This window comes from Acipenser ruthenus, chromosome 2 (assembly GCF_902713425.1).
Source record: "Acipenser ruthenus chromosome 2, fAciRut3.2 maternal haplotype, whole genome shotgun sequence".
In the NCBI taxonomy this organism is placed as follows: domain Eukaryota; kingdom Metazoa; phylum Chordata; class Actinopteri; order Acipenseriformes; family Acipenseridae; genus Acipenser; species Acipenser ruthenus.
The window spans coordinates 44955905-45027993 of record NC_081190.1 but is presented as its reverse complement, the minus strand read 5'-3'; the positions used below and the strand labels follow the sequence as shown (position 1 = coordinate 45027993).

The window sequence follows — 72089 nt, the reverse complement described above, 5'->3', positions numbered from 1 at the left end:
ACTGTGTGGCGACCGACATCAATGCTACGGTCCTGACGCAGTGGTCCTGACGCAGTGGTGGCCCGGATACTGCAGCAAGGCTATATGAAGCTGTCCGAGGGAGTTGTATATACTACTCCCTCGCAAAAGTTAAGTGTTCCCTTTTTAATGATCGTGGTTAAAAATAGCTTTTAAACGGTTGCTTGTGTTTTTAACTCTGAGACCGCAACGCTGCATTCTATTCTTGCTTATTTTTACACGTGATGCACCATTCCCTGCCGCCCTGCTGAGACGGAAGTGTCCGAGGTGGATTACTGGGAAGACGAATACTGACAACAGAGACTGGGCTGGGACTCTTTCATATGTTTTAATTGATTTTAGTTAGTTGCTTATTGTTATTTTAGGGTTTTGATTTTATTCTTTGTTTTATTTATTTATGGTCTTTGTAACTATTTTAATTAGTTTCTGAATAAAATAGCTTCAATTATATCGGTCTCTGTGCTTGTACTCCGGTGCTGCTCTAATTCTGGAGGCGAAATTCCTCCAGTGGCATAGCGGCTACAAAGTTAAGATTAACCGTCAATCACTCGACTGGCGCATAAGCCTGGACCGTAGTGATCGCTTGCTGAAAACAGCGCACTGCGCGCAAAAGCAGGGTCCTCCAGACCTCGCTCTGCATGTTCCTGATCTAAGCAGTGCACACATCTTTCGTGGCCATCAGCTGCTGGCAGCTTGGCGCCACAGTCAACACAACTGTGAAACATAGTAGTGTAGGTACTGAGACGTTGGTACCAACAGACTTAGTATAAACTAGTCTGGGTACCCAATGTAAAGTATTACTGGTATCAAGGCTAACAGTTAGCTTGGTACTGAACCTGGTACTGAGCGTTTGTTCTAGGTACCATTGGTATCAACAGACCTGGTATGAACCAGTCTGGGTACCGAGTACAAATACCTACCGTCGGTACCCACCTCAGCCACTGACTCATTGTGTGACCCTGAGCAAGTCACTTAACATCCTTGTGCTCCGTCTTTCAGGTGAGACGTAGTTGTAAGTGACTCTGCACCTGATGCATAGTTCACACACCCTAATATCTGTAAGTCGCCTTGGATAAAGGTGTCTGCTAAATAAACAAATAATAATACTGAAAGATAGCGAAAAAATGTGGTAGTGTCAGTACTGAAGCGTATGAAAAAAACGCGGTAGCGTCAGTACCAAGCGTATGAAAACACGGTTCTGAGACGCGGTACTGTCTCAATATAGAGTTAATAACTGCACAACAGCAGCCAGCAGTCCCACAAAAAGCAGATCTCACGAAGAGATGCACGCCAGCTAACTGTACAGTCAAGAAGACTGTGTAACTGTGGAATGAGCAGCACGAGTACTACACTCAGTAGATCCACAGTTACAGGTTATCTCCAAGCCTGAAGATAACCTCTGTACTACAGCCGTAATACAGTGTCCTGTGAGCCCACAGAACTCGATCTCGTTTTCTGTAAAATAAAGAAAAACAAGGGCAAGGGTATGCAGTAATGTAAAACAGCACTGAATACACAAAAAATAATAATACAACAACAAAACTATCCCAGCCGGGATAGAACTTTTTTTTTTTTTTTTTTTTTTTACTGGAACAGAGTCCTGTCCAGATGAGAGTTCTTTGCCATAATAGTGAACTAGACCCAGGGGAGGGCGAATGCAAGTCGCAGGCTCCCGCTGGCGGACGGCCAGTTCAGGCTGACTAGATCAAAACTCGGCAGAATAATAATAATTATTTTAAACAACGGTAGCGACCGTGAGTAAAACACTGCAAAAAACAGGTTAAACAAGGCATATACTTCTAAGTAATAAGAAGTACTTAGCTCAGATGCTTTCACTCTTAGTGAAAAAGGAAGAAGAGAATTTGAAAATGGCTGCAATGTGCTTTTATCGGGGCAACTCACATTGCGCCATGCACTCTCGCGAGAGTTTGTTGGCATAATTCTTTTCAGTTCTTGGGTTCTTAAAGGGGAATAACCCATTAGTGATGGTTAATATTTCGTAATTGAAAGAGAACCCTGCTTTACACTATCATGATTTTCTCCCCTCCCCCCCAGGATCACTACAATATAGTCATGCCAATAGGTTTACCAGGGTTCAAAATTAGTAGAAAGTTCAATATATTTTATTCACCTATCACACGCAAAAACCAAAATACAATAAAGGCCTATAACAGCTCTTTCACTTATGGGTTTTAAGAGGCCAGTGCCCTTCAACAACTTAACATAAATACTATTGTATTGTATTGGTAAAATGTTCCTGAGCTATTCCTGATAGTTTAAACTGTAGGCTATAGATAATGTTCAAACATTTACACTATGCAAATATAATGGCAAAATTCCAATTCAGGCACTTACAATCTGGCCTACCTAAATTTCCCCCTGTAGTTCAGTTGGCTAAGCAATTCCTCACTTCTCCCACTTTAACTGCTGTGTCAGTGTGCTGGCAAAGTAAATAGCTGCCGCGTGTAAAGAGCTTTGGGATCCTATGGGATGAAAGTATTAAGAGTTTTATATTTAATTTAAATAAAGAGCTTTTTAAAACTAGGGGTATGGTAATTTTGGGAGTTCAAAGTGTTTGAAGACCCTGTGTCAATCACCCTCAAAAGGGTGAGAAAGAGCAATCTGTCTGGTATGATAAAGGGGGTTCTAAACCACCCTGGGTCTTGAAATGTGGTATGCTGGCAGCATAAGCAGCTCTCTAATTGCTCCTAGAATTTCAGAACCCTCCATTTGTGTGAAAACATTGACATTCCATTACGTATCAGTGCCCACTTTGGGATGCTGGTAAAGGACACAGCAAGTTTCTTGTTTTTTTTATTTATTTTATTTTTTTATTTAGCACATTCTTATCACAAACTCAGCTGTGGGTAAACACAAAATTTAAGGCAGGTTGTTTATAATTGGGCTTGCTACTCTCTGCCTGCCTTTAAAGCTGTAATTAACATTGTTAAACCAACTCAATTTCTTAATTACATCACCAATATCATTTGATGATGAAACAAGCTGAAACGTTTGTAGAAATGTTTCTAATTATACATTCCTTGAACAAAACTGATCACTTTACACTCACTGTAAGGAAGATGTAGTCACAACACTACACACCGCTTGTTTAATAAAATACATACATTCTGCCTGGAGAAGCACATAACAAATGCAGAATTATCAAGAAACAATAAGTGTTTGAATTAAAAAGGACACAATATAAATCTGGTGATGAAACAATAGGGAGATTCATTAGGTGTTTGAATTAAAAAGGGCACAATATAAATCTGATGATGTGGAGCAATGAACCTGCTAGCAGGGGTCTCCAATCCTGGTCGTGGAGGGCCGGTGTCCCTCCTCGTTTTTGTTCCAACTGTACCCTAAATTAGTTAATTGGACCAATTAAGTGCTTAGTAGAAGCTTAATTGGTCCAATTAAGTAATGTAGGGTACAGTTAGAACAAAAACTAGGAGGGACATTGGCCCTCCAAGACCAGGATTGGAGACCCCTGATCTAGACAATTATTAGCTGGCACAGGTTTAACCTGTGGCATTCCATCAATATCAGGAATGCCTATGGATTCAACTACAACAAAAGTATCAACTACAACAAAATATCAATTTAGGTATTAAGTAGGTCACACAGCTTGATACAATTAACTTGTGTCATTCTATCACTCTTGCAGTTAACCCTTCAATGGCCAGTGTAAATGTTTCCAAGTGGGAAGGACTATACAGTAAATGGTTGAGGGGCACATTTTTACACACTACCTGTACTTTGCACAAGAATGTCTGTGATCTCTCACTAGATGTAATCGTTACTATTGTACAATGTATTTCATTTGTTTCCATTATATTTGCATAGTCCAACTGTTTAACAGTATCTATAACCTACATTAGAAACTATCAGGAATAGATAACAAAAATGTTGACAATTTATTTGAAGTTGATGAAGGGCACTGGTCTCTTAAACCCAGAAGGTCTGATAAACCCCAACGCATGACTATATATTGATGCACACTACATAAGCAAATTAGATGTCCTTTTTTTTTGAATACCATGTTCCTTCTCAAAAATGTGTTTTAATATTAGCCTTTAATAAAGGGAAATGACTGCTTTAATGCATTTTCATGCATCTATGTCAGTGCAATGTAGTTTCTTCATTGTAATAAATAAATACTTTTTTTAACATTTATATTTTATTTCTGTTGCTTCATAAAAAAATAATGTTTTCTGGGGAGAGTAAAAAAAATACATTAACTTAGATTCATGTACTAAGGATTACTCTTAAATGAACTCACAATCCAGTTCTCGTGTACTTTTTTATGGTAAACTGTGCATGCATGACTTAGAAACTCGGCTGTCAGCGGAGCAGAATATCTCAAAAACTGGGCTGAATTTGGAAAAATAGAACTGCCCAGAAAACCATAGCGGCCCAGAACCCTAAGAACAGGAGAAGTCTATATGTAAAACTGTGATTACATTAGAGATAAACTGATGTAACAAAACTGTAATAGTGGGCAGGATATATATTTGCAATTGAAATAAATCACGCAAATTATATTATAGATATATGAAAGAGAAAAGTATATCACCACAGAAAGCCAATTTTTGCATTTGTGGATAACATGATAATTTATATAAAGTAATAATCACCCATAGTTTGTTATATTAGTAGCACAAAATACCATATTATATTTTAATTGAAAGGTTTTGGAAAGCAGATATAGATCTCTTCTCTCTATCTCTCTCTCTCTCTCTCTGATCACCATGTTAAAAATGCCTCCAAGCTTTCCCACTCGTGTTGACATCATATTCCTCTGCCAAACAAGGACCAATCAAAACGCGAGACTGTTATGCGGTTCCATCCCAAAAACCGGGCCTGTGTCATACCTCACCTTCCCAGTGGGTGAGACAATGGTCCTTATCCCCAGAAAAGGTGGAAGACCAATCATTGTTTTAACAAAGAAGTATTCATGACTTACCAGCCACTGGGGTGTGTACAAGACAAACCCAGACTTACTGTAATATGTGAAACCATACTTACTTAAGCATAATTTGATCAGAGACCAGAGGGCAGAGAGAACTGACTTCTAGCCCTGCCTTCCCTATCTTCTAAATGGCTCCAAAATTACAAATTGAGGAACTTTACCCTTTTATTGCATAAAGGGCATATTAACCCACATGAAATCAAAAAATGAATTATAGATGTCTGAAATCAATGAACTCTGCTACTTATAATAACTAAACTGTTAATTTCTTTCTGAGGAGAATGCAGCAAGTGCCCAGATTCTGAAATTGGCAGGTTTGGGGGGTCATCTCTTCTAATGTGATGAGAAGGCTCATGCTTGCCTCATGCTGAGGAAAACAAACATGTGATGCTTGCACCTGTTAAAGTCAAAGCCAGATCATGCCACTGAACTTGGAACAGGCGTTGGTCTAACAAAGAGCAGAGAATAAAATAGAATACCTACTCTTTAATATTGTACATTAACTATAACAAAAATTAAGATTGCTGAGCAAAAGGGCTCAATTAAATTAAAATATTTTATATAAGATTTCACAGAAATATATCAGTGTTTATTTCAAGAATAAAAAGTGGTGCAAATAATCTCAAGGGGAGCTTGTTTTTTTATCATGTTTTGGGGGCAGGTTCAAGACAGCAGGTGGGATTGATGCAACACTAGCAAATCTTTTGAAGAGACTGAGGAGATGGGGGGGGATTACAGTACATAGATAAACAGACAATCATTATAGGGGAGATAGTTGGTGCCATTATACATTTTCCAACCTTAATAAACAATGTTTTACTTGGTGGCAGGGTCTAATACTGCATATTTTTATCCCATTGCTGTTTTCTACCAGGGTGGATTTAATGATCGCCCTTTAACCACTTCAACACCATGACGTACGCATGTACGTCAAATGAAAACCCACTTACAGTACCATGCCGTACCTGCGTACGTCAAGTTTCCCATTCTATTCTATGATCGGTTTCTCAGTCTAGCGTTTCAGGTTTCATTCTCTAAGGCAGTGCTAGTACTGTGGAATGTGCAATGAAAGTCGGGGGAAGGGTCAGGTGACATTTGTATCCAACTGCGTGTCATGTAGCGATTCCAATCTAGCTGTGGGCGTTTAGAAGGCTGAGATATATTGCAGGAAGCCATTCAACTTTTTCAAGAATATATATAGTGTTTTAAATTATTATTTTTTGTTTTATTATTTGTTTTACTTGTTTAGTTGTAGTTTATATCATTTTTAGCGAAAGCTAAACATGTCAATGGTCTTTCTATAATGAGCAACGGGAGTGAAGTTGGTTCGGAGGATTTCGATACCATTGACAGTGATGAGGACTTATCACTTGGTGATGATGATGAAGAGGATGTGGAGCCAAGAACAGTACAAACTGTACAAACAAAAGAGCATGTAGCTACTTTACAGGTAAGCCAGCTGCAAACGGGAAGCTGTTTGGTTTGAAATGGCAGTACTGTGACGAAATACTATCAAAACACAGCACTGGGTACAGGCAATGCGGCAGGCAGATCCATCACAATGCCTGCACAAAGTAGCTGTGTACATGCATTTGTGACTATCCCTCCAACACAAGCAAAGCAGACACCGTAAAAAAGGTACAGGGTCTGCTACGAAAATTAAAACAAAAGAAAAGACAAAAGAAAAATGTGCAGTGGTTGCGAAGGTAACCCCGGGTTTTGTTGAATTGAAAATTTCAATAAATGACACAGAGCAAGTTGGTAATGGCACACGTTTTGATGTTGTTTGCTTTATATTTGATAATTACTGTTTACTGATTATTACTGTTATTAGTAGCGTTTTTGTTTTCATTGTTAAAAAAAAGTGTTTTTATCTCTATATTGAATATGGGTATGTAGTACACAGGAGCATAAAGGGTTAATGAAAAACACAGTTTAGGTCATTTATTTGTGTTTTATTTATCATATGTTAACATTTTATAGCAATTACAAGTTTGAAAACATTATTATTATTATCAAAATCTGTTAACTGGGAAGGGGTTTCATTTTTAAATCTGGAGTTGAAGTGGTTAACATCCCTAAATAAAATTAAAATACAGTGAAATGAGGTCTGTAAATACACAGGCTTATTAATTTTAGCAATAAGACATGCTTGTTTATTCAATAAAACAGATTACAAAAGCAGTTTTGTTAATCAAAAAAAAAGACTCAAATATGTTTTTATAAATAAAAATAGCTTGGTATTCGTAGTTTCATGAATACAATATTTAATTCCTCCTGAGTTAAAGCTTTGGGAAAAGGGCTGTATATCTATCTCATTTCACGGGGCGTTCGCCGGGATTATCGGGTAGGACAGAGAAGGCAGAACGAGCTGTTAGTGAGACAGTAGCGGGTGGAGAAAGCCTGACATGCTGTGGCCTGGATAAAAAAGAGATCCCTGACCTAGCTGTCCTAAGCGGAGGAGAGGGCTTGATCTTGAAGGCTGTGGCCCAGAGGATCTGAAAAAACATTAGAAAGTTCTGATACGGCAGAGTCACCTCGCGGGGTGAGAGAATAGGTTTTGGCGCTGCTGAGACCTGAAAGGAAGTGATAGTATAGGGTTCCCTGACCGACATGGTGCTGCCCTCGAATGAGGTGAGGCATGGCCTCCGAAGCTGGGAGCAGAGGGTTAGTAAGTTAGTAGATGGGTTAGTCAGGACTTGAGCACTGAGAGATTAAAGCGGTCCACATTCCGAAAGGTTAAATATAGGATAGAGCCTCAATGTGATGAGGTAAGAAAAGCGCATGAGCTGCGAAAGGATAGTGTGGCCGGGGGTACCCTCTGACTCACGTTGTGAGAACCTCCCTTTAATGAAGGTCGAGGAAGCGTAGCTTGACCCGAGGTCGGGGAAGTGCGATCACTTACCCCACAAAGAATGGACCCCCGGCTCCCCGCAGAACCTCTCTGTGGGACAAACAGCAGAAGACGTGCCAATGCATAACATAAATTCGAAGAAGAAATTAACATACAAGACAAACAGAGGGGGGTTAGAAAGGGTTAGTTTGTGGTGGTTTATGTGTTTACCTGCCACTCAGTGGATAGGAAAACAAACCTTTTATAAATAGGGTAAAATCTCTCATAGCCCCGGCGAACAGGTAGCCCCTACTCCGGACATGCTAGCTATTTTTTGGTGGGCTGTGGTGACTTGCAGGGGGATGTGCAAATATATGTGTCTACTGCTGATGAAGACCAGCAGCTGATATTTTTTATTAAGTGGAGATTTATGTTAGCGCTGGCTGCTGAAGTGGCTGCGTTGATTCTAAATGAATGGGGTGTATAGATTTATGGTGAAAGGCCTGCTCTAGAGATGACAGTGCTTAAATGTGCTGAAAACCAATGTCGGGATATGATTGAGCGGGAGGAGTGAGTGAATAGCGGTTCTGATGGGAGGAAGGGCTTTTTAAAGGAAACATACTTTGTCATGGCAGCGTAAGGGCATAATGGGGAATTGGTTTTTTAATTGAATGAAATGTCCGTGATGTAATTGGTCGAATGGACCGAAGCAGCCTTTCCGGAGGTAGAAATTAAGGAATGAAGAATGTCTATTGATAAGAAGACAAGAGATGAATGTTCTACCCTGGGGGATGATGCATAGAGCGAAGTTGAAGTGACCAAGGAGAGATAGTCGATCCCGTTTTTTGATGGATGAGGAGATTTGGAAGCTATTAACGAGACAGCGAATGCATTCCAGTTTGGCAGGAGGAAGTCTGGCTTCGAAATTTTCAGTATCGAGTGTAGTTCCTAGAAATTCTAGTAACTTGACTGGGCTGATGGTTTTGGCTTCAGAAAGAGGAACACCAACAGCAGAAAAGAGTTTTTTTTTTAAATTGGTGATTGCCTGTGCTGGAGGGTCTAATGGAGGAGATATGAGGAGGAAGTCCTCCATTAAGAGGAGGAGGAATGGAATGTGGTATGAGTTGAGAAGAAACCAGAAAAGTGCTTCTGAGAGCTTGTTAAATATTTTTGGGCTGCTGCAGCAGCCGAATGTAAGCTGGGTAGCAAAGTAATATTCGCCCTCCCAGCAGATGCCAAACAGGTGGCGAACGGAGGGATGGATGGACATAACATTGAATGCGTCTGTGATGTCGGTTTGACGTAATGCAGGTAGAATTGATCGTGTGGAATGAGAGAATTTATACTACTTGTACTGATTCCTCGAGGAGCTGATAGGTCGATGATGAGGTGTTTCTTTCCTGAATATTGGCGAATTGCAATGCCTATATGGTTAATGCGATAGGTTGGGAAAGTGGGGGCTATGAATGGACCGACCATAAAGCCTTTATTGATTTCGGCTTGAACGAGAGAGCTGGCAGATTTTGGCTCGATTAGGGCGGAACACAGATTTTTGCATATGTAAGATGATGGGATTTCAGAAAGTCCAGTGAAGAATCCCTTTGACAAGCCATCTGTGAGATAGGAGGTGAACAGTTTGTCTGGATGATGCTGAAGTGCTTTATTTATTGCTGGGATATTTATGGAAGTGGAGACCAATAGTATTTTGATTGACATTTAGGAACAGAGGGGCAGATGGATTTCGCATGAGCATCCCTACAGAAACTGCAGATGTGTAGATATTTGCAGGTTTTGCAGTAACAGACAGCAGTATTAAAATTTTTACAGATCTGTTTGGCGCCTGAGAAGTTGATGTTGCAATCGTATCTGTCTTGAGTTGTGGATGTATTCAGTGGAGCTGATGAATGGGATGGGGTTTGGAGCACATAATCTTATATAAAAGCGAGGCAGGGAGGAGCGTTGACCAGATTTTATTGAGCCAGCTGCTGGTTTTGGTCAGAGGGAGGTAGGATGCGCAGTAGAAGCGCAGACGCCACAAGCATTAGCTCGTAGCCCGCTGAATATGCGGTTAAAGAGATCTAAGTCTGGTGAAGACCAGTCGATGATGTGGTTATCTGAAGTTAGAATAGAAGCGGCTTTAGCTGAAAATGCTTTGTGGTATTCAAATAACATGGTACCCCACTCTCTTACAGAGAGTGGCACGATGTAGAATAGATATTGATCCAGCTCGTGTCGGTGTGGGTAAACTGAGCAGAGAACGTCACGGTAAATGGAAAAGGCGAGGACGAACTCCCCCAGGGTTAAATTCTTCAGCAGGCGTGGGTCACGGGATTTGAGGGTAACTGAAAGAGCACCGCAATTGATTACACAGTGGTCCAAAAACTCAGAGGTCGCAATAAGTATGGAGACCAGATTTATGTTTTTACCTTTATTTGTTTCCCAACGTTGGCTGAAAGAGAATGGTGCTTAATGCTACCTGCTGAGTGGGAACCGGAAGCCGTTGCTGATGCCAGGTTGTACTCTGGAAAGTCGATAGCGGGACCAAGGCTGAGGAGCCGGAAGTGGAAGCTACTGCAGGATTTGAAGATGGAGGAAAGGTGGCAATGGCCACCGATGATTGTAGTTAGCCTCGTTTTTTTAAGTTGTCAAGCCGATCGTTGATGGTTGAGATGGAGTTTGTTATAGGCTGGATGAGGTCTTTTAAATCATCGAAGATACTCTGATGGATGTGGAGAGCTGGGGTCTCCGGATTGAATTTGAAAAGGCTCTGAAGTCAGGAGCGGTATGTCCGCTTAATGTTGCTTGCAGGCGGGGAGGAAAGACGGCTCTGCGGTTGACTTTGAAGTAAGAGTTGAAAAGGGCCAGGTGATCACTGCTGGCGAGATGTTGATGCATTAATCAAACAGAGCTTTTAGAAGTTTGGAGATGGGCCAATCTTTGTAGTGCAGTTGCAGTGGGGATTGAGTATGAGACCGGCGCTTTGAATGGCGTGGCATAGTTGCTGGGTTGGCTAGCGACTGATGTTGCTGAAGCCAGCGAAAAGGAAACTGAGGCTGAGAACTAACTTCACTACAGGAATGATCAAAAATGAGTTGTTCGAAATCGTCCTAATCAGACAAGGAAGCAAGGCGATGATGTTTTGATATTGCTGGACCAAATTCAAATATGTGAGTTGTTATTCTGTTTAAAGCAAAATGCTAGGCTGAAGCAAGTTGAACAGCTAAGTCACTAATCGGACGCAGTCTGAAACAAAAAACACTAGACAGGGAAGGTGTGTGTGATTAGGGTTTAAATAGGAGTTTGGTAACGACAGACGGCAATTAATAGCCCCGGCTCACACCCTCGAATCTCACCAAAAGGCTAATATTTAAAATGACTTCACTGGAGGGAGTTTAAAAAATGTATTGGAACCCTGAAGGTATCTAAACCTAATGACTCGCATTGCAGTGCCAGTTTTGACATCCATCACAGTTCATACAGCTACATTTAACAACCCAGGCTCCTATACCTCTCAAACTGACACAGAAATTATGAGGAGTTTATGCTTGTTCAACAAACCTGTCACTCCTAACCCAATGCATCATCATCCGGTCTCTCTCATGCAGTCCTTGCTATTTCAAAAATCACTGAACCAAAATGTATTCTTGTGGGGGCATGATGCACCCCCCCTCCAGTCAGTGTTCCATCTCTTTTTGCGAAGAGCATGCCCTGCCTAGTGACACAATGTACACCACAAATGAAATATGAATGCACAGCAAAACCTCAAACATTTAAACCTGCCTTGTCATTTCTTAAAGCTAATTCTAAAAACCAAAGAGAGAGGGCACTGTGAAAATATCCCATTACTATAACTTAAAACAGTGTAGTTTGGTGTCAAATTACTTGAAAGGACTAGCTTTTTGGATTTAACAGTGTCACACTGTAGTGCTGTTACCTTTACAACCAGATCTCGCTACAAATCTCTTTTTGGTAGGAAGAAAGAGTCATGTAAAACACTTCTGACTAGTTTTACCTTGGCAGGCACTTTTGGGAGTTCTGTCTCATATTGTGTGCGCCAAGCTTTAAAACCTGTGTCTTGTTAAGCCTGTGGACATAAAAGGGTAGTCGGGAAGATGTTCACTATTTATCTTGGGTTTACAGACCTTACTCTAAAGTACATTATCCTCCGATGTGAATCTTAGTAACAATGGGGGAGTTTTCTATGTGTATTTCAATTTTTCTCGAGACATTGTGCTCGAGCCAAATGAAAAATTACCCTCTACATTTCGGGTTTCCATTGGCTCAGTTTATTTTACTTGAAGACCCGACATCATGGGGAAAGGAGGAGGTTGATATGCAAATTAGACATGCATAGCGTTCTGGATTGGGAGCAATGGACATTTTCACGTGAAATGTGGGGTTCCATGTGAAAATGGGCATGGATTTCCCACGTTTTACATTACGCTCACAGGTAAATGAGATTTACCCAATCACTCTCTGTGGCCGTTATTTTCAGGTCACAAACCGGATTCTGTCGAGCTGTTTTCCCAAACGTGCATCGCCATTTCACATGTAAATAACCGCACATGGAAACTCCCCCACTGTACCTTATTATCATATTATCATATTTTCTTCATACAAGAAAATGTTGCATGAGGATGGAGGAAAGAATACATGCAGACTTCCTGTTACAAAACTGTCACAAACATATTGTCTCTGTACATCATTTTATTTACATAATACAGTTTTGCATTAATGCTGGGTAGCAAGATTATATGCAATACATAAATAGGAACACACTTTTTACAAATTTGCATAACTAAAGAAAATAAAAACTGAATGAATACCTACAATTTTAAAGCAAAAGCTCACATCCCTGTATGAGAAACAAACAAAATGCCAGGCAGCCAAATAAGAAACATGAAACTAAAGAAAAAATATAATATAGATATATATATATATATATATATATATATATATATATATATATATATAAATATACATAGGAATCGATTTACAAGAATATGTGTTACCACACTGCTAATTTAAACTAAATAGGTATACATGTATACAGGGGCCAAATCCAAGATTTTCATATTGCAACCAGTTGGGTTTGTACAAGCCCCATCAGACATCTAAAGTGGACTGTGAAAAAACCAAAAATACTTCTATAATTATAAAATTCTTTAGATATTTTTTTTGTTTTGTTTTAAAAAAAAAAAAATACAACGGTGTCTCCTAATGTTGCTGAAGCTTTGTAAACATTTTATTTAGGAAATGTAAAAGGTGTAGTTAACCAAGGCTTTAATATATTATATATATATATATATATATATATATATATATATATATATATATATATATATATATATAAATCCTGTCATTAACATAACATCATCATCATCACGCATTTTGCAGTTCATATCTTTTTCAATTTTTCTCCAAGACTTTATTTTCACCCGTTAGTTTATTTCTTCCTGCCTCGATGCTCATTAACCCTGTCAAAACACTAAAAGGTTCCTTTGCTTTGTTACATGCAGTAGGATCCTACCAAAATCTCAGACACCCCTTCTGTGCAGCACATGGAAAAAATACATGGGAACAGGGAGTTCATATTACTGGGAATACAGGAAAATAATCTTTTAGTGTTGAGCCTAATGAACTTCATCCTGGTCAAAGAACCATGCACACAACACTATGGGTCCAATTAAAACATTATGGTAATGAGGCGAGAACACATTTAGTTTTAAATACCTTGGTCATTAATCCCAATGGACACCCTAGAGTAATAGAGATGGTTGTGAAATCAAAGAAAATGTTGTTTAGCTATTGTCATCGTACCCCGTGTATACAAATAAATAGGTGTGTATGAGTGACAGTGTGTCTCGCATACCTATATACACACATAAATGTTATATATGTATCAGCACAACCTCTACACATCATACAAATTTAAAAATAAAATAATTTTGAACAGAAGTGAAAATATTGAACACCCATTATTATAGTATATTGCCATTTCTTAATGTCAGATATTGTACATTGTTATATAGCATGGGTTGCAGAGCTACATCCAGTAATACCTAACTTCTATACCCTAGTAAAAGGCAGACTACTGGGCACTGTTCCAGGCATCAAATATGCATCACAAAATTAATAACTACAATAAGAATGCATATGCTGCATATATATGCATATATTAGTCACTATCCCCACTCATTTCAAAATAGCTCTATGAACCAAGATGTCATTGTACATTGTTAGCAAAATAATACTTTAAGCTTTCAATGGAAGGGAACCACCAGGGAGAAATGCCTTAGAAATTACAGGCATGTTTTTGAAACATCAATAAGTATTATTTAAGGTATCGCTACAAATTGACCAGTGACAAAACATGTTTAACTACTTGTTCAGATGCAGTCAGACAATTAAGAAAGCAGCAGGGTGGTATAAAGATTTTTCTTGGTTGAATATGTTATGTTAATGAAGAAAAGACCAAGGACATCAAAGATGGATCATCTGTGTTTAGATGTGCCACGCCTTTGTCAGACTACAACTGTAAAACAATGAACAGAACAAGCATTGTGTATCTCAGGTCTGCCTCTGTAACTCTAGCAGTAATAAAGTTGGTATTTAGACATCGATCCAATCAAACAGAAACACAATTTTCATAGCTTTGCTTTACAAAAAGAAGCAAAACAATGAATATGACTATGAATATGATGAATATCCAATTCCATTTTTGGCACGAAGATGAATGCAGGTTTCAAAGGAGATCTATCAAGAGTTTGAGGACAAAAATAAATTGTAGGACAGTATTTCAGATCTCCTGAAATATCCGGGGCTGCAGTTTTTTTTTTTTTTTTTTTTTTTCAAACCAGAAGGAAAAACAAAAACATACACCAAAAGTTAAAAAAAAAAAAAAAAAAAAAAATTGTTCATGCATCTGCTCTGAATAGGATTTGAGATCAGAATAATAATTTAAAAAAATGTCCTTTATCCGCTGTTCAGCCTGGTAAGGTTTTGCCTTATATTCTCTGGATCTTGTCAGCTACAACAACAGGGTTTTCTTTCCTGATTTTTTCTGCGGCTTCTGCTTTGTAATCATATGGGCAGTTGTGCTTGTCAGAGTAACGGTGAAGTCCACAGAACAAATTTCCACAGCGACAACCGAAACCTGCAACAAACAAAAAAAAAAAAAAAAAGAAAAAAAAAAAAAAAGAAAGAGTGAACACTTTGTAACCGTCTTTTCATTTTTTTTTTATTTGCTGTATTATTCTTGAAAAAATATTTTAATAGAATTTTATAGAACCTACTCTTTAGAGGACAAATACTCATTTGCATAATCTAACATTGCTAACATTACTTGTATTGTAACGCTTGAAATGTTTTTGCCTACGATTGTAAGTCGCCCTGGATAAGGGCGTCTGCTAAGAAATAAATAATAATAATAAAATAATAATTATATATATATATATATATAAGAGAATCTCCCATCTCACCTGTTAGGCCAACCTTCTTCCTACACATGAAACACCTGTTCTTCCTTGTTTTGGGCAGTTCTGGGGCTTTTGCTTCATCACTTCCTGGTGCACTGGGGTGGGAAGCTGATGCAGTAGGCTGAGTTAAAACTGTGAATGAAAGGAATGTCTCATTTGAATTCAATGACACTGAAAACATTTCAATAAGAAAACTGTTCTTATTCAAATTAAGTGTATGAACAGTTTCTAAAATTATGGTGCAAAGACGAAGGCACAGTAGGCAAATGTTTACCACTCAGATGACTCATAAAACCTAAGAAATTACAAAAAGCACAGAAAATAGTGCCTTGTCTGGTATGAATAAACTTGCAAACTGCAGGGGTTTACTGGTTAACTGCAGCTCAATGCTCTGAATTGTAGTATCTTGTTCTTGTTTATGAAATTTGTCTGAATGATGTTTCTGTATATTTACCCTTGTATTCTTGCCCCAGGACTGTCAGTTTAAAAACAATTTAATCTAAAATCACTTTTTATCCAGCTATGCTCAATGGATATTTTTGACAATCTTTGAAAATCCTTACTATACTGTATATTGAGATGTGAACGTGATGGGGCTTAAGCGTGGCAGCTTTATTTTTCCCTTATAACAATACCCTCATCATAAACATGTACTTAACTTAATCCATTGTATACCTTTAGTAAAGAATATAGAATATTCTCCAGCATATTAACCCTTTGCGGTTCTATGTCCGACATCATTAAAAAGACGCAAAAAACAAGTCTCTAGTTGTTTTTTCTCCGGAAAAAGCTGAGAAAAACCATTCAATGGCCGAGGGAGACCGATAGGAGCCGAAAAAAAAAGGGGCGTATCTCATGAATACAGATAGCCCCGACACCACATAGATAACACGGACATAAACAAACAAGATAGCTGCTTCCGCATTCAGCACTCAAAGAACATCACAGACATTTGCAGAGATTTTTTTAGATTATAGTAATAAAATAACGACTTGGATCGCATTATTGAGGAGTATGGTGATAAAACGAGTGATCAAGAAATGATTTATCGGTATGTACTTTTATCAAGAGATATTTGAAAAATATAGCGAACAAGGGGTGGGGCGGGGCTGGAGATGCAGTACTGAGTGCCCTGTTGATATGCAGTGCCTTTTAAACCTGTTTTACTGTGAAAATAAATACTTTTAAACAGCGCGTCTAAAATAAACTGCGCATGTGAAAATAAATTGGACCTGACACACCTGAGACGCGCCGAATAAATGGACCGCTAAGGGTTAATGTCTGCAGACATCTGTGTTTAGTTTTCAGATGCTTGATGCAACAGTGCTGATCAAGCAATGATTAACACCTCTGCTAAACTTAGACAGGAGACATAAACAGCAAGGTAACCAAGAACACATCCAAAGGTTAAAAGGCAGGTTCAGGCCAGGGTCATACTTCTATCCACGTTTTCATTACAAACAATCTCAACTTGTTCCAAATCGCTCGTACAAATCCATCACATGTTAGTAAACCACACACCATTTGTTAGAAGTAACAGAACCTTTCACCATTTCTATTTCAGATTGAGTGCAGCTCCCTATAAAGCTAAAACAGCCCACTTATTGAAACTGGACACCCCAGACCATCCACAACGATTGCCTTTAAAACAACTCTGCTGTTAAAAGGCACTGGAATTCCCTTTCAAGCTGTCCACATTCTGCCATAAATCACAATCCTGGACCGATAAATAAAACCGCAACATTATATTCAGCTTGGCGAGTAAATATTAATTCAAAAGGCTGCCAGCATTGGAATACAGGTATAGAATTCCAGTAAAAACAAAAACATTATCTGGGAGGCTGTGATTTGGCTGCAGCTGCCACAAAACTTTGTATCTATTAGGACTATCAAATTACACATCCCCTTTCAAACACGTAAACAGGTATCATTTGCACAAATGGTGAAATCAGCATAGTTACTGAAGTCCAATTATAGCAATGTTTGCTGTATTATGTATAAATGAACCTATAAAAAGTAACACAGAGCCAAAATACGAAGACACAGCTTGGTTTAGTTTTTTTCTATAATGGTCAAGAGAGAAATCAGTTTTAATTTTTAGATAATATACAAATTAAATACCCGGTTGGGCAGTTAGTTCACACACACCAACAAATATCCGAACGAATAGTTCTTATTCAAATGTTTTTCATCCGATACAAAAATCAGATGTTTGTATTCGCTAGAAATGGCAAAAATACCTTGCACTTATTTACCACCTCACCAGAAGTTGTCCGTCAAAAAAATAAATAAATAAATAAATAAATAAAAAAAGCTCCATGTGATATGTGAGAATATATTTAAAAACAAAAAACAAAAACACACACACAGACACAACACAGCAGCTCTTGAGCCTCTATTTAAAAGTTTTAGGACAGCAAAAAGTAAACAAACCAGATTATGCGCGCGCACCCTTAGTGATCTATGGAAAGCCTTCTGGATCAAAAACGCATTGTGCTACTTTAGAGCGAGTCAGAATCTCATGGGACAGGCAAAAGGAAATACGCCATTTTGAAATGCCCGCTTAAACATTACCCAACTTGCTGAAAATGATGTATAGTGATTTTTTTATATAGATTGTATATATTATATTTTTTGTTGCGACTTCCTCATGTGGAATGTAATAACATGGTTCCTGCAGCTCTCAGCTGAGCAAATTTAAGACCTTTTTAAGACTTAAGACCAATCTTTAGAAAATTTAAGACCCATTTTCACATCAAGTATACCAAACGTAAATACTAAAATTGTGACTAGTTCAAATACCATCTAACAATTATTTATTCAAGCTGTATGAATTGTAAAATAATCAAACATTTTGATGTTAGTACAATACATACAGTACCAATGCAATGATAACAGTTGATGACAAGGGTTATTGTTAAATCTTTCTTTAATCAATAGAGCAGCAGTTCATTCCAGCTGATCAATTATATATTTATGAAATCTTAAATGACATTAAGAGCTGTCAAAGCTGCAAAAAAACAGCACTCTCACTTGACCTGACACTTTATAAACATTAAAGTAAATATATTTTGACTATATATATACAGACGTGCTCAAATTTGTTGGTAACCCTCCACAAAAAACGAAGAATGCACAATTTTCTCTGAAATAACTTGAAACTGACAAAAGTAATTGGCATCCACCATTGTTTATTCCATATTTAATAGAAATCAGACTTTGCTTTTGATTTTTTATTCAACATAATATTGTAAATAAGAAAACAAATGAAAATGGCATGGACAAAAATGATGGGACCGCTACCTAATATTTTGTTGCACAACCTTTAGAGGCAATCACTGCAATCAAACGTTTTCTGTAGCTCTCAATGAGACTTCTGCATCTGTTAACAGGTAGTTTGGCCCACTCTTCCTGAGCAAACTGCTCCAGCTGTCTCAGGTTTGATGGGTGCCTTCTCCAGACTGCAAGTTTCAGCTCTTTCCATAGATGTTCGATAGGATTCAGATCAGGACTCATAGAAGGCCACTTAAGAATAGTCCAATGTTTTGTTCTTATCCATTCTTGGGTGCTTTTAGCTGTGTGTTTTGGGTCATTATCCTGTTGGAGGACCCATGACCTGCGACTGAGACAGAGCTTTCTGACACTGGGCAGTACGTTTCGCTCCAGAATGCCTTGATAGTCTTGAGATTTCATTGTGCCCTGCACAGATTCAAGGCACCCTGTGCCAGGCGCAGCAAAGCAGCCCCAAAACATAACCGAGCCTCCTCCATGTTTCACTGTAGGTATGGTGTTCTTTTCTTTGAAAGCTTCATTTTTTCGTCTGTAAACATAGAGCTGATGTGACATGCCAAAAAGCTCCAGTTTTGACTCATCTGGCCAAAGGACATTCTCCCAGAAGGATTGTGGCTTGTCAATATGCATTTTAGCAAATTCAAGTCTGGCTTTATGTTTTTCTTTCAAAAGTGTAGTCTTCCTGGGTCTTCTTCCATGGAGCCCACTTTCGCTCAAAAAGCGACGGATGGTGCGATCAGAAACTGACGTACCTTCACCTTGGAATTCAGCTTGTATCTCTTTGGCAGTTATCCTTGGTTCTTTTTCTACCATTCGCACTATCCTTCTGTTCAATCTGGGGTCGATTTTCCTCTTGCGGCCGCGCCCAGGGAGGTGGCTACAGTTCCATGGACCTTAAACTTCTTAATAATATTTGCAACTGTTGTCACAGGAACATCAAGCTGCTTGGAGATGGTCTTGTAGCCTTTACCTTTACCATGCTTGTCTATTATTTTCTTTCTGATCTCCTCAGACAACTCTCTCCTTTGCTTTCACTGGTCCATGTTCAGTGTGGTGCACACAATGATACCAAACAGCACAGTGACTACTTTTCTCCATTTAAATAGGCTGAATGACTGATTACAAGATTGGTGATACTAATTAAAGAAATTAGTTTGAAATATCACTATAATCCAATTATTTATTATCTTTTCTAAGGGGTACCAACAAATGTGTCCAGGCCATTTTAGAATATCTTTGTAGAATAAGCAATAATTCATCTCTTTTCACAGCTTCTTTGCTTTATTCTATGACATACCAAAGGCATGCAAGTATAGATGATAAAATAGCTTTTAATTTCATCACTTTTCAGGAGGAATGAAGCATTATTTCAATGAGCTGTAAGGGTACCAACAAATTTGAGCACGTCTGTATATTATATATATATATATATATATATATATATATATATATATATATATATATATATAAAATCCTGGAGATAACATAACAGTTTAAACCATTAGCATTGTTTAGTCATCAGTATCAATCGAATTTAATCTTTTAAAAAAAAAATAGTCCATTGCATTTCTTGTTTTTTTTTGTATACATTTGGAATCACTCATTGTTTTTTACAACAACAAAGAGAGGCTCGAACGAGTGGTATTTGTGGAACTAATCTGCTAAGAAATAAATAATAATAATAATAATAATAATAATAATAATAAATAATAATAATAATAATAATAATCCGTTGTGTTTATTCAGCAACACACATAGGCTACAACTAGTAGTGATTCATTTTTTTTGTTTGTTTGTTTGTCAGGAATACACAAGGTTACGTACATAGTAAACTAAGAAGAACTGTAAAAAAAATAAAAAATAATTATGGTGCACAAACTGATTTTCTGACAGCGGGAAGCAGCTCTCTAGAAAGTACACACCGTCTGGATCAGAGAGAAATAGCTATGGTCTGGAGGATGTAACTGACGCCATTTTGGCTCACACAGAGTTCTTATCATGCACTAAGTAAGCGGGAATTTGGATCCAACATGGCACATACGGTCTTCAGTTTCAGAATACTCAGCGAGTTGAGAGACAACCCGGTTTCCTTGTTACAACGAACAAATCAGCCACGCGATAGGCTGGTAACTCGACTCCTGTGCACCACGCAGCTTGTTCATAGGGTGAATCAAAAGAACCGATTAAATGGGGACTCTGATCCGATTCCCATCGTTCACCTAAAGCCAGGTTTACACTACACGATGTTTTCAAATCGGGAGACGCAGCGCCACGCACACGTACCGATTAAGCTACGACTTCTCACTGTAGATCGGGGGATTGCAAGCTACACACACTACACGAGATATCTTGTCGCGGACAGCGCCTATTTTCATTGCAGAATCATAGACATAATTCGGGAGAATCATGGACTCAAGCGAGGAGGCGATCGCTGTTGTCTATGCATTGTTTTGCACAGATAAAAGAAGAAAACGCGGAGTAGATCCATTTGGACGCGCAATTGGCTTATGTAGATTTTGCTATTAATATTTTTCTCTGATATGAAAAACATTAAATACTAGAAAAATATTCTCATTAAATTTTTTTTTTTTTTTTTTTTTTTTTTTACTTGCTTCCAAACTGGTTTCATTATGACGGTGCACAAGAAATGGCTTTAAGAATTCAAGATTCTTTAAAATCAATTTCCACCTGGAAGTGAGGTCTTTTGCCCCACTCCCACTGTGACGAGGTTTCAGCAGCTTTCTGCTTCTCTTTGGACTTCTACCACTGACCAAAAATAATTATAAATACATATTACAGTATCATTATTCGTATCTATATAATTGAAAGCATGCAGTAATGCATTTTGAATATGTACTATGTGTGTATAATAAGACAGTGGATATTGCTAATGTCATACTCTGCAAATTCCAGCATGAGAACTTAGGGACCTAGACTGCACACATGTTCAATATTGTGATAAAAAAGTTTATAACAGTTATAACATTAGGCTATAGCAATGTCAATATTTATTTCATAGACGTCTGTGCTCTGAACCAACTCGAGTCGAGGTGCATCCAAAATAATAAAATCGAATCTGTTCAAAAAGCGCAACACTCGCTCCTAGTACAAAATATTTATTAGATTAAAAGATTGGCATGGGAGATTGGCCGTCAAGCGGTCGTCAGATGAATAATTTGAAGACTTTTATAAATATTTTATACTACGAGCGAGTACTGCGCTTTTGAACAGACTAGAATACAACTTTAATAGCTACTACAAGTTTGTTATAGGTTTAAATATGCAACAACGTAATCTACATTCTCTCTATTTCACACACACACAGACGCGCACCCCTCCTCGTATTTGATTAAATTAGCAATACAAGCATACAGTAGGGGTTTGAAAGGGATATCGAATACGAGTGACTGTAGAAATTGATTCTAATGAGAGCACACACTACCACACACAGTAGGCCTATCTGCTTCGGCATTAACAAGTTATAACAATTATTTACTTGGGTACCTGGTTCCAAAGGAATTTCCCTCCATCTTTGCTCCTTCAATGAGCGATCATGATAGGAAAAGTCACTTATGTCAAAGACACACGGGTGTTCCTGCCACATCTACACTATCCTTTCCTCAATTTTGAGGCTCTACACTTTGCGGGGCACAGCATTTCTCTTATTTTTCGGGATAAAAATGCTGCTCTGCCTCGGTGGTGTCAATCACTGGGCTACGTATTTTTTAAATGGGAATAATATTGTATTAATTTTTTAATACATAAAACCCAAATCCCCACAACACAATTGAGCTCGCTAGTAGTAGTATCAGCTCGAGGAGACGGCAACATCTTTACAATACCTTTTAAAATAAAAATTCAAATGCCTAAAGTTTTAGACAAGTTCTAGTAGTACATAGACTTTCTGATGATCTGCACTGGTGTATGTGCTTAATACATTTCACTTAATTTGACTGAATCCTTTGTGCGACGAGGGTGCACTGATAATACTTCTTTGGTTCGGTAAATTAATAGAAGTCAGTGATGAAAAGTGTAGTCGGTTTATAGTCAAAATCTAAATCTTGAACATTTACTGTGCCTTGTTCGTGCTGATATTTTCGAGTTTATTTGTTGTATGTTTTCATTTACTTACAATCACGTTTGCTAGCGATCATTGTTTAGGGTACGGGCGGTTTCTTATTTGTCGGACCTGGTCCGACATTGCAATTATTCCTATCCAGTCCATTGTCGGACCCTGTCCGATATCATCAAAAAAACGCAAAAAACAGGTTTCTAGTCGTTTTTTCTCTGGAAAAAGCCGAGAAAACCATTCAATGGCCGAGTGGGAGCGACAGGAGCCGAGACAAGCCGATAAAAAAATAAAAAAATAAATAAAAAGGCGTATCTCATGATTAGTCATACTTGCCATTGGCATCCCATATGGGCGGTCATAAGGAAACAAGCTGGATGTTACTGTATCAGCGCACAGAGACTATCACGGACATTTGCAGAGCTTTTTTGAAATGTTATAGTAATAAAATAATGACTTGGATTGCATTATTGAGGAGTTTGGTGATAAAACAAGTGATCAGGAGATGATTGATCGGTATGTACGACTATTATTATTATTATTATTTATTTCTTAGCATATGTGAAAGCGATAGCGAACGAAAGGGTGGGGCGGGGCTGGAGATGCCTAGTGAGTGCTTTGTTGATATGCAGGGCCTTTTAAACCCGTTTGACTGTGGAAAAAAATACTTTTAAACAGCGTGTCTAAAATTAACTGCGCGTGTGAAAATAAATTGGACCTGACGCGCCTGATGCGCACTTAATAAATTGACTGCAAAGGGTTAATGCTCGGATATGCATGGCAGTTTTCAGAACTTGATCTCTGGTTTTTTATTTTTATAGAAAAAAATAATTTAAGACCTTTTTAAGACCTTCATCTGAAAATCGGTCATATTTAAAGACCTTTCAAGGCCTTAAAAATTGAAAAAATAATTTAAGACTAAGACTTTTTAAGGATCCGCGGGAACCCTGAATAAACGATGAACAGAATGCCGAGTTCCCCCCCCCCCCCCCCCCTTCGTTTTACAACGCCATTTCCACGTTTGTTTTACTTGACGTACTTAAAGTTAAATTTCAGTTGCTTGTTCCAACTACAAAAAAGCACAAGTAAACCTCAAGTTATGTTATTACTTTATGAAAATGTGTCTATGGCCACTGTTTACTGTGAAGAAACAGCAAAGGCAAGGAATGAAAATAAATAAATAAATAAATAAAATAAATAAATAAAAGTAAAAAATAAATAAAATGTGGTTTCAACTTTATATACTATATTTCAGGAATAAAACACCACAACGTTTAACTTGAACTGCTATTTGGCATCCTTTGTTTTGTAGTTAATTCACGGTGTATGTAAGGCCTACCCAACGTATTCTTTACTCCTGGGATATTATTTTAACGTGTTACATATTGTAACATCTTGCTGTAAAATAGACACACACACACACACACACACACACACACACAGGGTCCACACACACACACACACACACACACACACACACACACAGGGTCCACACACACACACACACACACACACACACACACACACACACCCCTGCCCCTGCTGCTATGCTGTCTCTGCCTGCGTTCTGAGCAATATAATGGGTTTTATTACTTTTTGAAAACAAATGAATATCCGAGTGAATATATAAATAGAGCGAACATATCCGAACATGAATCCCGTTTTTGTCCCAGCACTTATTTTATAGATAGATCTTTTTATCTTTGAAAACTTAAAAAAAAGTCAAAAACAATGAAAAAAAAACATTAAAACACCATTTCATAACAAATTAACAATTGTTTCGTTGATTAAATAATATTAGACAAGCCAATTACATGAATTCAAACAATACAATATCAAAACTTCACACAGTTTATCATCTTCAATGTCACACAACACATCATCTATACACCAAATCTGCTGAAAGCTCTCTAAATTATTTGTAGTTTTATAATAACTAAAATCCAGCTTCATTCTGCTTAATAATAACATTCTAAAATAGTAACAGGATCTTGATTACTAAAACCATTAATATTATTTTTTTCTACATTTTTTTAAAATAGCCAATTTGGCTTGTTCCAAAACACAATTAACAAGTTGAATTTAAAAATGGTCCTTTTTGCAAAATCTGAAAACCAAAAATAAAAGATGACATTCACTGAACTGGAAACTCAATCCAACAATAATATTTCTCAGCACATTGAACATGGGTTTTAATCTTTTACAAAAAAGAAAAGTCTCTCTTTGAGAGCAAAAAGGGCAACTATATACGGTTGACAAAAAGACCGGATCTGTACTTTCCCAACCTCCCACCATATCCTCAAAGAAGAAAAATCCCCTTTCTTCAACATCCATCTCTCCCAAAAGAAAATAAAACATTTTTTAAAATGTCCATCATTGGCTAAACGATTATTAAAATGCCAGTATGCACTATGAATTTTCAAATTTGGAAGCAATACACAGCATGAAGCTAAATGATGAAGCCAGTAGGAATAATAACACAAGATTTAAAAAGATTCACGTTGTTTAAAAAGTATAAAGACTGTCCAAATCAGGTCAGGGAAACATCATTACCAAATGTTTTGACCCATGTGTATTGTCTAACTATACCATTAATTTCTCAAAAACTCTCTAGCAGACTGTGGATGAGGCTAAATGTGATTTCTGTCTAACCCATTACTTACTGTACAACTAAAATCACCACCTAAAATAAGAACTTCTTCTGGTCCAGTTTGCTAAAATACTTTCTAAATGCTGGAGAAACAAGACTCACTCCATACCATTAGTTGATGCATAAACATTTATAAAAATAAAAATCTTGCCCTCAATACAAGCCTGAACTTTCAACAGCTGCCCTTTTACTATTTCATCATAACTGAGCTGAGATTGAAATTTTCTAAAAAATAAGAATAGCCACCCCAGCACTTAGATTTGTCCCATTACTAAAATATATATTCCCTCTCCAATCAATCTGATTTGCTGAGTCAATATGCGTTTCTTGTAAAAAAACTGACAGTCAAATTTGTTTTGCTTAATATATTCTAAATAGTGCAGTTCTCTTCTCAGTATTTCTACAAACCATAATTTTATATATATATATATATATATATCTCCGAGTCATTGCAGAGATGGAAAGAAAAGAACACTGATACGAAAGGAAGAAAAACAGACACAAAAAGACTTCAAACTTTACTAAGCATCTTAACTATTTTTGTTTTAAACAACCACAAAGTTTACTAATGATGTTCTTTAAATCATACATATTCCCGAGTGCTAAACATGTCTAAACTATTAGAATTTTTCTTTAAACCGCATACTGAGCTCATAAACAGGTTAAAATCAGGAAAGAAAACCTCAATCTGGATTCCTCTCCGTCTATTTGTTTGATCTAAAAAATCCTTAAATCTTTGAGCAGTGTACCTACTACGGCACTTAAAATCTTGGGAGTCTGTAAAACTGCCTTCCTCGCTCTCAGAGGCAGAACTTTCCTCAACCACTGCACTAGCTATCAGTTTATTACTGGGCACCGCAGTCACCTTTACAAAACTCACAGCTTCACTACTGGCACTGTGCTTTTTTACATTAATACTGTTCTTCAGTTTTCTTTGCCTTTTTCTACAGGGTAATTTAAACCCATTAGTCTGTGCTCCCTCTCCCACTTCCATCTGCACATTTTCTGACACTATTCTTCTGCTGTCTCTACTATTGCAGCCTTATTTTCAAACTCTCTCACTCTCAGTCTGCCCTGTTTCAGCACTTTGATCATCTGGCTGCATTCTATTTGAAACGGCGCTACTGTCTAACCTCTGCCTGTGACTCAATTTTCTTCTCACTTGCAGACTCTACATTCAATCCACTTTCATTATCAGTCTGTCTGTCAGGATCAGAAGGACCTAGTTGATCACTGTCTTCATGCCTTCTCTTCTCCCTCTTTCTCCGGGCAATTGTCCCTCACTCCCACATTTTAAGCACTTCATCGAATCAGAAGTGACGAAAACAACATAAACAGTAGCCTCAATCTTAAATTTAACAGCAATATTTAAATCTTCATTTACGTCATGAAGCACCATATATACCTGTATTCTAAATGACACTACATGCTTAAGCTGGGGGGGGGGGATTTACACCCAAAGGGATTCTCTTTACCCTGACATTAATTGCCCATGGCGAGCTAACTCTCTCTCTCTCTCTCTGGAGTTTCATTTTTTTAAAAACGGGGGAACATTAGACAGAGTTATTCTCCTCGCTGGAACAGTGAGCGGTGAAACCTGAAAAAACATATCAACAACAATACCCTTTTCCACTACTTTAGAGACTAAATCAACTGAACTCAAAAAACAACAAATCGATCCACTCATCCGAGATGCCGATTTAATCTCTTCACAACATCCCCTATTGCCAACACACATTTCTCTAAGGGAATAAAAACTTCTGAAACAACTTTAACTCCATATCGACAGGTTCATTTTTTAAATGGAAAATTAGTCAACGCTCCCCCCATTCCCCCTCCCGACGCAGCCATCCTGGCTGCTTCCACCGATAACTATAACACTTTTACACAATAAATACCAAAAAACAGAAAACGTATAAATAACAAGAAAAGAAAGTGACGACAGACCTGTCAGAAGCACTCACACAAACCTCCATCTCTCCACGATCACACCGAGACAGACACAACCAGTCAATAGATAGATAGATAGATAGATAGATAGAACATGGACCGAAAGGAGGGCTATAGTAGAAAATTATTGACCCGAGGGAGACTATTGTTACCAACAGGGGGCTATAATGCCTGAGGCAGCCTGGAAATTCATTGCAAAAAACTACGTTAATGCAGTAGGGTTGAACTCATCACCACAAAAGCAAGGAAATGTGCCTTTGGAAGGGTGGGTATTCACTGACACGGAAGACAGAAGATTGTATTTGCAAACACCGCACAGGTGCCCAGTTTCTTTTCTTTATTTATTTTAGCCTGCAGAGGGCGCTGTTGTCTGTGGCCTGTCTGTGGCCTGATACAGGCAACCGTAATCAGGACCACAGGTTTCCAACACAGGTATATGCAAGCGCACTCACAGGTTCTGAAAAATAATAATGAAAAACAAAGGCGAAATGAAAACGGAACACAGTAATAAAACTACAAAACAAAAGTGCTGCTTACGCAGTGCCCCCACTGCCGCCAAGGTTCCCCTATCACTACACACGTCCCCTCGGGTACGTAACATTATATTTTAATAAATGTTTTATTTAAGGCTAGCTGTCTTCCTCAGCAGTGCTTGCCTGATTTTATTCTTCTTGCTTCTCCTGCCTGGTGTTTGTGTACGCTCGCCTCCTCAGCTAGCGTCACTGGGTTTCCCTGGTCATGGCTCACCGAATGCACAACCAAGCGCAGTTCTTATGGGCCGAGCAATCCCCCAAGGCCCGCTTCTCTGCCTCTCAGAGAGAGGGAAAGCCAACACACCCTCTTCCCCACCTCCCTGTGTCATCGCCATAACTGACAGGTGGATCTTACGAGACTGCTGCCCTCTTCCTGCAGAACTACGCATGCGCCAAACAGTCAGCACAGACCTCCCCCGTTACAGTGCCGTTAGGGTTTTTACATCAGATCTTACACGCTAGAAGCAAGAATCTATGTGCCATATGCTCCCTACCAGCCAACCTGTATGGTTATTTGAATGCTTTGAAATGGAAACACACTAGTCTGTGTGACAAACATGGTCTGTCTAATTTTCCATAAGGAAGGAACTTGTACCTGCTTTCGTTTTGTGTAGTAGACATCTTTCACACTGTACATGTTTCCTTCGCATGTTGTATTTTGATGTATTACGATTAATGTTGCATTCAAGACAAAAAAAAAAAATAATTAAAATAAAATAAATGTCTGTACTGTGTAAGGGGTTGCGGGGAAAAGAAAACCAAGACGGAGTTGTTCTCATTTTCAACTAATGAAGGGACCTACCAACAATTATAGCAGCACTGTGTTATTTCAATATACGTGCCCAAAGTCTTAGATATAGCTCCAGCTGATTCTGAATGGTTTATAGAATGGACACGTATCACATAAACTAGCAAATGAGATTCAGAAACGAGGTCTTTGAGTATGAACCGACCTAAAAAATTACATATTGCATTTTTTCATCCTTCGTATTTGGTTTAGAATTGAAACTGTTAATGACACAACTTCGATATGGCAGTGAAATGGTATGTTTTTTTCTGTTTGTAGATTTTTGCTTGCCATCTGTTTTTGTTATCAGACACCTTGGGGTACACAGAAATAACAAAAACAGACAGTTACAATGGCAAGCAAGAAACTACTAACGGAAAGAAAAACATACCGTTCCACTGCCACAAGTTACAGGGATTTACAGGCTGAATTGGAACCATGAACGTTATTATAATGGAACCTTACGCCGTACAGTAAATTATGCATCATGTGCACGTTCGTTGTTAAATACTGAAGTTGTGTCATTGACAGTTTCAATTCTAATTTTCCTCAGCAAGACAGTGCGACGTCCGAAATAATGCCACACAATATTTCAACATCAGATTGTTCAGAAACTGATAGGGAGATGGAATTTGTGGCCAAATTCGACTTTCCCACTCAACGGTGTGTAGATGATTGTGCATGTGTTGTGTCAGGAAATGCAAATGAAAACCAAATACGAAGGATGAAAAAATGCAATATTTATTTTTTTAGGTCGGATCATCCTCAAAGGCCTCATTCCAAAAGGAAATACATCGTTTCCGAATCTCATTTGCTAGTTTATTTGAAACGTGTCCATTCTGCAAACATTCCGAATCGGCTGGAGCTATATCTAAGACTTTGGGCATGTATATTGAAATAACACAGTGCTGCTATAATTGTGGGTAGGTCCCTTCATTAGTTGGAAGCGAGAACATTTTTTTTGCCTCAGAAGAGATGCTCGAGAACAGAGATTTGGCATTATGCAGATATTTGGGCGCATATGGATTATTATACAATGACCAAATACATTCGGAACAGCAAGTTGGGATAGTTTATGTTTTATTTTACATGGGGTGCTGATGTACCCTTTAATTAAACACCTATTGTTAGGGGTAACACTGAGATAACCACAGACTAAACATTTGCCTACTTTAATTTATTATACGTTTCACCCACAAAATATATTTATTAAAAAAAAATAAAAAAAATAAAAAACACATACACAACACAGTCAGAGCGCTTTTTTATGCATCTAAAAAAAAACAAACAACAACAAAAAAAAAAAACACCTAAATGAAAGGTAATCAGCATTAAAATCACATGCAAGGACGTCCCAGGATCTTCAAAGAATTAACCCTTTGCGGTCCATTGTCGGACTGGGTCCGACATTGCAATTATTCCTCTCAGGTCCTTTGTCGGACTGGGTCCGACATCGTTATAGCAACGCAAAAAACGGGTTTCTAGTCGTTTTTTCTCCGGAAAAAGCCGAAAAAACCATTCAATTGCCGAGTGGGAGTGACAGGAGCCGAGACAAGTCGAAAAAAAAAAAAAAAAAGGCGTATCTCATGAATAGTCATACATATGGCCCTGGTATCAGATAACGGGGCGGCATAGTAAACAAGCTGGCTGAGTGCGTCAGCGCACACAGACTATCACGGACATTTGCAGAGCTTTTTTCAGATGTTATAGTAATAAAATAACGACTTTGATCGCATTATTGAGGAGTTTGGTGATAAAACGAGTGATCCGGAGATGATTGATCGGTATGTACGACTATTATTTTTATTATTATTTATTTCTTACATAGGTGAAAGCTATAGCAAACGAAAGGGTGGGGCGGGGCTGGAGATGCCTAGTGAGTGCTTTGTTGATATGCAGGGCCATTTAAACCTGTTTGACTGTGGAAAAAAATACTTTTAAACAGCGCGTCTAAAATTAACTGCGCGTGTGAAAATTAATTAGACCTGACGTGCCTGACGCGCACTTAATAAATGGACTGCAAAGGGTTAAGAGATATGTTTTAAAACACATGCATTTGCTCCTTACTGCTTATTAAAGGTTCATAAAATGCTCTCTTTTCAGATTGTATCTGGTAGAGCCAGAAACAATGTCAAATGACCTTAAAACCTTATACGATAGTGATTTTAAATTCAAACAAACCATACCTGGTTCTGCTGCCTCAGCTTTTGGTGTTGTGACTTTTTCCTCTCTGGAAATGCTCATTTCTGTCATTTGCTGCGTTACTGGCAAGGAAGCTGCTGGCATACCTCTGTCAAGTACAGAAGAGTTCAGCAGTTACTTTGATGCAGCAGCTTTCAGATGACATTTCTCTATACTTACACCCACTAGTAAAAACCAGAGGTTATTCAAATTGTTGTATCCCTAGTCAAAGTTAAAAAATGCTTTCATAAACACGCACACACACACACGTTAACTGTAGGAAATTGTTCTTTACAAAATTCTTAGACGTAATAACAATAAAGCCGACAGATGTACTTTAAGAAATCTTTATCTTGTAGCCAAGTAATTATTGAGCATTTATTAAAAATTATCTTTGAGTACTGACACTAGTCTTGGCAAAATGTTGACTTTACATCCTACCACCTTTGGATATAAACTCTCCTGATGAAAATGTCAAGATAATCTCCTGGACTCACCTCGATGTGTCAGCCATGCTGGCGGATGTGGCTTCCGAGATACTTAAACTAGCTTCTAGTCTCTGGATAGCGGAAGCTTCTGAGGTAGGACTATTGGAAACACTGCTAGTACCTGGAGCAAAGAAAATTGACCTTTAATAGAAAAATACAAATATATGTAAAACTTGTGTAGAACATTATTCTATAAGCAATCATACTGCAATTGCTTTAATGTCATGGCAAGGTTTAAAACATCTGTCACTCTACAAAACCAAATTGAGTCCTGCTTTAATTCCGATATTCAGCTTATTTGTAACGTCTAATTTCAAGATAGCTGATCAACAAATTTCCCTGCCATACATACTGTCCTTTCGTAGAACAGGTGAAATGGCATAACCCCAAAGAAACTCACTTGAACAGCCAATACCATTAGCTGTACTAAAAAAAATAACTTAGTTACACATTGTGAAAACATTTAGACAATAATATATTTTAAATTTTAGGTTATAACAAGCCTCCTCCTCACAAGCCAAACCACCCAAAAACAGAAAGGCTACTTAAGCTGTAATAACACTTTAACCAATAATCCACTTGTCAAAGCAAACGTAGGTGCGACACATCAACTGTAGTTATTACCCAAAAAGCCAACATCCTAGTTTAGACATTTTGTACTCATGCTGTACCCATGAGAAAGTGGTGTGCTTGGTGAAAGGCAGAATTATTAAAAGGGGTTTTGTACTGAAACACTTCATCGCAGAGAAGGCAGTCTTACCCTTTTCACCCTGTAGCAGTACAGTAGACGGTGTTATGAGAGACACGACTAGCTTAATCGTGGGCCTACTGATTTTCCTTTTTTGTTTCTGCAAAAAGCATTGACATTATAGCTGACAATGTCTCACAAATAATTACTTCAGCAGTAAGAAAAAAAAAGTACAAATCTATGAACAAATGAAAATAATTGTAACTTAGTGCAATACATCTTCACCTACTGTAGTGAAGCGAAACCTACTTGCAATGGCAACAGTACAGAAATGTGTGGATGCTGTAGTTAATCTTACCCACTAGACCCATTGGGCTCATTCTGCCACTGCTTTGCTGCCTCTGCAGGTGCTCCTTGTAGCATACCGAGCACATCCCACTCGTCCTAGGATTCCCATAAAAGCCACAGCCCATAGCGCACAACACTGGGCTCTGGTTTGTCTCCTGGGCCATATCTGTATGCTGTAGATGCTAGAAAAACAAACAGAAAAGGCCATTAGAAACTTGAGCATACTCAGAATCAAATGACAGCAAAACAGTCATTAGTTTAATTTACGGATTTAAAACAATGTTTTAAAGCCAGCGCTGGAAGTAATTTTGCACACTATGAAAATGATTAGGCCTATCTGATAATAATAAATTCTTAGTAGGGAAGTGGACCAATATATTGTTCAAGTCCTTTGTGTGAAAATCTCAGAAGTAGTCTTAAGAAACAAAAGATCTTTCGTCATTAAATATTAAAATGTGACCTAGCAGAAAGCTGTGTCATCTGCTATTTTCTGTCCTTGGTGTGTCTATTTTGGACAGTCAAAATACTCATTGTAATTTCCTGTAATGCTTACTTTTATTTTTGCATGTGTATACGTATGACAATGCAAGTAATCGTGTGTGTGTGTTAATGTTAGTAAGTTTTCAAAAGCACAATCAATGAGAATCACCGTGTAACAATTTTTTTTATTTTTTTTGGTTCCTGGGTAGCAAGTGTTATTTCCTGATTGCTTATGCCTCAAAAAGTATAGAAAATGGCTATTCCCCACAAACTTTGCTTTTGTGACCAGGACAGTGATATTTTGAAATTGACCTATTTTCCAGAACATTCCAGATAGATTCAGTGCTGAGTAAACTTGGAGTAACTTCGAGAACTTTCCAGTAATATAAATAGTAGTATAAATACAGGGGCCTTAAGCCCACCAGTTCAGTTTAGTTCCAGCTGCCTAAGTGGATACATATCTGCATTTTTCTGAGATGGCATCAAGGTCATAGGAGACTTCAAAATGGTGGCATTCCTGATGGGTCTCCAAGGCGGTTTTACCAAGTTTCCCTGCTATCTTTGCCTTTGGGACAGCAGGGACACCAAGGCGCACTACCACAGGCGGGACTGGCCACAGCGGACCGAGTTCTCTGTGGGGAGGAACAACGTCAAGTGGGAGCCACTGGTGGACCCCCGGAAGGTGCTGATGCCACCACTGCACATCAAATTGGGCCTTATGAAACAATTTGTCAGAGCTCTAGATAAGGAGTCGGCAGCCTTCAAGTACCTTCAAGACTTCTTCCCTAAGCTGTCTGAGGCAAAGGTCAAAGCCGGTGTCTTCGTCGGACCACAGATAAAGAAGATCCTGGAGTGCAATGAATTCCCCAAGAAGCTCACTGGTAAGGAGAAAGCGGCTTGGAACAGCTTTGTCGCAGTGGCTCAGGGCTTCCTGGGCAATCACAAGGCCGAAAACTATGCAGAGCTGGTTGAGACTCTGGTGAAGAACTACAGCACAATGGGCTGTAGGATGTCCCTCAAAGTCCGTATCCTTGATGCTCATCTTGATAAATTCAAGGAGAACATGGGAGCGTCCTCAGAGGAGCTTCCACCAGGATAACTGGACTTTGAACGCCGTTACCAAGGACAGTACAGTATAACGAGAACATGATGGGAGACTACATTTGGGGGCTGATTCGTGAAAGTGATTTACAGTGTAATAGTAAATCTCGAAAAACTACTCACTTCTAAATCTTTTGTAGTCATTTTTGTATTACTTTAGTATAAATACATGTTAATTTGGATTCATATGTTGTTTTTTTCTGACTTTATGTGAACGAAAAGACACAAATTCGCCCGTTTTCTCATTGGAAATAGGTACATTTCAAAATATCACTGTCCTGGTCACAAAAGCAAAGTTTGTGGGGAATAATAGCCATTTTCTATACTTTTGAGGCATAAGCAATTAGGAAATAACACTTATTACCCAGGAACAAAAATTGTGTTACATAGTGTAATCTTTGCTTATTCTGTTAATTTAAAAATTCAAATACAGTGCTACCGTGTTATAATGCTGTTGTCGGGGTCCATAATTAGGAGACCGCATTACTTGTGTTGCCTTATAACCAATATTGGCATTTTTGTTCCCAAAATGATTTACAATGCCCACAAGCCAAATTAATATTGTAGCATACCGTGGAAAATGAAGGAAGGAGACACACACAATTTGCAGGCACTTGAATCCACTGTTTATTGGGATGATTATTCTCTGGGCCACACCAAAAACAAAGTCTAGCACTCTCACAGCAGCACATTCCCTATATGCTTTCATGTCCCAACCTCCCCGGACATCCCCCACCAATCCTGGCTGAGGCAAGCTTACCGCTTCCCTGTTAACAAAACAAACAAACAAACACACACACACACACACACACACACACACACACAACAAGCAAGCAAAAAAAAAAAAAGGGGTCTGTAGACCAGTCCTGCAACAGTATAAATCCCTGGTTGTTACAATATATACAGTATAATAGAAACTGCTATTCCACCAGTTTAAAGTTTACACCAGTCTTATTTAAATTGTATATTTTTTTAAAATAAATGTTGTAAACTGAACTGTAAATAAATAACACAGAATCCAAGGATGTTTAGACACCTGTATTGTTTCGTACTTGTTTTGTAACATTAACGGACAGTTTGTTTTTACTTTTAGAAAAAAAAAATAGTGCAAGCACAGGAGCTTTACTAGTACTGTATGCCCCAGTTTCAACTTCAATGCACTAAATACGGTAATGTTGCAAAAACAACAATAAAACAAAAATCAGTGTTGTTGGTTCTCTTTTCTTTGAATTTATTACAATGTATCTGAGCATAATTCACGATAAAGTCACCAGGATCACTTAAAGTACCTGGAACGTTCACGAAATTGCATTATAGGGGAAATGGAAGCCACAACCTTACCGATGGTTTTGTTTACTGTAAATCCAAGCCTTGCCACAGCCTTCTTTGTCAATCAAAGCAGTGTGGGTCTGCTCCCCACCCCCATATGCATTCTTTGACACTAAACTCTTTGTAGGGTGGAGTAAAGGTTGTACTCCATAGCCTCTGCAGAAAGCACACGGATGCAGATTTCTGGAAAGAACATGTAACCATGTGAAGTTTGAAAAATGCACGTCATTACGGAAATCACACCTATCACTACTTCAGGGTGTGTTTGCTACAAGTGGGGTCTTTTTAATGACCAATGAAATATGTGCATACCGACATCAAAGCTCTATCTAGAAGACCACATTTTATTTTACGCATTGATGTTAACAAGGGGGTGTGAAAGTGGCTGAGTGGATGCAGGTGCAGGGGTGATGCAGTGCAGTAATGAAACACACAGAGAATTTTAATCCTGTTTGGAAAGGGTTTTATTTATTTTTTATCCAAGTTTGGTGACCAAACAATAATCCCCCGGCAATACACAACAATGTGTACTGCACGGGGTAGACACAAACGGGATTACAGTCCCAAATAATAAACACAATATCCGCCCCACAATAATACACACACGGTCACCAGTCCTGGGTGTGTGCAGTAGTGCTCGTGGTGGGTTGCACATGTTTATTTAGTGACAGTGGTGGAGTGATGTTCTGGTTCAGTGCTGGCCCTCGGCAACAGTTCCAGAAACGTCTAGTAATTTATCAGACAAAGACAATTACAAACAAACACAACACAACACTCATGATACTGTTTTCTCACAGGGTCTCTCACAGTCCTTCTCGGTTCTTTTCAAAACAAACCAATGCGAAGGAACAGATTACGATTCTACGTCCCCTTTTATGCCGTCACACATGACCCCTTGGTAAACGAGTGCAACCACCTCTCCAATCTGCGGCTGTCACGTTGTTTCCCTACCTACATAGTTAATCAAATTAGATACATACAAAGAAACCATAATGAGAGTCATTAAAAAAATAAATAAAAAAAAATTGATTTACTGTGGGCAGAGCATGGCAAGGACCTGGCACCGACACTGCTGATCTGTCACAGCAGAAAACTGTGCACAAGTCATTTTTGAAGGCTTGCGATTTGTTAACTATAGATCAAAACCTGGAGTATTATTGGAGTAAAAGAGGCTGTATTGGACTTAAGAAAATAAAGATAAATCAGTGCTGCATTACTTATTTATTTTTAAATAAATTTTGTTAAGAAGCCACAATAACATTTTACACTGGTCTGAATATATTGCACGCAGTCAGGATTCGGTCAATCACTGACAAAAATAACAAATTTCACAATTTGAGCATTTACAAATTATCAAAGAACAAAATGAAAGGTGATTTTGGTCTTTGAGCAAATTATTTTGATCAAATTGTGAAATGTAAAATACCAAACAAGCAAAGAGCAAAACACAAAAGAAGAGTCAGCTTCTTCAGACAGCTGAAGCATCTCTGGAGCGCCTTTACAGTGGGAATGAATTTCAATTGTCTGATAGTTCTTTCCTAACTACAATGAAGTACCCAAAGAAAACAAACTTTCTCTTTGTGCAGCATCAGCAGCTGATTTATTTTTGTCAAACAAAGAAGTGCTTCTGTGTAAGGGAGTGCAATTCTAAATGCCACAGCAGAAAGCCTTGCAAAAACAAATACAGTGATTTGTATGTTTCTAAATCTAAATTGTGATTTTTTTTGTTTGTTTAAATGACTCTCATTATGGTTTCTTTATATGTAATTTGATTGAACTACTTTAAATTTTACTGGACTTATTATCTAAACAATTAAAACAGTGTTTTAAAATGAGGCACAGCAGCTCAGTGGAGCTCTCAATATGGTTTCTTTTGGAAATGTTCATTTACCAAAATTGTCATCATTTAAAATAAAAACATTTAAGGTTCTTTTGTTGTCAAAAAGCAGTCTCCGGCTGTCTGGTGCTAATCTGGGTCTGCAAAACCGGTTTTCTAAAAAGTTGTAGTTCACCCCTTCCTATGACTTGAGAATATTATAAATGTTAAATAAGCATGCTTTTCTTTCTTTTGCTTAAAAAAACAGTGATTAGACAAACGTGGGCCGACATTTGATTTTGCAGTTTAAATACTATAATATGAATAAAACAATCAATTTTTACTTGTGTTCGTTTGTTCCTCAAACTATTTTCTAACCAACAAGGCAAGAACATTACAAATGTTATTTCAAATTCACTTTAAGTTTAAATGAGCCCTTGCAAATGAGGCCACGGGCTCAATGGGTTAACTTCCTGCATAAATAATAAATACATAAATAATGAATCAATGGACGGATCATAAAAATTTCATTTACTGATTTTATGTTCATTCAATAAAAAATAAATTGTATTAAAAGTTTGTATTTCAACACCCCGCAGATTGAGCAGCATCTCTGAAATCTGTCCAGGAACTGTGCATTTGCTCAAATCGCTTTTTGCAAATTGATTATATTGCTTTACTCTAAGATCGAACAAGCTGTCTTCTTTTGTGTTTTGTTCTTTTGCTTGTTTTACATTTTCCATTTCACAATTTGATAAAAATAATTTGCTCAAAGACCAAAATAACCTTTCACTTCATTCTTTGATAACACTATGTAACACAATTTTTGTTCCTGGGTAGTAAGTGTTATTTCCTAATTGCTTATGCCTCAAAAGTATAGAAAATGGCTATTATTCCCCACAAACTTTGTTTTTGTGACCAGGACAGTGATATTTTGAAATTTACCTATTTCCAATGAGAAAACGGGCAAATGTGTGTCTTTTCGTTCACATAAAGTCAGAAAAAAACAACATATGAATCCAAATTAACATGTATTTATACTAAAGTAATACAAAAATGACTACAAAAGATTTAGAAGTGAGTAGTGTTTCGAGATTTACGATTATACTGTAAATCACTTTCACGAATCAGCCCCCAAATGTAGTCTCCAGAAACAGGACGAGGCAGGACAAGTCATGCACATGCTTACGCTTTGTGGAAGTAGTTGTCACATAAATAATATTCTATATGGTTGTCAGTAGGTAGATGCAGAGGCTGTGTCATAGGATGAAGTAGTCCCTAGCAACGCATGGACGCCATTTCACAGAGGGGAAACTAGATTTTTGCCATATTGTTATCGTTTCTGTCCGACTGAGAAACCTGTTTTTACCTTTCAAAACATTAAGCCATATGGATATAATTAGTGCTGTTTTTATTCTTTCAAAAACAGCATAAATAAATTTCTAAACATTTCTTTTTTTTAATTCACAACTTTTTTTTTTCAGTCGTAGCCTACTGCATAGTAGTAGCTTCTGCATGCGAGTTGTATTATTTGTAGTTAAAATAATATAGGCTACTTATTGATTACTAAAAAAAGTTATGCTAATAACGTACATTATCTCACATTTTAAATATTCTAATAAACTTTACTGTGATCATGGGACTGTGGAGTTTTGCTTTTGTTGTTCCGATATATATGGTTGTTGCACCATTAAAAGACTTAAGTAACTTGCACTTGATCACACGTGTGCTTGCAAGAATAAGTGGAAAACCCGTTTGTCAGTGTTGTTCCATAGTTATGGAATATACAACAAAACGTTTTTTCCACTTATCACAAGTAAAACTGGACATGTACTGTGTCCCACATTTTATATTTTAAAACCTACATACTATATGAAAATCTATCTAAGAGAAACTGATGTCATACAAAAGGATTATTGTAAAATTGTGGAACTTTTAATTTCTTCTTGAAATAAAGATTGAATATCTCAAAACTGTTTGGGATACACATTACTGTTCTTTGTCTGAATGATTTATTTATTTAACCCAGCTTGTTATACTACGTTCCTGCTACCCGCCACGTTGTCACAAGCGAAACGTTTTCCCTTGTGGCTCAATTTTTCCCCGAAGTTCGCCACGGTGGCGAAGGCTTTGAAAAATACACTTGTGTAAGACTGCCAGCACATTCAACGTGTGCTGGTAGATTAATCAATACAGACTGTTTAGTTTGATTTCATTTTGCCCAATGAAAGCTCTTTAGCTTGATCACATAACATATGCATGCCACAAATGTTGTGTTTGGCAGGAGGACAGAGGCTCTAATTAGAAATAGTTAGCAGACAGTTATTATTTTAAAGAGAAGGATTTGTCTCACTATGATTTACTGAGTTAATGTCAGAACTGATGCAATATTACTGTCAGTAGTCACCGGTGAAAGGACACGAAACATACACTAATAGATAGCACTGTCTACTGGCAAAATTTTGCTTTATCGTTCTGTAGTGGAAAGAAAACCACGTCACAGTCAAAATAATGTAAAGGATTATGCAGTACATGAGTATCTCTGCAAACCTATTCAGAATTTAGGAAATCTGTAATGAAGCTTTTTCACGTGGGACTAAGTTTGGCATTTATTAAATGGGAATCAGAGTTATAGTGCAATTTAAATATAATATTTATGTGTATTGTAAATGGTAGGGTCTGGCATTTAAATATCTACATTGCCTTGCTGAAACAGTATGTTTATAACTTGTTTATAGTACTGTTAAGTGGCTAAAGTTTTTCCAGTGTGCCTAAAAAATGTTAAGCTACCTTTAGCCACAGTGGCTAACTAAATGAAGTCTTAGAAGGAATGTAGTTATGGTATAATAAAGATCTGCAGTGGTGTTGGTTGTTACAGAGCTGTGTATCAGGGGAGCACCCAGGACCTAGTCTCATCCGTCAACAGGGGGGGAATGTGCTAATAAAGTTCAGTGAAGTTCAATCTCGTCTCCGTGTCGCATACATTACAGGCACCACACTAAAGAACATGCTGTCACAACCAACCCATTGAAGAGTATCGAGAGCTGAAACAAGTATTTTAAGCAAACCAATTTCTCACATAAAGGAATAAATCAACAGTGGTTTCACAGGATTATTATTTTTTGTCCGTTACGCAAACTGAAAACGCAGCATAAGGGCCTGAATACAGCGTCATTTTTCCAGGTAACAACGTAAACATTCAACAGCGCTGGCGAGAACCCTGAATATCTATATATCGATCCATCTCTATAGATATATGTACAGTGCCTAAAGTAAGTATTCACCCCCCCCCCCCCCCCCCCCGGACGTTTTCACAGTTTGTTGTGTTACAACCTGAACTCTTGATGCATTTAAATTTGATTTTTTTTCCTTTGATTTACACAACCTACTCAACACTGAAGAGGCAAGAGAATTTTTTATTGTGAAACAGTTAATGAAAAATAAAAAAAACTGTGCAATATTCACCCATTCTTCTTGGCAAAATTGTTCAAGTTGGATGGGGATCGTTGGTGGACAGCAATCTTCAAGTCTTCATTGTCCTGCTGAAAGGCGAATCTCCATCCCAGTCTCAGGTCTTTTGCAGACTGAAGCATGTTTTCCTCAAGGATTTGCCTGTATTTAGTGCCATCCATTTTGCCCTCTACCCTGACAAGCTTCCCAATCCCTGCCGATGAAAAGCATCCCCACAGCATGATGCTGCCACCACCATGCTTCACAGTATGGATGGTGTTACCTGGGTGATGTGCTGTGTTGGGTTTGTGCCAGACATAACACTTTGCATTTATGCCAAAAAGTTCAATTTTTTGTTTCATCGGACCACAGAATCTTTTGCCACATCTTTTCAGAGTCTCCCACATGCCTTTTTGCAAATTCCAACCAGGATTTTACATGGGCTTTTTTCAGAAATGGCTTCCTTCTTGCCACTCTTCCATACAGGCCAGATTTGTGGAGTACCTGAGCTATTGTTGACACATGGACAGTTTCTTCCATCTCAGCCATGGAGCTCTGTAGGACTTTCAGAGTTGTGATTGGCTTCTTGCTGGCTTCTCTGACCAATGTCCTACTTACCCGGCTGCTCAGTTTGGGAGGACGGCCTGCTCTAAGCAGATTCTGGGTGGTGCCGTATACCTTCCACTTCTTAATGATCAACTTGACTGTGCTCCAAGGGATATTCAATGGCTTTGAAATCTTTTTGTACCCCTCCCCTGATCTGTGCCTTTCCACAACTTTATCTCAGAGTTGTTTTGAAAGCTCCTTGGTCTTCATGGTAGTATCTTTGCTTTGAATGCACTACCCAACTGTGGGACCTTACAGAGACAGGTATTTAATCTGACATCATGTGAACCATTTTTATTGCACACAGATGGACTCCATTTAACTTATTGTGTGAACTCTGAAGGCAATTGGTTGCACCACAGCTTATTTAGGAGTGCCATAGCAAAGGGGGTGAATACTTATCTAAAAGTCTTTTCAAATTTTTATTTTTAATTGATTTGTTTTTTCACCTTCCCCCCCCCCCCCCCCCATTTGTTCACACATTGAAAGTGTTGAGTAGGTTGTGTAAATCAAAGGGAAAAAAAATCCCATTTAAATACATCAAGATTTCAGGTTGTAACACAACAAACATACTTACCATAGGCACTGTATATATTTACACTGCCCTACTATTGTGGGGCTGTCATAATAATTGCACATACAGCAATCTACCCATTTAAAAAAAAAAAAAAAATAGGATTTGTATTTCAATCTCATTGCACTGAAACAGTATATAACAAGCTTGGGGTTTCTCAGTATTTAAATACTAAGCAAAGCAAATTCATTCCTTCATTCAAATCCAAAACAGCATTTGCTCCACTGCAAAGTCTGCACCACTTGAAATAAAACAAAGAAAAAGCATACTAATGAAAAATATACAAGCAAACAAGCCATATTTTCCCCCAAAAGCAACAATCAGCTAATGATGCTTAACGACGGTGTCTTTCAACTCCTATTCCAGCTGACCATTGCAAAATCTGCACATCATTATTTTGTCACTGTCAGTTGCGCGGTTTAAGCATTTTAGAAACAAACATCACTTCTCTATCACAATTTTAATTCCCATACAGCTTGCTTCAAATTCTACATCTGCGCAAGTGCTAGTCAAAGCTTCCGTTTTCTTTCAGACTGTGTCTATGGTAATGGCTGAGCCTTGACAACTACGATTGCAAGCATTTATTTAAAGTATTTTTTGTATAAACCTCACAATTTAAAAATGTCACTTTGTTTTATAATGATTTTTCGTGTTATTGTACTGATGGCATATCAAATGCTTAGATGACAGATATGGTTGCATTCTTGTAGAAATTAAGGATAAAACAAAATACATTGACAAGGAATTGCATTAGTTCCATTACTTAATTGTGCATAAGGTGGTTTCAGTAAATACTTTCCGATTTAAATATAGGCCTATCATACATATATATATTATATATATATATAATTGTGTCAAATAAACCACTACCAAATAAGACCATTTGCTACCTACTTTCCAGGCACGTAGCAAATCCTCACTACTGCCTTAACAAGTTAACTTCTAGACCTGTTAAAGGCCATTAAATGTATTTAAAAAAATAATTGTAGGTGTAATAAGTAGGGCTTCTGATTTTCGGTTTTAACCGATAAAACACCCCCGATACATAAAAAATGAAAATCGGTGGATAGCCAATAAACACTGGAAAAACTGTGGAAATGGTTAATCTATTCATGTTGACTTTACCCTTTTCCCATTAAAAAAAAAAAAAAAAACTACTACAAAAATAATAATAAATACATTTCCCAGTGCTGCTGGGCAAATGTTCCGCCTTCCTGACTTGTATCTATTAATGATTCGTTCTGAATATTTTAAACCCGCCCCAACTACTGAGTGACAGCACATTCCTACATTTCTACTGGAGACTCCACTTGCAAGATTTAAAACGAGATTACAATCAGGAATGGAGGCTTGTTAGCGGGATTTAAAGATGTATTACAGTTAAGATACGGTGGATTTAAAACAGAATTGTGGCGAAATGTACAAAAATGCCTACACATGAAAACAAAAAAAAAGAATGTGCCCGTGACCATAGGGATTTCGTTGTGGAAGACAGCCAAGGAAAGAAGGTACAACTTAAGTGTGCAAGTACTGTCGAGTTACTACTATACATTTTGACAGAAAAAAAAACAAAACAAAAAAAACGCAAGTTTTTCATACAGTATATCAAAAACGAAAGCTGATTTACATAAAACTAAAAAATAGCAAAAAATACACACCGAAAAATACAATTAATAAAAATCGGACAGAAGCCCTAAATAAGCAACTGAAAATGGCGGAGCCACACACGTGACTCAGCATCTAAGTCAGCATGCAGCTTGTCGTTACAAAAAATCTACTAAGAACATTTTTTTGTGCCAAATGTAATCTAGGTGATCAAAATAATGATATTATGAGATTGCTATTATACTTTGAGAAATAACAGGTTTCACAGAAGTGTAGTGAACAAAAAAGTTTAATATTATTATTTGTTTATTTAGCAGACGCCTTTATCCAAGACGACTTACAGAGACTAGGGTGTGTGAACTATGCATCAGCTACAGTCACTTACTACGTCTCACCTGAAAGACAGAGCACAAGAAGATTAAGTGACTTGCTCAGGGTCACACAATGAGGGCAGCAGTGTGGAGTAGTGGATAGGGCTCTGGACTCTTGACCGGAGGGGCGTGGGTTCAATCCCAGGTGGTGGACACTGCTGCTGTACCCTTGAGCAAGGTACTTCACCTAGATTGCTCCAGTAAAAACCCAACTGTATAAATGGGTAATTGTATGTAACAATAATGTGATATCTTGTAACAATTGTAAGTCGCCCTGGATAAGGGCGTCTGCTAAGAAATAAATAATGATAATATAATAATGAGTCAGTGGTTGAGGTGGGATTTGAACCGGGGACCTCCTGGTTACAAGCCCTTTTCTTTAACCACTGGACCACACAGCCTCCTAATATATATGTTATTGTTACAATGTTTAGTTAACACTGATGGTTGTGTATTGTATAGCTTTGTATTTTTGGTTTAAAATATTGTTAATACTTTAAAACTATTCAAAATATATCGAAATGTAATACCCGCACAAATGCCCAAAACTAGCCCAAAAATTAGGCACCCGCCCAAGCCATAAACCACAAAACAAAAAATACAAGCCCAATCTGGCAACACTGTCTGTTGCTCACCCCCCTCAAGATTCTCAGGTGTCCCTGGAAAGCCTAACCTCCATCACGTGCATGCCTGGTGACTGAAATATCTTTCTGCAGCTCTCAGTCACATGGGCGCGGGCTTTAGTTCCGCCTGTCACAAGGCTGCAGTGTGACGCGTTGATCTGGAGGCACAGATACATAAAACCCAGTCAACAGGAGCTTCTGAAAACATTATCTATTTTTATCTCAGAGGCTGCATGCCTGGCAGACAGTTCCTACACAGAACCGCAGCCTTGAACTGCAGTACGGTATTTCTCTTTGCCTCCATCCCCGACCTGTGCCGAAAAGGGTAGAATAATCTGCACAGCAGCTTCTTGTAGTGGGAGTTACATATTAATCATTTAGCAGTGCATACCATGGTGGAAATGTAAACACCATCAAACCCCCTGACTTCGGCGAGAAACGAAAAGCAAAAAAAAAAAAAAAAGGCATAACAAAACTGCGACTGGCAATTCCCCCACAAGCCAAACCTGACCGCATATTGCTAACATCATAAATCTTCTGACACAATAATAGAAACAGTACTTTCTGTGGACATCTTAAATATCACAGAACATGGTATGGTGTTTACGAATAGCGTACAATTAACTGAGCCTGACAAAAACTCGCACAAGTAAATTCGTTGTAAACGCTATCAGTTGCCACAGCTACCCTTTCAAAGCCATTGAAAACGAGCTGCTAAATCTGCGTCAAGGACTGGAACAAAGTTCATCGTACTTCACCAGCGTCACGAGTCAGTACTGCATTGCTATACATTCAACTGGTGTTTGTAAATAACCACCAGACATTCATTTTTATACAACTAAGAAGCCAGACCCTAATCAACAGTAAATCCCAGGTACTTGCGTCAAACGTAGTATATTGCTTTGCTGGCTGACCCCAATTCTTTATCCCTTCAAAAAAAGCAGATAACCAGTCATCACGGTCCAACTGCTCCACTACTCTGGGACATACAGTAATAAATTAACCAATCTAATTAGTTTATTTTGAATTGTATTTATTATTTCAATAAAAAACAAGACCCTAGAATTAAAAAAAAAAAAAAAAAACTGGCATCAAGCCAAAACGTGCTTGTGCATTTCTCTTTTGCTGATCTGGCACAACCTGAAAACTGTCGAGAACTTTACAAAAGAAAACAAATGTAGACAAACGTTTAAAATACTTAATGGCTAGCTAACGTAACACCACAGTAGAGTAAAAAAAAAAAAAAAGTACAATATTACTTCCGTCGGTTTGTAGGCTGTATGTTACTTGTTAGAAAACAGACAGGCCTTAATGTAACGGAGCCCTTCAAAATCACTGAGTCATGGATGGTAAGCAACGTAACAGTTTAAATTTACACCAAAAATACAAACATTCGATTAAATACACATCTTTAAATACCACTATACCCTCTAAATGCAATTGTAACCATAACACTTGCTACAAAAATGTTATTACTTCAATCACAATTTTATTTCATGTGAGGCTCTCCGTGCTTTGTCCATATTTTCTTTGTTTCCTATCTCTTCCTGTTTTGACACAGTAACACACGGTCTGGACAATCTAGTTTCTTCTTGAGAGAATCTCTTACACGTTTCCCAAAAAACATAATAGTTCACTAAGAATGTCTGATAGCCATTATGGATTTTAAAAAACGATATTTTTACTGGTATAATTTCCCCAAGCTATTATAGCCACTATTGCTACGGGAAAACATCTGCCTTCTTTGTTTAACCATACCATATACCAGAACACCATACCCCTGTGCAGTTAAATTTTTTCAATACGGTAGCCTGTTTGAGGTCTTATTCTTTTTTCTGTTTCACTTTTTGTTTTATCTTTCGGCTTGATCATGTTCAGAGACTATGACAACGTGACTTCATTGATTCCGTTTTGTTAACTCAGGATACACAAATAGATTTTTTCCCCTTCAGCTTACCTGTTCAATTGACTTCAGAGTAGTCTGTATCCCGATTTCCCTCTGCAGATATGTGGTGGTTGACTATCTATATTATTTGTAAGCAATCTCTTTTCAGAGCTTCGTGATTGTCCTTGCAACGGTCTCCCGTGCCCCTGGATCCTATAATATTAATTCAGCGTCTGTCTGGTTTCTTTCTGTTTGTTTCCTTCTTTAGTAAAAGGAGTGGCGCTGACGTCACCAAAACTGAAAGAACTCACCTGATTGGACAGTCAGCATGCACAGACAGGCAGGGCAATGAAAACAGTCATCATCATCTCTAGAATGCCACAGAAGGCATACAGTGTTACACAGACACACATACTGAGCAATAATCCCTGGTGATTGGGAAATAGAGTGGGAACATACATTACATAGCGTACTACATGTCTGAAATACATGTACATAATACAAATTTTAATTAAAAAAACAGTTGTTTAGTTTGTATGCCAAGATAATGACAAGTGTTTTTTTTGTTTTGTTTTTAATACTGCAGTTTGACATTATTTTTATTACCTTTGTACAGGCTGAGAAAAAAAAGTTATTTTTTTCTTTGTGCATGAGTTAGAACCCGCTTACCATGTATCAACAGATCTCTTATAAAGCACCAGTACATACATGGACATTGCCTGTTATACCCAACGTTCGCTATCACTTATATGTTAATGATTTTAATGAGTAAACCATCTCACAAGACCAAAGATGCCACAAGATGTTATCCATTTTCTAGGAATGATTAACAACTAGGGGTAGTCTGTTGCCCTTTTAACCCCAGTCAGACTGTTTACTAAACGTCATGGTCCTGCTGAATAGATAATTGTTCCCCTACAACATGATCATTTTGTCACAAAATCAGCAAATGCTGATGTGTAATTAACTGTTTTTTATGGTATTTTTGACTAGGAATCCTAGTCAGAGTAAAAAGAAAAGCAAATTTAAAGGATGTATCTGAATAATGGGCACACCCTTACAATACTCTTAAACCAGTTTAAGGCAAGTTAACCCTGATAAAAAACATATCAGGTCGGTTAAAATTAGTCCTTAATCGAAAACTTATACCGAAGCATTTAAACCACAAAAAGACAATGCCCTTGTGGTCAAATAGGCCTGTGCAGTCCAACTGAGGGATATTGAGGATGGAATTCGGATTAAGATTTTAGGAGGGGTTTTTGGGAGAGGGCAAATATTACCCTACTGAACAAAATGTTAACTGTTCTGTGATGTTGCTGTGATTGATGAATCCTGAAAGATTCTTTCATTTCAGCAAGTTCCTCCTGTTAAAATATTTTAATACAAATAAAAAACACATTCTGGTAGCTACTCTTACATAATGTATGCTATGCTACATGTAAAAGAGACACAGTTCCAATCGTAAATTACTTCCATGGCTAAAGTATGCACTGCTGCAATACTGAACCAGTATTGTTTGTGAGAGAGTGGATTTCTGACTGCTGTCCTCACATGCAACTCGACAGCTGTGACCTATGGCCTATTTGCCTTCACACATGGTTGTAGTTATTCTGGTTGAAAGTCTATGTGTTTCGACTGACCTGTTTGAATACTGGGCTTGTTGGTGCAGTGATCTTCGCTGTACTAGTACTGTAGCCTCTGTTTGTCATTCTTTTGTCATGCTTGGCGCAGCATCTTAAACAGTAGTAATGCATGGACTAATATTTGGTTTGCTCTTCTTTGTTTTGTTGTATTGTGTAACTGTTAACACTGTGTTACAATTATTATTCAGCAGATGCAAATCACTTGCCTTTGAAGTGGCTGATGCCCTGGCAGGTGTGGCCAAATGGTTACTGACTAACACAAGAGTAAGAACAACTGCAATAACAAACCCTACAGAACTTTCATGTGAAATGAGCACTTTTCGTTGAGGATGGAATGAAGTAAGGCTGTATGACGAAAATTTGAATAGATGGGTACTGTAGCTAGATAATAATATCTAGTGTCAACCAAATGAAGAATCTATAATGTATACTCTTTTTGTGATACTCATTCTTTAATTACTATACATGACTTTACAAATTACATTTATAATTCTACCCATATACAAAGATAACATTATACCCAGAACACACAAAGATAACAGTTTGCAAACAATAGCTAGATTAATTCTTTAATTAACAATTTTTAGTTCTAATATTTTCAATGCAAGGATGTGATAGTAAACACAACTAAACAATTCCTGTTGTTTATGTCTTATCTGTCCAAATGATAATTTTCTATTTAGGTTACGTTAATGTTATGTTAAAAAAAAAAAAAACACACAAAAAAGGAAGTTGCCATTCTCAAATAAATAAAAGGTTCTGTTATTACTGTATTTACAATGAACACACTTATTATTATTTGTTTATTTAGCAGATGCCTTTATCCAAGGCGACTTACAGAGACTTGGGTGTATGAACTATGCACCAGAGTCACTTACAATTACGTCTCACCTGAAAGACGGCGCACAAGGAGGTTAAGTGACTTGCTCAGGGTCACGCAATGAGTCAGTGGCTGAGCTGGGATTTGAACCAGGGACCTCCTGATTACAAGCCCTTTTCTTTAACCACTGGAACACATAGCCTCCTACTTTGGCAATAACTTCGATTGACCTGGTAACACACAGCTTCATTGATTTAACAAGAGGCCAAGTTTTTATTTACAGTAATTTTAACAAGAAAAGGATGTCTCAACAATACAGTTGGAGCTGACAGCAAAATACTGATTTCATACAATTGACATACTTCATGAAAACAGACATGCTCCAAATCTGCAATGTAATACCAATCATACTGGGTTTAGTTGGGGAAAACAGGGAAAATAAACTAGCTAAAGGACTTAACTTCACTGCTAAACACATTGTATTTCACTGGCTTACAGTCATGAGAAAAATAAATAATTCAAACCACCTGTCTTGAAGATTATTTCCAAATGAAGATGGTTGAGTTTGTTTCTGCCAAACCAAAATCGAAAAATAAACTGTGGCAGGGCTGAGGCCCTGCACGTGTAAATCATATGTTTTTGTTGGGTTTATAAACAAAATGTGTTTCATGTCCACATGCCCTTTAAAAATGGTCTTAAATGCCAGTTCTTGGTTCTTCATCATCAACCAGCTTGAAGCACATGACTGTGTGGATATCCAGGGTGTGTGAAACAGATACGCGACCACTGTGTGTTTAACCGTGGTCGTGAGAACCACAAGGACCACAGCATGTTTTAGTGCTTTAGTGGGAGCAGTGCTGATCCATTGTTTGACCAACTTATTTTTTAGCTGTTATTGGCGTTTTTGTATAATTAATGTACATGTGTGTGTATGTCCTCCTGCACTACGCCTACCATTTCTGGTACCATAGTGGCGGCCACCTACCACTGCAACCCCTGTAAATTCTGTCAAAAAAACCTGGACGCCTGAGCAGTGTTTCAACCTCTAAATGTCACTCTTGTCAATCAGCGGATACCCACACAGTAACAGAACACCCCTATTACATAAACAAACAGTCAGGTTTTTTTTAGGTTTCTTGGAGACAGAGCAGACCGCCTTTTAGGTATGGCACAATACATCTGTCTGTCTACATGGATCAACTCTATCAGAGACAGCCTACTGTAACTAAACAAAAAAAAAAAAAAAAAAAAGAAGAAGAATGAAAAACATTTTACCTTTTTAATATTACTCGTCTGTAACATTATCTTTCTGCTTTGACACCTAATATGCTTGCAATTTTTATACAAAAGTTCACGGGGCATGAGCTGGGGTGAAGGATAAGGCAGAAGAAGCAGCAAGAAGCAGTTAGTAGGACAAAGTGGTCACTGACTGAGGGCGACGATGCCGACACAACCCAGGGGCAGAGGACCCAGCAACCGAAACGGGATAGAAAAGATGGTCGCTGACTGAGGGCGACGATGCCGACACATCTCAGGGGCGAAGGACCCAGCAACCGAAGACAGGATAGAAAAGAGGTCGCTGACTGAGGGCGACGATGCCGACACATCCCAGGGGCAGAGGATCCAGCAACCGAAAACACATATGAGGGTTATGACTCGGAGAGCCGCCCCTCGAGAGGAGATGAGAGAGGTACCCAGCATCTGAGACTTCTGTAAGGGGCACTCGTAAAACCCCTGATTGGCCGAGACATCACGCTGCCTGGGACCTGAAAGAGAGACAGAATAGAACAGAGCTTTGAGTGAGGTAAGATGAGCGCAGGAGCTGCTACAGGACAGAGTTTGGCCGGGGGTCCGCTCTGACTCACATGGTGAGAAACCCCCTGAAGGTAAGGGAGGTGGATGCCTAGCCCTGAGGTCGGGGAAGTGAGACTCACTTGCCCCCCAAAGGATGGACCCCCGGCACCTCACGAAAACTCCCACACCGTGAGACAAACAAAAGACTGCACATGCCAACGCATAACAAACAAAAGACCAGAAGGACAAACAGGACAAACAGAGGGAGATTAGTAATTTGTTAGTAGGATGTGACTATGTGTATACCTGCCGCTCAGTGGAGAGGAAAAAACTCCTTGAGTCCGATTAGGGGAAAACCTCTGGTGGCCCCGGCGGACAGGAAGCCCCCACTCCAGGCATACTAGTGATTTTTACGCAGCAGTCTGGACCAGCTGACGGAACTTGGATACTAAAAGTGGAGGCAGAAGGGGAGCTGGAACTGACAGTTGAGGTAGCAGCTGGAATTGAACGAACGTGTGTAAATTGACTGCTGGGGAAGCTCAGCACACTTTGTGCTCCATTTTCTGGAATGGAGGGCCGAGATGAGATGTTGACTATCCTATGTCAGTTAATACGGGATCGATCTGCGGTCTGCTACTATTATGTCTGCTTGAAATGGAAAAGGTGAACTCACATTCAGAGACTGGGTTTCACAACTCCAGTTATTCTCCTAGTCAGATTTCCAGTCTCACACCGCATCTCTCACCATGTATTAATGCTGTAATATTTGAGAGGATGTGTGGACATATGAATAGATTGCGGAGAAAGTCAAGCACCTCGTATTTTTTGATTAGATGGGGATTAGCATTAGCCTTGACTGCGGAATGCTTCCACGATCTGCGTATTGGAGGAAAGCGGAAGCGTTGGAAGATCTGGAGTAGTGCACGTACAGATTTAGACTGTAAACTAAAGCAACTTTGCATGCTATAATAGTGAGTAGATCTGAAGAGGGAGCAGAGATCTGCTGTAGTGAGGAGCAATTAACAGAAGAGGACGGGATCTGCTGAACAGTGCAGAGATCTGCTGAAGCAGTGATTTGTAATAGTGAACGGTGGACAGCCATTGGTAGAGTGTGGTGGTCTGCTGCAGAGAGCAGAGATCTGCTGAATGCGGTGGATATTGGACTTAGAGTATTAAAGTGATTTAGATGAAGCCAGAGATGGGGCAGAGATGAAGAATGCATAGATCTCAGGCCGCTGTAGAACCAGAGAGGATGAAGGCGGCGTTGCTCTGAGGCTGCTGCAAAACCTATTGACTTGGTCGGGAGCAGTCTATGAGTGTATTGTCTATTGCAGGATAGGAGGGCACTTGACTGAAATGTTGATAGTTGTAGGACATAATTTCCGTATCTGACTAGCAGCTCACGCTGATGAAATGATAACTTTGAAGGCTGAATAAAGTGCCTTGGTGAAATTTGTTGGTTTGGAGGAGAGGAGCCAGATGAGGAAGCACGAATCCGGGAACAGGAAGAGGTCGCTGGAATGGATGCCTGATGCAGGGAAGCTGAAAGTTAATGTGACTGTAGATTCTGAGCATCTCAGAAAGCTGATAAGTGCGTGGCTTCATGACCAGGTCCTCAAAGGGGCAGGTAGAGTTGAAATTGAAGAATGTCAGTTTATATAGGTAGATAAAAAGGTCGAGGCAGGAGGGGAACTCCCAAGAATCCATCAGAGTGAGAACAAGCTCTTCAGAAAGCACCTGTAGCTCCTCTTTTTCCCCTGGGACACACATTGCCCTTCCTTAAATGCGCTTTACTTGCTCATATCTGCCCCGTATTTTACTGCATTTAATCCTGTACTTCAAAGTTCTATAATCTGTCAAGTGTTTAATGTATTTGCTTACGACTGTAAGTCACCCTGGATAAGGGCATCTGCCAAGAAACAAACAATAATAGCAAACCGGCTTTTAAAAAAAAACAGAACTTGTGGTATTATACTGCCATCCAGAGGTTACGATTGGAATTAACCATTGACTTGAGTTAAGCAGGGTAGAATATGAGGTTATTGCGATTAAGAAACCTTGTCTATGTATAACAACGTTTGCTTATTCCCTTAGATTTAAATAAATGTCCTAGACATGTTAGGACAGTTAGTCATGTATATGAATAAGTTAACGCAGTACTTAGATGTCATGATTCGGCGCGTTGAATTCGTCTCCACCAGTTGTGAAAGCGCAGCAACAGGAAGCCAGAAGACTGCAGTACTGAGGCACAGAGCACGCTGAGCCTGATGAAGCTGCCTGGTCACCATAACAACAAACCACTCCCCGCAGTCAGTCAATGAGGGCGTTGCCGTGGTAACCATGGTCTGTAAGGCGCGGGTGGAAAAGTTGCAGTGCAGCACTATCGTTGGAGCATGTTGTGCCCAATCAAACCACGAGCCGCCACTGGTTGAAATGGGCAGGATACGTCTTTTAAAAGGTTGAACGTAGCTGATGGAGGTCCAGGGCAGGATCTTCTAATGGAACGGTAATTGTGCTGGCTCTGTGGAAGTGGGGGGGGGGGGGGGGGCCTCTGATTGCGGGCGAGGAGGAAGAAAGATTCCCCAAACAAAGCTTTGTGGTGGATTTAATAAAGCTAAAGTAAGGCAATCGCTGACAACGGGAATGTTGACGTCTTGTTGAAGGAGCTTATAAGTTTAGCAGAGAACCAGTCTTTCTGATAAAGTTGCAGACAGGTTGAGAAATGAAGCTGCGCTTTGAACGGCGCTGTTGCTAAGGAAGAGACTGGATGGAACAGGAAAGACAAACGTTGGAGCTCTTGAAGCCGAAAAGAGAAGCCGACTGAAAAGAAGGATCACCTGAGCAGGTAGGAAAATTATTGATAATAGCAGTGCAGAGAAATGACCTGCAGTGAGCGAGGCAACGAAGTTTAGATATTTAGTGGTGGATCACGAAACGACAGCGTCTGAGCGTTTGCTACAAAAACGAAACACTATACAGAAAAGGTGCAGGTGATCAGGGCTTAAATGGATGCTAATGAACAGGAGCTTAGAAAATTAGAAGATTAGAGGCCCCCAACTCCACGCCCCTTGAACCACACAAGCTAACATTTAGTGTGCATGACAAAACTTGATCTAAGCAGAAACCTCAATAGAGAATTAAACAGAACATGTAATTGGATATTAAACTGGTAATACAATAAATATTCAGAAAACTATGATTTTATAAAATATCCATTTGAGTCTACCTGTCGCTGCTTGAGATTCAATAGATTCAGAAAGTTTGCCAGCTAAAGCATATTAAACAAATGTTTACCGGTTGTGATGTACAGGCATTTGTGTAGTTAATCTTGTGAGACATAAAAAAAAAAACACAAACTACAAAAAACTCCATGTAAATCAGGTGAACAAGCACTCATCTGCAGTTTTAAAAATATGACAAGAACAGTTCAAAGCAGGAACATAGTGTCAAGCTTGTGTTACAATTAAAGCACTTGAGATTTATAAACAGAAAGCTATTTTGGTTTCACGATAATGCTGACTTGATCAATACGATTAATTTAATCTTGTCAGGCAGCACGATATTTTTAGTTTGATACCACCCCCAGAGTGGAGGCGTTTTCAATACAGATAACAGAGGAGCTCTAGTAATCTTGTTCACTCTGTATTTAGCACTATAAAAATGAGGGGTTGGAGGTCATGTGTGTGTGTGGCGGGGGTGGGGGGCATTTAATTATGCAATGTAGGAAGGGAGTTGTGGCACGGTAGCCTCCCAGCCCAGATGATAATGCAAGGACAGAGACCCAGACACAGAAAGCTACACAGTTAAATTGCGCTAATGCACTTTTTAATCAACAAATAAACAAAAACAAAACAGTACAAAAACTAACAAAACCACACTGGTCTAAATAAAAGGCACAAGGGCCAAAACAAATGGTTTGACAAAAACTCACAAAAATGTAAACAAAACAGACAGCACTGAACATGGAACTGTACTGTGATTCTTGAAATGTATTTTTGTTTACGACTGTAAGTCACCCTGGATAAGGGCATCTGCTAAGAAATAAATAATAATAATACGGAACACTAACCTTCACCTTCACCACCACCACCACCACCATTAATTCTCAACACTAACCAAGCTAACACCCGTGATCACCTTATTTATACACCTGTGGATTATTGAATCACTTATTTAATCCATGGCTCCAGCCATATTCCCACGTGTTTTTGCAGGCAGGGAGGATTTTATCTCCCTTATTGCCACCCAATATCGCCCCCCACCCCACAACACACATGCTTCAGTAGGGCTTTCGCCCTTCACACAGTATATAGAATTTGACAGGGTTGGGGTTTTAGTCAGATTATGGCTACAATGGCAGGTGTCTGGCAAAAAAACAAAGATTAAGCTATTTTTTACTACTACGTCATGAAATGACATTGCATTTTTACACATGCATAAGTGGATATAGGTCTTGTTGATTTTATTATTGATTGCTCTAAATTTAACATACACCTGCGGTGGAGGAAGAATATCATAACTTGCTTATTGTCATGGCTGGGCAAATAACTTGAGAAATTAGTTTGTGTTAAACATGACATTCTCCAGTCTGTGCATAAGCAAATAACCTAACTAAATGATGCTGAGTTTTTCTTTTCAAACTCTCTCTTTCTACCTTTGTTCTGAGTATGTTTGTCACAAACTCTGTTTGGTTAAGCAACCCTTTTTTTTCTATACTAATATTGTCCTGTGTCTCAATGGAGACAGTTCTTTCATGCTTTGCAGATGGCTGGATTGCATATGGCTTTTTAAGGTCCTTGGACAATAGAAGGCCCAACTCATTCAGTAATTCACTGGGGCAGTTTGTTTTTTTTAACATCTGCAATGAATTCCCCTATGCCTGGGGCAGGACACAGACATGAGTAGGACACTAATTTATACCATTTAACACAGACAGTGCATATTGTACGTGCACCTTTTAGCTGTTTTTCCTTTAACAGGTGCAGGAGTACAATCAAGAACCAGCATGGCCTGAACTGTTCCAAACTGCAGTCATATGGTCAGCCCAGCTGTGGTGTTTTCAAAGGAAAACATGAATAGGATTAGTAGAAACCAGTGATTATGCAGAACTACCCAAATGGGATGAACCCTTCAGTAGCACATGTCAGAATGGGATGACTGGATATTCAAGGGATAACAGTATCAAGCATGAACTGAGGGCAAAGGAATTCAATCTCTGCCCTAAACTTACTTTTGGGTAAATGAAAGGCTACAGCAGCTATTGATTATATGATGGAAGGGCAGTGTGACGGGGGACTGCCCCGTCTTTATGAACGTGGTTGGGACTGGCAGGGAGGGGGTTAAAATTCCTCCCTGCCAGGAAAACATGTGAGAATGTGGCTGGAGCCCTAATTGAATAATCAGCAATTATTGATTAATTGGGCTCCAGCCACAGGGGATAAAAGCCAGGGGAGCGGTCCTGGCTAGGAGGAGAGTGTTCTAGAAGGAGAAGAGTGTTTTTGTGTGTGCTGTGTGTTTTGTTAGTGTTTGAAAACCAGTGAAGGCAACGCCCAGCCTGGAAACTTTATTTGTAAGTTTTGTTTTGTGTTTTCTGTTTAAAACCTTTTTGTTTGGCCCTTGTGCCTGTTTATTTTGTATTTTTTGTTATTAAAAAGCTTTATTTTTAACATTAAACTGTCTCTGAGCCTCAACCTCGGTCATTTCCTGTCACAGGCAGTTACTGCAATTACATAAGGTTCCCAACCCTGTGTCCTTCTGGAGAAGACTGAGACTTTTTATATGGCAATTCTAATGATTAAGAACTCAAACGAAGCTCTTATAAACTGAGCATGCTGTCTTTTCCTTTTCAGTGTTTGGATTCAGACAGTGAACAGGACACCATGTTGTCTTGCCTACTGTCATTTTTAAATGAGTCTCTTTATTCTGTCATCCATTTATAGTAAAGCCACATTCCTGAGTCACCTTCCTGATGCCAGAATGCTACTTCCTGAAGCACAATTATAAAACAAAGTAGATATATGAACTGTATGTGTGGCATACAGACAGTCTCCACATAACCATAATTTATGATGCCCTTGGCACAATTAAATAAGCAGTTATTTAGAATATACTGCACATAAAATCTAAGTGTGATGTTGTGACAGGCTAGCTGCAGGGGTGACGTCAGGCCAGAAAGAAACACACAGACAGACAGTACTGGAGTTGAAACTGAGATGCAATTGCTGCGCTCAGTGTTTAATGAAACAAATAAAAGATTTAAACAAAAACAGCACACAGCACTTTACGCCAAAATAAATAGATAAACTAAACTGACTAACACTTAAACAAATGGTGGACTAACAGACAAACAAACACTGTAAGTAAAAATAAACAAACAAGTATCGTGCTGGTCCTACCAGCACGCAATAGCAGTTGTTATTAAAATACTTTATTTCTCCTCCTCTCTCTCCCATTCACTACTCACCGAACACCCAACCCCGAGTGAGTGAGATGTGCATCTATATATACAATTGTGCTGGGATTCAATTACCAATTAATTATTCACTTGAATCCCAGCACGTGAACTAAATCTGTGCAACCCTATGCTCACATATTATTAAATACTTTAAATGCACGTGAAGTGATACAATTATACATTTTTAAACACTCGTGCTCATTACCCACATTATATCCTGTGTACCAACTACAATACACCAACATTAACACACGCAACCTACAACATAAAACACAAAAATACACAAATGTACATAAAGACGGTCACACAGAAAAGAAAGCCCTCATACACCCCCTGATTATGATACACTATACAATGTGGCAAAGAAGATCCTTAGCAAGTTTCATCACATTCTAAACAATGGTTCTCCACCTGCCTCCACTATATCTCCCAGGGGACCTGCATCTCCAGCACAGGAGAGTAGAAAACTACTTGCAGGCCTTAAATGAAATTAATTAATTGGATATTTCTGGTTTAGTAAGTTTAGTGGGTGTGTTTTTCATTTCTGATTAAATCTTGCTAATAATGATTTGGAGTAAAGAGCTTTTTAATCCATTTGTTGAAAAAAAGGAAACAGGTTAATTGTAGGAGATTCACTGCTGTTTACAAGGTACCATTTAATAACTATAAGTGTTTAATTTGTCATGTAAAAAAAAAAAACCTTAATAAATAAATAAATCATAATAAATAAATAACATTAATTCAGATTGTACAGCAATTGCTTGCATATTTTTCCATTCATAGTTACATAATTCCATTGTTTATCCTCCTGGTTCTTTAGTCAGTGGTCAGTAATAGGTGCTGCTATAATCAAACCAACACAGAAGCTCACATTCCCCCTGCTGTCAATTGCAAAAAACAGCCTCCACATGACATTCAGACACAATCTGCTGTTAGCATGCTTGTCTCAGAACTACAGTTGAGCTGCAACAAAACTCACAACTCATGGCAACTATATCATAATACAGTGGAATAAAAGTAATATTGTATTGTGTGTAAACAAACATGTTTTAAAATTATTATTATTATTTGTTTATTTTAGGAGACGCCTTTATCCAAGGCAACAGAGACTAGGGTGTGTGAACTATGCATCAGCTGCAGAGTCCCTTACAATTACATCTCACCCGAAAGATGGAGCACAAGGAGGTTAAGTGACTTGCTCAGGGTCACACAATGAGTCAGTGGCTGAGGTGGGATTTGAACCGGTGACTTCCTGGTTACAAGCTCTTTTCTTTAACCACTGGACCACACAGCCTCGCTGAAAAGTAGTGCTTCATTCCATTTTTTTTTATTCACAAGTGGGTTGTTAGCACAATTTTTTTAAAAGAAAAATGCCTGTTAATGTACAATGGCTTTGTGAATTTCCCCTTTATTGTACTTTTTAGTGATCATTTACATTTTTTTATGGAAAAGTTTCATAAGAGTCAGTACAATAGGCTATAATATTGTACTTTGATTAAGGGTATTAAAGATAAAAACACTAGACACTAGATTATTTCATTGTGACATTATTTGAGGTCTTGTCTTTGACAAAGGGTGTCTTTTGATCAATAGTGTATCTGATCCATTTACCTAACCTGTGTCATAAAGGATAAGTCAGAGAAATAGCCTTTACCTTCGTTACTTTAAAGAAAAATGATATCTGTTGTGTTTCTTTTTTTTTTTTTTACTTGGGGATACCAGTGAATTCTGCAATTATTTCTGCAATAACCACCAGCTAATCTCTTTTACCACCAAGACACTCCTCTATTATCAGCAGTGGACCACCTTGAGTATTGAGGCAGCAGTGTGGAGTAGTGGTTAGGGCTCTGGACTCTTGACCGGAGGGTCGTGGGTTCAATCCCCGGTAGGGACACTGCTGCTGTACCCTTGAGCAAGGTACTTTACCTAGATTGCTCCAGTAAAAACCCAACTGTATAAATGGGTAATTGTATGTCAAAATAATGTGATCTCTTGTAACAATTGTAAGGCGCCCTGGATAAGGGCGTCTGCTAAGAAATAAATAATAATAATAATAATAATATTAGCTGGCCCTTACTTGTAGAAACCTGCTCCTATTGATTAATACTGACTGTGCTATGACGTCAATTCCAGCTGGGGAATACTGTGCTTAGTTAACAGCTCAGTGTTTTGAAAGAATTTGGTTATGCAACTGTGTGTAAAACTGGAAATGTAAAAAAAAAAATAAATAATGACTCAAGTGGAATTGTCAGCTATACACACTTGCATGTCACAACAGGAAGTGCTTTTTTGGAAGCACTGTAGAGGTTTTCAAATTATTACCATAAGATAAAACCTAGAAATCTGAACTTCCTGGAGATCTGCATCTTTCATTAATTACTATGTTGTACTACACAGCTTCAAAGAAGTAAGATCCAAAGCCAGATAGTGATAACTGACATATTAAGGATGAAGGCTTTACACAGATGTGCACTAAATGGTGCTGGTTATTACTTTTATAAAGACACTTTGGCTGTATTCTGATCACAGTGCAAATGCGAGTGCAAGAGCGAACGGCACTTGCCCCTGATTCTGTGGTGCATACATGGAGCGAAGACGTAAAAAAACCCCACTGCCCTGAAATGGTATTCTGAAGACATGTCTTGCACCATTATAGAGCGCTTGCCCTATTGCCATGGGTTGGCATAAATTTCGGGGCATGGTATCATTAACATATTCGCTGAAATGATTTTCACGGCAATTATTACAAGTGAAAAATATTTACGTGCATGTTATTTGTTTATTTAGCAGACGCCTTTATCCAAGGCGACTTACAGAGACTCGGGTGTGTGAACGATGCATCAGTTGCAGAGTCACTTACAATTACGTCTCACCCGAAAGACAGAGCACAAGGAGGTTAAGTGACTTGCTCAGAGTCACACAAAGAATCAGTGGCTGAGGTGGGATTTGAACCGGGGACCTTCTGGTTACAAGCCCTTTTTTTTAACCACTGGACCACACAGCCTCCTATTATATGGAGAGCAGCATAACAACAGCGCCACTTCTGTATCTGTATGTCTGTCCTTCCTTTCCCTGGTGCTAGTGCTGTGTGTGCGTGCATGTATCATGTGCAACTGTAAACGAGTTAACTGCTGTGTAAACCTGACACAATGTATTTGCTTTGTTTCCATGATTGAAATAAGTCACTACTATAGGCAGACTTGAAACAAGATATCGGTTTGGTTGCCTGATAATGTACAAGCTTAACTAGTTTGAAACATTGGCTCCGAGAATCAAAAGTGTCTTCCGTCAGTCGTGAATTTGTGGAGGACTGGCAGCACACAACGATGTGTACTGCTCAGCTAAATAAACATGGGGTTCAGTCCCGAAATAATAAGCACAGTATTTAAACACACACCATACACAAACACGAGTCCAAGTCCAGGGTGAGTGCTATCAGTGCTAGTGGTGCAAATACAGTTTATCTGTGAACAATAGTTCAGTGTTGTCCGGGTTTGTGCTGGCCTTAAGCAACAGCTCTGGATCATGTTATCTAATAAAATAACAAACCGTACAATTAGAACCGACAAAACAAACAAACACTAAACACTCATAGTAATATTTTGCTAGTCCTTTAGCGTTCTCTTAACCATAAACAAAGAAACAGATCATCTAGCCCTGTCCCCTATTTGTACCTTCAGGCACGCCCCCTTGGTTAGCGAGTACAGCCGTTATCTGCAGTTGTCTCATCGATTACCCTCTGGGGCAATGACTTAATGTACCGCAGCTGTGCCCCCTTTCTAGATGGACGACTTCCACCTAACCCTAGGAATTAATTGGTAGGCCATCCAGTCCAGGGCACTTTGTTCCCTTTACCTGCGGCCTCACAGGTCGGGAGGGAGCTTTATCACCAAGAATCATTCTGTCTCTGTCACACTTTGTTACACTGATCGACAATGACTTCTCCAGACTGCTCGAAAATCCGCTCTGATCATTGTGTAGGGAAAAAAGTTATCTTTTTATGTGTATTACTCTGCTGTTACCACCTCAAAGAGGAAGGCCTTTGGTGAAGTGAGAGTGAAGCTTCGCTCCCAGGGAGTGGACATTTCTTGGTGTTTCCAGCTGTTTTGAAGATTAATCATAGAGGGTAGCATCTGTCTTTCACTACTCCTGAAGAGGTCGATTTTTTTCTTTGCTCAACATTTTCAGGAAACAACGGGGGCTATTGATCCCTTAGCCCAGATGGAACATCATTGTCGATGGACTAACTTTGCTCCAGATTACGATTGAAAGTGGAAACATTTTGCTGTTTTTTTATGATTGACAGTGACCTATCAGGTTTGCACATTTACACTTGCTGTTTCTTGATATTGTTATCTGTTTTATCTGTCTTGTCTCCCCCATTTCCCTCTTGCCAAGGGTTGGGGAAAAGAAAAGAAAAATTAATAAAAATAACTGTTCACAAAAAAAGTGACAGATTAACAAACCTGGTATGCAAATGGGAACCCATATGGTAATGAAGCAAATGACAGTTTTTACATCATTCCAGGATGTCAAACAATCCACTGGTGGAATGAAAGGTAGAATAGGTGGAGTAAACTGAACAGACGTGGTGGGTAGGAGAAAGATAGATAGAAGAACAGTACGCATAATGGAAAAAATAAATTAAGCCGGTGCTTCAGAACAACAGAGAGAATCAAATACTCTATACAAACTACAGAACACTTTCTTAGACACAAGTATGTGACGTTTACGGAACACTTTATTTTTCACCTTTGGGTGTTATATGTGAATGATAATAATGTGTGTGTGTGTGTGTATATATATATATATATATATATATATATATATATACAGTGCCTTGCGAAAGTATTCGGCCCCCTTGAACTTTGCGACCTTTTGCCACATTTCAGGCTTCAAACATAAAGATATGAAATTGTAATTTTTTGTGAAGAATCAACAACAAGTGGGACACAATCATGAAGTGGAACGAAATTTATTGGATATTTCAAACTTTTTTAACAAATAAAAAACTGAAAAATTGGGAGTGCAAAATTATTCAGCCCCTTTACTTTCAGTGCAGCAAACTCTCTCCAGAAGTTCAGTGAGGGTCTCTGAATGATCCAATGTTGACCTAAATGACTAATGATGATAAATAGAATCCACCTGTGTGTAATCAAGTCTCCGTATAAATGCACCTGCACTGTGATAGTCTCAGAGGTCCGTTTAAAGCGCAGAGAGCATCATGAAGAACAAGGAACACACCAGGCAGGTCCGAGATACTGTTGTGGAGAAGTTTAAAGCCGGATTTGGATACAAAAAGATTTCCCAAGCTTTAAACATCCCAAGGAGCACTGTGCAAGCGATAATATTGAAATGGAAGGAGTATCAGACCACTGCAAATCTACCAAGACCTGGCCGTCCCTCTAAACTTTCAGCTCATACAAGGAGAAGACTGATCAGAGATGCAGCCAAGAGGCCCATGATCACTCTGGATGAACTGCAGAGATCTACAGCTGAGGTGGGAGACTCTGTCCATAGGACAACAATCAGTCGTATACTGCACAAATCTGGCCTTTATGGAAGAGTGGCAAGAAGAAAGCCATTTCTTAAAGATATCCATAAAAAGTGTCGTTTACAGTTTGCCACAAGCCACCTGGGAGACACACCAAACATGTGGAAGAAGGTGCTCTGGTCAGATGAAACCAAAATCGAACTTTTTGGCAACAATGCAAAATGTTATGTTTGGCGTAAAAGCAACACAGCTCATCACCCTGAACACACCATCCCCACTGTAAAACATGGTGGTGGCAGCATCATGGTTTGGGCCTGCTTTTCTTCAGCAGGGACAGGGAAGATGGTTAAAATTGATGGGAAGATGGATGGAGCCAAATACAGGACCATTCTGGAAGAAAACCTGATGGAGTCTGCAAAAGACCTGAGACTGGGACGGAGATTTGTCTTCCAACAAGACAATGATCCAAAACATAAAGCAAAATCTACAATGGAATGGTTCACAAATAAACATATCCAGGTGTTAGAATGGCCAAGTCAAAGTCCAGACCTGAATCCAATCGAGAATCTGTAGAAAGAACTGAAAACTGCTGTTCACAAATGCTCTCCATCCAACCTCACTGAGCTCGAGCTGTTTTGCAAGGAGGAATGGGCAAAAATGTCAGTCTCTCGATGTGCAAAACTGATAGAGACATACCCCAAGCGACTTACAGCTGTAATCGCAGCAAAAGGTGGCGCTACAAAGTATTAACTTAAGGGGGCTGAATAATTTTGCACGCCCAATTTTTCAGTTTTTTATTTGTTAAAAAAGTTTGAAATATCCAATAAATTTCGTTCCACTTCATGATTGTGTCCCACTTGTTGTTGATTCTTCACAAAAAATTACAGTTTCATATCTTTATGTTTGAAGCCTGAAATGTGGCAAAAGGTCGCAAAGTTCAAGGGGGCCGAATACTTTCGCAAGGCACTGTATATATATATAATAGATGGGCTTCAGTGAGGAAAATAATTCCATCTAGGGTTTCTGTGACGTCATAAATTACAAGACGAAGGTCGAGTAATTTATAAACTGTCACAGAAACCCGAGATGGAATTGTTTTCCTGCAATTCACTGAAGAGGCCCATCTGTTATTTTTTATAATACATGGATACCCTTGTGATGCTGTTATTAAAGAAGACGAGGTTCAGCAGTACAGTTGGGTTTTTTTTTTTAATTTAGTTTTTCAGTGCTGTACAGACGTTCTATGTCATTATCCGTTTGTGCTTCAGCTTTATTTGGAGGATGCTTTTACCTTGTTTTAATATCCTGTTCCTCTCCAGTTTTAATTTATCAAATGAACAGCAGGGCATTGCAACGTATATGATTGTATAATGATGACTGTATCAAATGTATTAAAAACATATTTTAACCCTTTTGATCTATTCATCTTAACGAAGATTATGGATCCAACAGTGTACGGGGAAAGATTACTGTACAAGACAAGGGGAAAATACCCTGAGAAGGCCACGAAGGGGGAAAAATTCATCATACGGAGGCGTGCAGAACAATATGTGGTTCAAGGCAATTCAAATCTTGGATGGGTTGCAAATAGCTATAAATTCAAATTAAATTAAATTTCACAAAACCCCAAATTGTATAGCTAACTTATCTGGAGATGTTGTGGTGGCTGTATTTGCCAAATAAATAATAGGCTAATATTATTTTTGTCGCTTTACAGTGTTGATGACCATTCGTTTCATGTTCAGTAATGTCTAAAGTATCTTCACTACAACGAAAACATAATTAGCCAACATAACTTATTTTCAGCAACAGATGCTACTGTACTCTTATTAGCCTAATATATTGTTGGATAGCTGTATATTAACTTTGTATTTCACCAAACCTTTCGTTTAACAAAACTCACAGATATTCATCCTTAGTAACCTATCTCAACTAGAAAAAAGCAGGCATGGCTAACTACAGGACTACGGTTGAAAATCACTGCCATAGCTGAATATGTGTTTACAATTGCGTCTAAATGTTTTTTTCCTTATTCTTTTCTTTTGTTTATTAGACGGAGAGCTCCATTATCTACGTAAGAAGGTTACAGAGCCATCAATGAAGGTGAAGGTGGTCAAAGGCACTGAAGAGGCAGACCGTCTCTTCCTGGAATTTCATGCAAGTGCTACAGGGGCACACTGTTGCCAACACAGAACCAGAGAGGCAATTTCCTCCAGATGTTACTGGCCTGGAATGAGTTCCGATATTGATAATTGGGTAAGTGCTTTTTGATGGGTGTACATGACCCACACCAGTATCCAATAGAATAACTAGAGAGGTCAATCGGTTTTTGGTTATAGAAATAAATAAATTAAAAGGAAGTTTAAACAACAGCTCAACTGAGTTTTCTTAACAATGAAAAATCTTACACTGTGTGATAAAGTTTAAAAACATTTTTAAGCAAGTGCCATACTGTTAGAGGCTATGAGACTGACACCAGCTGTTTACTAAATACCTGGTAACATTTTATTAAATTAACAAAAATATTTTCCAATAATTCACAGTTTGGCATCATAATTTGAAAGAGACATACAATGTGATCATGTAATCATGTGTTTAGACTAGTATTCAAATATATATATATATATATATATATGTATATATATATATATATATATATATATATATATATATATATATATGTATATATATATTGTAGAAAGAGCGGCGTCGCCTTTAAGAAATGGCGACGCCATTTGAAAAACTATACAACCCAGGAACCTTACCTTTAATAAGGAAGGCGGGGTTTCTGGGTATAAAGGGAAGTGGAGCGGTACAGACGGGGGGGACCAGGGGAAGCACCGCCGTGCGTACTGCTGAACAGGGCTCAGAGAATTGAAACTGTATTACGAGTTACTGGAAGGTAAAGTGAACGTTTCGTTTTGAGTAAAGCGGTATTTTGTTTTACTGTGGCGTTTATCCTCTTTGTGAGGTAGTCTTTTGTTTTGTTAAAGTCTAATTTATTCTTATGAAATACCGCTCAAGAGACGCTGTTTACCGGCGACGAATTTAAAACAATTCCGCAGTTTCCGTGACGGTTGGGAACCGTCACAGCTGCCGTTTGTATATGGGTGTTTGTTTGTCTCGGGACACAGAGGGAAGCGCGCAAGAAGACGCAGCACAATTAGCGAACTGTAATAATAACAACGGAGGCAACAGCCTGGAGTTTTGGGACGTGGCTTGTATGGTACAGACAGGAACTGCAGTTTGCACAGGTGGGATACACAAACCAGGATATTGTGTTTGAACTCTGGGACACCCCGTGTTTCTGTGAAGCACTGAGACATTGGTTGCAGGGGTTCACCCCCACAACCAGGATACAATTTCCATTTGCATTCTTGTGGATTATTACCAGTCTTACAGCGATACCCAGCTGTGGGTGTCCACGTTGTTCTTTCCAGTCACCTGTGTTTAAGGATACTCCAACAGGGGGAGGAGGATCTCTCTGTTCTTGTCTGTGTTTTAGCCAGTTCCAGCAGAGGGAGTCTGCGTTGTCCTGACCTGGGCTACAGAGACATTCCGGCAGTGGGCGTTCCTTCTTCTTACCTGTGTTGCGGCCAGACTCCAGCCGAGGGAGGCTGCGTGATCGTTACTGTGGGGCCGAGACTCCAGCAGAAGGCACCGGGTCCACACTTACCTGTGTAGCCGGAACGTTCCACAGGGAAAGGACTTGCAAAGGCCTCGGCCAGCTGGACTCGGTACTTCTGAATCAGTTAGTGAGGGACGAAGAAGTGAGCTAGTTACTGACCCGTACAGGGCTTTACTCAACCCAGAAAAAGTGATAATTGGTGTAAATATTGTAAATAAAGATTTACTTACCTGACCCTTCGTTGTGTCTGTGCCAGTCGGTGGAAGAAAAGGAGAGTCATTTACGGGAGTACTCTCCTGATTTGTTACATTTGGTGTCAGAAGAGGGATTCTGACGACCGGAAAAATACTCCAGTCGGACCCACGAACAGCAACAAAATGGAAAACACCGACGCACTGATGCGAGCACTACTGCATGCTACGGCAGTACAACAGGACAACACTACGAAGATGCAAGAACTACAACAGGCGGCTATCCAGGCCCAGCAGGAGACCAACCGGCTGCAAGCACAACAGCTGGAGGTAACACGGCAGGAAATAGCCATGATAAAAGGGCGCTTGGACCAGTCTTCGCCAACACCTTTTGTGTCTACCATTCGACCCTCCCATGTCTTACAGAAGATGACGCGGGAGGATGATGTGGAGGCGTTTTTGTTGGCGTTTGAACGTACGGCCACCCGGGAGGGATGGCCAATTGAGAAATGGGCTGGAATTTTGGCCCCGTTTTTAGTAGGTGAAGCCCAGAAGGCATATCATGATCTGAGCCCACAGGAAGCTGAGAGTTACCCCCACTTAAAGGCCGAAATCCTGGCACGGGAAGGGGTGACCTCAGCTGTACGGGCACAGAAATATCATGCCTGGGGATATGCACCCGGGGTTCCACCCCGGTCGCAGATGTTCGACCTGATCCATTTGGCCACTAGGTGGCTCAGACCAGAGGTAAATAATGCCGAGAAAGTTATAGAGGTTCTAGTGATGGATCGGTATTTACGGTCTTTACCGGCCCCACTAAGGAAGTGGGTCGGACAAGGAGACCCCAGTACCATAAATGAATTCATCGACCTCGTGGAGCGGCAGTTAGCCGCGGAGGAGCTTTCTCGTCAGCCCCAGATCCCCGCAACAAGGAGCCCGAAACCACCAGCTTGGGCATTAAGATCGGGTAAGCGACCGGCGATGCCGGAAAGGGGTGAAGAGCGGCCAGAGGTCGTGAAGGGACTGGGGACAATTGGGGGGTTGAGGCCCGAGGCACCAGGGTATGGCTATCTCAAGTGTTTTAAGTGTAATCAGATGGGCCACATTGCCAAGTATTGTAAAAATGAGGAAAAGATGGAGTGCAATGTGGTCAAGTATAGTGAAGCAGAAAACCACTTTTGTGGAAATATTATTGTTCCACGTCACCCGGTGGGGACGTACCCTTATCTAGTGTGGGTCACACTTAATGGGAAAAAGGCGGAGGCTCTCGCCGATTCAGGTAGCGCAATTACTTTAGTCATGCTTGATTTGTTATCGGACCACGTGCTAGATTATGACTTTAAAACAGGGGTTACTTGTATTCATGGGGATGTTAAACACTACCCAACTGCTGTAGTCTCCATTGGAATAGGGACCCAGGTTGTAGACTTAAGGGTTGGAGTAGTTCCCCACCTTCCCCACCAAGTAATCCTTGGCAGAAACGTACCAGGGTTTGATACCTTGGTGAAATTCAATAAGCCGAAGGTGACTACTGAGGACGGAAGTATGCCTCCTGAGAGCCCCCATGACATTTTCCCATTTATGGACCCAGATTTATTTGTTGAGAGTTATTGTGTGAAAGAAAGGAAGTCCCGCCGACAACGGCGACAAGAACGAGATTTAAAAACACAAAGCCTGATGGGGTTATCGACCAAACGCAATAGCAAGGGGGTATACACTCAGTGCAGCGAGACGGACATTTTAGCAGAAACAGGGGAAGTGGTAATGGGAAGTTCCAGGGAGGGGCCCTGGGAAGAGTGTCTTCAACTTCCCAGTGAAGACTTTGCTAGAGAACAGGAGCAGGACCCTACACTGGTGAATCTTCGAGAGAGGGTGGTATCCGTAAACGGTACTAGGGTAGAAAATGTTGTGATAAACCCACTTGAGCACTTTATCATAAAAAATGATCTACTGTATCGCTGCACCCTAATTAATCAAGAGCCCATAGAGCAGTTGTTGGTTCCACCTGCTTTTCAACCTCAGGTGTTGTATTTGGCCCATTCACACTTGTTTGGGGGGCATCTGGGGTCTGAAAAGACGTTGCAACGGATATTAAGGAGGTTCTATTGGTTGGGTGTTAGAAAGGCAGTGGACCGATATTGTAGGTCATGTCCAGAGTGTCAGCTGGCCAGCCCTAATCCAGGTTTACGAGCACCCTTGCAACCTCTACCTATTATCGAGGTGCCGTTTGAAAGGATAGCAATGGATTTGGTGGGGCCTTTAAATAAGTCAGCTCGAGGGCATGAATACATCTTGGTCATTTTAGACTATGCAACCAGGTATCCTGAAGCCATTCCGCTACGGAATACGGCGTCTAAAACAATTACAAAGGAATTAATACACTTGTTCTCTCGAGTAGGTATCCCGAAAGAAGTTTTGACGGACCAAGGCACCCCTTTTGTGAGTCAGTTGATGAAGGATTTCTGTACTACCTTGAAGGTTACCCCCATTAGAACGTCGGTATACCATCCTCAAACGGATGGGCTTGTGGAGAGGTTTAATAAGACCCTGAAATCAATGCTAAAGAAAGTAGCTTCCAAGGACGGGAGGGACTGGGACCTCCTGTTACCTTATTTAATGTTTGCGGTTAGAGAGGTACCACAGTCCTCGACTGGGTTTTCACCATTTGAATTATTGTATGGGAGACAGCCAAGGGGAATCTTGGATTTAGCAAAGGAAACATGGGAAGCCCAAAGGTCCACAGGACGTAATGTGGTCGATTATATTTTACAGGTTCGTGAACGAATTGCAAAAATAACCCCCATAGTAAAAGCTCATATGGAGGAAGCGCAGGCACGCCAAGCAGGACAGTATAACAGAAGGGCGGTGCACCGTAAGTTTAGCCCAGGGGATCGGGTTATGGTGTTGGTGCCAACCCCGGAAAGTAAATTGTTTACTAAGTGGCAGGGTCCATATGAGATAATAGCCCCAGTAGGAGAAGTTAATTATAAAGTAAGACAACCGGATAAGCGAAAGAAAGAACAAGTGTACCATATCAATCTCCTCAAACCATGGGTAGAACGGGAGGAGCTGGTAGCGTTAGTGGCTTTGGGGGAAGACAGCGGGAATAGACTGGAAGGTAGGTCAGTCAACATAGGACCCTTGCTTACACCCCAACAAATCCAGGAAGTGCAGCAATGCGTAGAGGCTAATAAGGATGTGTTCTCCCCAGTACCAGGACGGACGACAGTTCTCCAACATGAGGTCCACACACCACCTGGGGTGTGTGTCCGGGTGAGGTCCTATAGGATCCCGGAGGCCCAACGGGACGAAGTCGTCCGAGAGGTCGAAGCGATGAGACGGATGGACGTGATCGAGGAGTCCTCGAGTCCGTGGAACAGCCCAATTGTGATGGTCGCCAAACCCAACGGAACTTGGCGTTTCTGTAATGATTTTCGTCAGCTCAACCAGGTATCGAAATTTGATTCTTATCCTATGCCTAGGGTGGATGAGCTAATTGAAAGACTGGGTACGGCGAAATACTTAACCACTTTAGACCTCACAAAGGGGTATTGGCAAATTCCCCTGAGCCCTAAGTCGAGGGAAAAGACAGCTTTTGCCACACCCCTGGGTTTGTTCCAGTACAAAGTAATGCCGTTTGGATTGCATGGCGCACCCGCCACCTTCCAACGGCTTATGGATATTATATTAAGACCTCATGCGCAGTATGCCTCGGCTTACATTGATGACATAGTGATATTCACAGAGTCATGGGAGACACATCTAGAGAAAGTCAATGCGGTGTTACAATCCCTAAGAGAAGCGTCGCTGACTGCAAACCCAGAGAAATGTTTTGTGGGTTTGCAGGAAGCTCAATACTTAGGGTTTGTAGTAGGGGGCGGGAAAGTCAAGCCCCAGATGAGTAAAGTAGAGGCCATCACTAAGTGGCCTATACCAAAGGATAAGAAACAAGTTAGAGCCTTCTTAGGTTTAGCCGGCTACTATCGGCGATTTGTGCCGGAGTTCTCTTCTATTGCTTCACCCCTTACTGATTTAATAAAAAAACCAGCCCCGGTTCGTGTTAAGTGGAGCCCCGAGACAGATAAAGCCTTTAGGGCTATTAAGGAAATACTGTGTAACAGTCCAGTGTTAAAAGTACCCGATTTTTCCCAGCCCTTTGTATTACAAACGGACGCATCCGAGGTAGGCTTAGGGGCGGTGTTGTCACAGGTCGTTGGGGGGGAGGAACATCCCATAGGATATCTTAGCCGGAAGCTGCTGCCGCGAGAAAGGAAGTATGCCGTGGTGGAGAAGGAATGTTTGGCAGTGAAGTGGGCAGTGGAAGCTTTAAAATATTATCTATTAGGCAGGGAGTTTACCCTAGTTACAGATCACGCACCCCTAAAGTTTATGAAAGAAAACAAAGAGAAGAATGCTCGGGTAACTCGCTGGTTTTTAGCTTTACAGCCATATAAGTTCAAAATTGAACACAGACGGGGGTCACAGAACGCGAATGCAGACGGGCTATCAAGAGTACATGGGGTTAGTTAGGTCGCTCAACCTTATAGGTTAGAGCTGGGGAAGAGGATATGTAGAAAGAGCGGCGTCGCCTTTAAGAAATGGCGACGCCATTTGAAAAACTATACAACCCAGGAACCTTACCTTTAATAAGGAAGGCGGGGTTTCTGGGTATAAAGGGAAGTGGAGCGGTACAGACGGGGGGGACCAGGGGAAGCACCGCCGTGCGTACTGCTGAACAGGGCTCAGAGAATTGAAACTGTATTACGAGTTACTGGAAGGTAAAGTGAACGTTTCGTTTTGAGTAAAGCGGTATTTTGTTTTACTGTGGCGTTTATCCTCTTTGTGAGGTAGTCTTTTGTTTTGTTAAAGTCTAATTTATTCTTATGAAATACCGCTCAAGAGACGCTGTTTACCGGCGACGAATTTAAAACAATTCCGCAGTTTCCGTGACGGTTGGGAACCGTCACAGCTGCCGTTTGTATATGGGTGTTTGTTTGTCTCGGGACACAGAGGGAAGCGCGCAAGAAGACGCAGCACAATTAGCGAACTGTAATAATAACAACGGAGGCAACAGCCTGGAGTTTTGGGACGTGGCTTGTATGGTACAGACAGGAACTGCAGTTTGCACAGGTGGGATACACAAACCAGGATATTGTGTTTGAACTCTGGGACACCCCGTGTTTCTGTGAAGCACTGAGACATTGGTTGCAGGGGTTCACCCCCACAACCAGGATACAATTTCCATTTGCATTCTTGTGGATTATTACCAGTCTTACAGCGATACCCAGCTGTGGGTGTCCACGTTGTTCTTTCCAGTCACCTGTGTTTAAGGATACTCCAACAGGGGGAGGAGGATCTCTCTGTTCTTGTCTGTGTTTTAGCCAGTTCCAGCAGAGGGAGTCTGCGTTGTCCTGACCTGGGCTACAGAGACATTCCGGCAGTGGGCGTTCCTTCTTCTTACCTGTGTTGCGGCCAGACTCCAGCCGAGGGAGGCTGCGTGATCGTTACTGTGGGGCCGAGACTCCAGCAGAAGGCACCGGGTCCACACTTACCTGTGTAGCCGGAACGTTCCACAGGGAAAGGACTTGCAAAGGCCTCGGCCAGCTGGACTCGGTACTTCTGAATCAGTTAGTGAGGGACGAAGAAGTGAGCTAGTTACTGACCCGTACAGGGCTTTACTCAACCCAGAAAAAGTGATAATTGGTGTAAATATTGTAAATAAAGATTTACTTACCTGACCCTTCGTTGTGTCTGTGCCAGTCGGTGGAAGAAAAGGAGAGTCATTTACGGGAGTACTCTCCTGATTTGTTACAATATATATATATATATATATATATATATATATATATATATAGTTTTTACTATGAATGTTCATGTTATTTTGCCATCAAGGGCAATATTATAGTTGAATGAATACAAACAAGAAATCTTTTCAATAG

General features: G+C 39.4%; 1 protein-coding gene across 2 annotated transcripts; it reads right to left on the bottom strand.

The window, feature by feature from the left end:
- Nucleotides 1-13226: 13226 nt before the first annotated feature.
- LOC117408967 (AN1-type zinc finger protein 5-like) lies at nucleotides 13227-46382 on the bottom strand. 2 transcript variants are annotated; one of them, XM_058996417.1, is made up of 7 exons: nucleotides 46199-46382; nucleotides 44292-44399; nucleotides 32297-32468; nucleotides 31260-31371; nucleotides 30768-30871; nucleotides 15305-15433; nucleotides 13227-14979 (listed from the first exon to the last, which is right to left on the bottom strand). In XM_058996417.1, the coding sequence occupies exons 2-7, from the start codon at nucleotides 44304-44306 to the stop codon at nucleotides 14831-14833; spliced, it is 681 nt and encodes a 226-aa protein (XP_058852400.1). In that variant the 5' UTR covers nucleotides 44307-44399; nucleotides 46199-46382; the 3' UTR covers nucleotides 13227-14830. The 2 variants fall into 2 exon arrangements, with proteins under 2 accessions (XP_058852400.1, XP_033870332.1); XM_034014441.3 differs by lacking the exon at nucleotides 44292-44399 and having other exon boundaries at nucleotides 46199-46380.
- Between the last annotated feature and the right edge of the window lie 25707 nt (nucleotides 46383-72089).

What these genes read in the sequence shown, in the direction of transcription:
- LOC117408967 (XM_058996417.1), bottom strand. An exon ending in AGCTGAGGCAGCAGAACCAG is followed by an intron (nt 15,434 to 30,767) that starts GTATGGTTTGTT and finishes TTTCATTCACAG; the next exon opens with TTTTAACTCAGCCTACTGCA. An exon ending in GAAGAAGGTTGGCCTAACAG is followed by an intron (nt 14,980 to 15,304) that starts GTGAGATGGGAG and finishes TGTTTGTTGCAG; the next exon opens with GTTTCGGTTGTCGCTGTGGA.